The sequence below is a fragment of the Silene latifolia genome, chromosome Y (genome assembly GCF_048544455.1).
Source record: "Silene latifolia isolate original U9 population chromosome Y, ASM4854445v1, whole genome shotgun sequence".
Lineage (NCBI taxonomy): Eukaryota > Viridiplantae > Streptophyta > Magnoliopsida > Caryophyllales > Caryophyllaceae > Silene > Silene latifolia.
The window spans coordinates 126,381,645-126,453,733 of record NC_133538.1 but is presented as its reverse complement, the minus strand read 5'-3'; the positions used below and the strand labels follow the sequence as shown (position 1 = coordinate 126,453,733).

Here is a 72,089-nt window from a genome sequence, read left to right as displayed (position 1 = left end):
TCCTTTCCCATTTCATTTCAGTTTACAATCGGTTTTTACCATTTCAAATCATTTTCATGATAACCATTTTTTAACCATAAAATGTATTCACCCATGGTTCCTTATACCATGACGGTTTAATCCGTGTTTCGGTGATAATATTTGGTTAATCACATTTTAAAAGGTATTTTAAAACCTTTTATTCATTTCTTTACATTTCAAAACAACCATATTAGTCATAAATGCATAAATCCTTGGTTCCACATACCATGTCGGTTTAAACCCGAGTACGATGATGAACATTGATTAATTACAAACAATGAACTTAACACAATTAATTCATAATAAATGTTTTTCAAAACTATCATGTCAAGCTTGCAAAATCGAACCCGGCATCGAAATTCGTCAATACAATGATGATTATTCAAGTCTCGTTCTCCATATTGGCACAAAAGAGGTCTAAACGACGTTTTCAATAAAAACGGGTTTAAATACCCTTTTACAAACCATTTCACAAATATTTTCAACAACCAAAAGACACCCCTTTGGGTCGTCTACTGCCTCGCGCCTAAACAGGCTCACTGATTTCCAGTTTTCAAACCTGGACAGGTCCCCTTGCATCGCCCTAAGGCTCGCGCCTCTATAGGCTGCCTGGCAGTTCCTGCTTCCTTTCCAGCACTTGTCTAGGACGATCCCGACTTCGGTTAACCCAAATACAGGATGGATCAGATCGACAAGTCCGCATTTTACTTTGTATTTGAAAAACGCCTTTCTAAGACAAATGGATCACGTTATGCACCATAAACCTAACTCGGTAAATGGATGTATAATTTTCGTCTAGCATGTAAATCAACACTAAATCCAACTTGATATCAATTACTTGATATTTGGATAAACATCCGACATAGTAAGCTCACATGTTAGGTTTAAACTTGTGGATGCGCATTCATGCATTTACCCATTTTATCAACTTTTGCATTCAACCAACCAAGATCGATCAGTAGAGGCCGCTACCGCGGGCGGGATTGGATGTCCGATTAAAGGTCTTCCCAATACGTACCTTCACCTCTTACTCAGAAACTTTGGATAGTGGACGACCTTATCCAGGGCGAACGAGAGTCATTCTAGAGATAGGATACTAAAGAGGGACGACTTCTTATCTTTAGTACCTATGTCAAATACTGCTTTTTGCCTTGGTTGACCTAGGTTTAAAGTGGATTCGAACGGATTCCAAGCATCCCACAATTGATTGGTGGCGACTCCGGACATCTCTAACATCGTTTCGAGATCCTTGCCGAGACGAAATCGACCTATCAAAAATGATTCGGTCGAAAGCATTTTTACGCCACCGAGTGTGGCTTTCAGACTGTCGCATGTCCACAGATTGGCTTGGCGTTGTGGGTGGCCTATGTCCACAAAAAGTCTAAGTAGGTATGCTGATGAAAGTTAAGGTCAAAAGTTTTGAGTGAGAACCTGAAAAAGTCTTTTTAAAGGCTAACCAGAAATCAGGGTTCTTGAAAATAAAAAATACTTAGCACAACCTGGGACCTGGTAGGGCTGTATCTGGTAGACTGTGTACCTAGTTGCTGACTGCGTTGGTCACTTTAGATGTAGTACTTTTTCAAGTTGATGATATTTCATGATCTGGGGACTATTTGCCTTTCCATTGTCATGAGCATGTAGGCTCCATTTCCGACTATCCTTTCCACCTGATATGGTCCTTCCCAGTTGTAGGCAAATTTCCCTGCTTGCTGGTTTTTAGTGTTTTGGAAGACCTTCCTCAGGACCAGATCCCCTACTTGCAGGGTCCTGACCTTTATGTTTTTGTTGTAGCTCATGGCTACTGTTTGTCAGTATGAAGCCATCCTAATCTGGGCGTTGGTTCTGAGCTCGTCCACTGTATCCAGATTGCTCGTCATTTCCACTTGATTCTGCTCCTCTATCATGCACCCGTATCTGTGGGTAGGGACCCTGAATTCTGATGGAATAACTGCCTCGGCTCCGAATACTAGGCTGAAAGGAGTTTGTCCTATTGCCACCATAGGGGTGGTCCCGTCAGCCCAGAGGACTAGTGGTAGCTCCTCTGCCCATTTGCCCCCAATCTCTTCCAGCTTCTTTCTTAGATTTCCATTATGATCTTGTTGCTGGATTCAGCTTGTCCGTTGGACTGGGGGTTCCTGGGGGTAGATTTCTGCAATGAAATATTCCACCTAGCACAAAATGCTTCTGTCTTATTTCCAATAAACTGAGATCCGTTATCGCATATTATCTCAGATGAGATGCCAAACCTGCAGATGATATTGCGTTTAATGAAAGATATAACCTGAGTTTCAGTGACCTGAGAGGATGACTCTGCCTCTATCCACTTGAAGAAGTAATCCGTCATGGCGAGCATGTAGACCTTGTTTCCTTGTGCCTTAGGCAATGGTCCCACTATATCCATCCCCTATTTCATAAAAGGTCAAGGTGAGATTACTGGGTGCAGGGGCTCTGTTGGCTGGTGGCTGACCGGTGCATGTCTTTGATAGACATCACACTTCTTTGCATACTCCATAGCATCTTTGCGCATTGTTGGCCAAAAATATCCCTGCCTGAGGGCCTTGTTGGACAGGTTCCTGCCCCCTGCATGATTTCCACATTCACCACTGTGGATTACTGTGGAGAGCATGAAAAACAGCCTGGGACTCCTCCTTATCCAGGCACCTCAGGTAGGGTCCTGCGAGGTATTTCCTGAACAAAATGTCGTCAATTAGCACAAATCTAGAGGCTTTCATTTTAAAGCTTCTTACCTCCTTTTTGTCTCCTCGTAATATGTCATTCTGCAGCCAGTCTTGGCAAGGTATCCTCCAATCAGTAGCTTCCTCCTGACTGGTGGTGTTGCTTAACACCCTTGTTTCTTGTAGCTGCTGCGAGCCGGTTTCGCTCCCTTCTTCCTGTCCTGTTTTTGATATTGTAGGTTCCAGTACGTGGATGATAGGTGTGGTATTTTACCTGGTTTGAACGTTGCCCCCAGGGTAGCTAAGGCGTCTGCCTCTACATTCTGGTCCCTTGGTATTTGCTTGATATCGAAGGTGGCGAACCTGAGTTTTAAATCCTTTGCGACTTCCAGGTAGGCCATCATTGTGGAGTCCCTAGCTGCATAAGAGTTATTCACATGGTTTACTATAAGTTGGGAGTCGCTATATACCTTGAGGTGCCTGATTTTCAGGTCTAGAGCTAGCTGTAGGCCTACGATCAAGGCTTCGTATTCTGCCTCGTTGTTGGTGGCTTTGAATTCGCATCGAACTGCCTGGATAATGAGGTCTCCTTGATTCGACTTAAGGACTAATCCGACCCCATCTCCCCTCATATTAGAAGCGTCATCCACATTCATTTCCCACATCTACTCTCCTTTATCTTCCTCTAGGGTGAGGATGTCCTTTTCCACCTGGGATTGCAAGGCGGGGCAGAAGTCGGACACAAAGTCTCCTAGAGCCTAAGACTTGATTGCTGCACGAGGTTCAAATCTCAGGTCGTAGCCACTCAGATGCACGGACCAATTGGCCATTCTCCCTGATAATTCTGGTTTTCTCATTATAGCCTTAAGAGGATAGTTAGTTACCACAGAGATAGTATGTGACTCAAAATAAGGACGCAACTTATAGGATGGTGTAACGAGTGCGAGTACGAGTTTTTCAAGCGAGGAGTACCTGGTCTCTGCAGGTAGCAGAGACTTACTAACGTAGTATACTGGATGTTGTGCTTCTTCCTGCTCTCGTACTAGTACTGCACTGACTGCCACCTTAGTTAGTGACATATACAATAACAATGGCTCTTCGGGTTCTGGTTTCGACATGAGGGGTGGAGTGTTGAGATAGCGTTTTAGTTCGCTGAGTGCTTTCTCATGCTCCTCCGTCCATTCGAATTTCTGACTCTTCCTTAATATGTCGTAGAAAAGCCTGCATCTGTCTGAGGATCTTGCTATGAATCTATTATTAAAGGCATACACTCTTCCTGTCAGGCGCTGCACATCTTTCGGCTTTTGAGGTGACTCTAGCTGGAGTAGGGCCCTCATTTGCTCAGTGCTGGCTTCTATCCCCCTTTGGGTAACCATGTATCCTAAGAATTTCCCACTGGAGACTCCAAAGGTACACTTCAACGGGTTCAGCTTCATTTTATACTTTATCAGGGTGCTGAAGGTGTCAGCCAGATGCTCGACGAGCTGTACAACTTGTTTTGATTTTACCACCATATCATCGATATACACCTCCATGGTGTGGCCTATTTGTTCTTTGAACATTGTGTTTACCAGTCGTTGGTAGGTGGATCCTGCATTCTTTAGTCCAAAAGGCACTACGTTATAACAATAGATACCTCGCTCGGACCTAAATGCTGTTTTTTCTTTGTCATCAGGGTGCATCTTGATCTGATTGTAGCCGCTCCAAGCATCCAGGAATGTAAGCATCTCACGGCCAGCTGTAGCATCTACCATGTCATCTATGTGTGGTAAGGGAAATTGGTCCTTGGGGCAAGCCTTATTTAGATCCGTAAAGTCAATGCAAACTCTCCACTTGCCATTCTTTTTTGGGACCACTACCACGTTAGATAACCACTCCGGGTATTTGATCACCTTGATTTTTCCAGCAGCGAGCAGGTTATCTACCTCCTGGTTTATTACTTGGTTCCTCTCTGGGCAAACTTCCTCCTCTTCTGTTGGATAGGTTTGTAACTTGGATCCACGCTTAGCTTATGAGTTATTAGGCTAGGATCTATCCCTATCATATCATTGTGTGACACAAGCAAAGAAATCCATGTTAGTTTTTAATAACCGAACAAGTTGCTGGCGGATATTACCCATGCATTCTGACCCAATTAGTACGATCCGCTCTGGTTTCACCGTGTCCAAGCTAACTTTGTCAAGTTCTGCCTGAGGAGGCTCGATGTATTCCTCCTGGATGCGCTGGCTCTGTAGTTGCTATGCAGGCGGAGAGGTTGTTGCTTTCAGAGCTACCTTGTAGCAATCCTTAGCATCCTTCTGATCTCCACGTATTTCTTGCACCCCCCATGACGTTGGGAACTTCAGACATTCTTGGTAGGTTGAGGGTATCGCCTTCATTTCCTGGATCAAGGGCCTGCTAAGGATCACATTATAAGTAGATGGTCCATCAATAACCAAATATCTTACCTGTTTGTTGACTCCTTTGGTGTAGGTTGGGATGACAATTTCTCCTAGGGAGTGCTTTGTTTCACCGCTGAAACCGACCAAGGGGATTGTCTTCTTTGCTAGGTCCCTCTCGCTGAATTCCATGTCTTTGAGTGTTTCCAGCATGATCAAGTTGACGGAGCTTCTTGTATCCACCAAAATCTTTTTCACCGTGCAGTTTCCTATGGGGAGGGTGATGATTAGGGCGTCATGATGTTGTTCTTGAGTAGCTTGTGCATCCGTCTCATCAAAGGTGACTGCTGGAAAGTCCTAGCGGCTGATTCCGCAGGAGAATTTCGGGTTGTCTCCTTTGATTTGAGTGGCGTGCCTCTTTGCTGCTGAGTAGGTCAACCCACACAATTTCGAGCCTCCTGTAATAAAATTCACAATTCTAGTACACACAGGTGGAGAAGAGGGCAGCAGCTGATCAGTGGAGTTTACTTTGGTGGAGCCTCCTGGTAAGAGATGGTCCAGGTTTCCTCGATAGTACTGGAATTTGACTTCTCTTCTCAAGGTATATCATTCATCGGTGTCGTGGCCTATGTCATCGTGGTATTCGCACCTCTTGCTAGAGTCTCTCTTATCATTAGGGCGTTCATTGGCCCGCTTCTTGGGCCATCTAACTCCACGTATATCCTTCAGGGCCTTGAGCACTCCTGCAAGGTTAGTTGAGAATCCGTACTCACTTACCTTTGGGGGTGGTTTAGAGTCATTCTTTCCTCTCGAGCTCTCGGAGACTTTGTTCACAGGCCTGCTATAGGGTTTGGATCTTTTGCTCTTCTTCTCCACTGGTGCCTTTCTGGATGTATGCTATGCACTATAGATATCCCTCCTAGGCCCTGAATCCTCCTCCAGTCTCATAACAACAATTGCCTTTGTTTGTACTTCCTCAAAGGTAGTGCACGAGTATTTGGTTAGGTCTTTGTACAAATCTGAATCCTGGTGGAGTCCTTGGCGGAAGGGTTCTATAGCGGTGGCTATGTCGCACCGAGGAATTACCATATTCTCCCTGTTGAACCTGTTCAGAAAATCTCGGGTATAGTCCTCGAATCCTTGTACTATCCGATACAGGTCGCTAGTTTGTTTTTCCGGCTTGCGACTACTAGCGAACTGCTGGTGGAAAGTGTTGACTATGTCAGCGAAGCAGGCTATGCTTTGGTTGGGCAGGCCGACAAACCATTGCAAGGCTGCTCTGGACAACGTGGACCTGAACCCCTTGCACATACAAGCTTCCTTCAAGGACCCTGTTGCGGTTATCACCATCATTTTCTGCTTGTAATGGTTGATGTGATCGAGAGGATCCGTGGTCCCGTCGTAGAGCGTCATGGCTGGTGGTACGCATCCTTTGGGGACACTGGCGAGGGCTATATCGTCCACAAAAGGCGAGTCTACGTAGTTATCGCGTGTTGCCTTTTCCAGGGGACGTGCTACGCGTGGAATCTTGTACATCAGGTCTCTTAACTTCGGGTACTACTGCTCCATCAAGCTACCTGTTCCTGCAAGAGGGTTAGAAGCAGGCGAAAAAGAGCCAATAGGTGTACCTCCGAACCAGGCTCCTTCTGAGAATTGACTGCCTGGCTGACTCGCCAAAGGTGTTGCGTGAATAACGGCTCCTGGCTGCCACTCTGGTGTCTGCTTAGAGGGGGTTCCTCCTAATCAGGTTCCTTCAGAGAAATGACCATCCTGTCGCCTGCTGGATGGGTGTTCCTGCAAAAGATTGCAAGTTAGTCCCTGGCAAGCTATTAGACAGAGTACAACCTGGAGTCTACTGCAGGCTGGGTGGCCGGTCAAATGACATGAACCCTAGTCCACTGGGCGCGATGGCTCCTCTGGGTGGCACTCCTTCGAGATCCAATCTGGTGACCAGTTCTGGTGGAATCTGCTGGAACAATTCTCCACTGGTAGCTGAAACCGGGGATTCAGAAGGTGGAGGCAGTGGGCCGGATGCTGGCCTAGCTTGGGTCATCGTTGCAATCTGGTCTCTGAGATCTTGATTGTCCTTTCTCAAGCTTTCAATGGCCCGATGCAGGGTGTCCATTCCTTCTAATACCACCCGCATCGGATCTGGTGGGGAGGCTCCTGATTTCTAGGGAATTCCTCCAGATGTCCCCTCCTAGACCTGGGTCCTAGTAAGGAATTCTCTCCTGTTGGGGCTGCTCTCCCTATTGGATTTCGTCACACTGGGTGCTGCTGTTGCTTTAGGCACCTACGGTGGCTTGAAAGGTGGTGGCATAGCCTTGGGAGACATGCTGACGGGGACCATTTGGCTGGCTTCTGGTGACGCACTGACTGGCCCCGACCATCCTGGGAGAGGCCTTCCTCCAGAAGGTTGAGGAGGTACTCTCTGGGTGTTAGACAGATTCAGACTGGCTCCAGACATGGCGATGAACGAATTGTGCTTGCGAAATTCGATTATAGAAAATGATCACTATGCCCCACGATGGGCGCCAAATTGTTTTGGTAAAAATTTACCGGGTAGTTGATTTAATTTGTGAGTCAAAATGACCGTCCTATAACTACGAATGAATCAAGGAAAAAATGATGCAAACGAACACGAGAGGCAATGAAAGAAAGATCGACACACAAATTTTTGGTGACGCGGAAAATCCGATGTGGGAACAACCGCGGGGGGATTCGGAATCCCGCCAAGTATGCACTATAATCGAGGTAGCTAGGCAAGTAAGGAAAGTACAATAATATTTGATGGAAACGATATGGAAAATGAAGGGTTATGTTGCTTAGAAAATGTGTATTGCCTTCGAATGAGATGTTCCTCTAACTGAGTTTGCTCTCCCTTTTATAGCTGTTATTTTTAGGGTTGGCTCCTGCAGGCTCCTCTGAAATCCTTTTCCTAGCTTCCAGGGACGGTTACCTGATTTTTAGGAACCAAATGTGCTGACCTTTGACCTTTTGACTGGTGCTTTTATTAACATTCAAGTGTGCCTCTTTATGTTAATCTTTTGGTCCTTGCTTTGCCATGTCATTGATCTCTTCCATTTGATCTCATCCAACCGGTGCCTGCCACGTGTTCCTTCGACAAAAGTTGCAAATTTTGACTCCAACACTAATTAAAGTCCTTGGTGTGCACATAAAAGTTTGATTTCTATAGAAGCTTTGATCAGACACATTTGGAGTTGATTTTTTTTTTTTTTTGGTGTATAGGGAGTTATAAAAGCGGATATGATGCTGATAGATTTGAACTCAAATTATAAATATCACCACAAAGTGTGTTCATGACTCATGAGTAGCTTTCAAGGATTATATTTTTTTTTTTGCTGACCAGGAGTATCCTCTACCGACAGAAGGGCAATCTCTTTCGGGGTACTGAAGGCAATTTAATGGGTTGACCCTTCTCAAATTTGGCTTTTTCATTCGCAAGAGTCGGAAATCAAACTCCTGCCCACTTGTTTAAGAAATGAGAGCCTTTACCACCCACACCAACCAACTTTTGTAGCTTTCAAGGATTATATACACATGAACACACCAATAAATTGAACCCTTAATTACCAATGCTAATACACATAGCACAAAAGCCAAATCCACTACCCAAAAAAAAAAAAAAAAAAAAAAAAAAAAAAAAAAAAAAAAAAAAAAACTACTTAACAACAAACAATTTCATCCAACAATTCACTGAAAATCCAATCTTCCAAATCAATAGCAAGAAGTTCACAATCCGTTTGTAAATTGCTCCAACCACTCTTATGCCTAGACAAGTCATGAGCCACGGCCACATTAAGTTCTACATCGACTTCCGGCGTCCACGTAACCCACTCGTCGACAAACTCCCATATCTGCTCCAGCACCCGACTTTTCCCTTTCATCTTGGGATGAACAGTGCAAGAATACGTCAATGCCTTAGGGTAATAAGCGTATGAGTTCTCGTGAATGACAAATAACGCCTCGTTGATTAGATCGAACAAGATTTTACGTTGAAATCTAGACATGACGACCATGTCCTTGTTTGAACTTGGTTTAGGCTCAAATGGGCAACATATTTCAATTCCGTCGAAGATGACTGGATCAAGTGGTTGGTTCGAAGAGTTCCATGCTTTTAATTCGAGTAATTCGTTGCTTGTTGTCGTGAAACCTATTATGTCAAGAACGTACTTCACGTATTGTAAATTCTCACTGCAATTGTCCATTTCATGGTTTTCTTGAACGTCTTCGCCTATTTCCAATGTAGACGTGCTATGAGACATCGTCGATGACTCTGCATAGGAAAGTAATATGATATCAAAACCTCATACTCAATTTAGATTCAAATCCTATTGGATACGAGTACATTATAGGAAAGACTTTGACTAAACGAAGTAAACTGAACTGAACTGAATTAAATTTTTACGTCAAAATAAGAAATTGAGTGATTGATTACCTTCTAGAATAGGCCAATCGACGCAATCAATTTGATCTAGCTGGCATTCCACGTCTGAGCCGGAAATAGAAGAGATCGTCCCTTCATTTCTGTGGCGATTGTGATCCTCAGTGATTTCGACAATTTCTACTTCGAGAATACCCTCTCCTTGTTCAACACCAAAGCTAATAATGCTTTGTATGTTGATGTTTGATTCAGTAGGAGTTGTTTTATGACTTTGACCATTAAGTTCTCCAGGCGGAGAGTCAAGCCTCAAAACTCGCACATCATCATCTCGACTTATATGGTTCAAAAAACAATCAAGGCTAGCTCGAGGTGCTTCACTCTCATCCTCCGGCATGAACATCCTCTCTCGGAAAGATCTTTGGCCATGTTGATCACTCAACGCGAATTCTTTCTCATTTGTCAACTTTAGACTCTTTGATAGCTCTTTATTCAAAACCCTCTTATTATTACTAGTCGTATCGATTAAACGACCATATTTTTCCAAGGAATCTTTCAAAGAAGACGATCTTACAATGTTATGAGACTTGGCTTTCCGGAACTCATAACCTTGATTCGGTGTAGGCCAAACTTCATTATGCTTATGCTCAAGCTTACTCGGAGTTCTTCCAAGAGTCGATGAGTTAGACGACGAGCTCTTAGAAAAAGGAAACGACCCTGATTTCACCAGCCTATGTTTTTTCTTCGGAGGACTATCTTGCAAAATTTTGAGAAAAACTTCTTGATCAACTTTGAATAACTCAAGAACACCCACATACTCGTCCTTCGAGTCCTTAGGACGATTAACACTTCTCGTGCGAGTGAGATTAGTCGAATCATCCACGTGATTAAGAGTTGCTAACAACTTTGGATTAGCCTTAAGAAGAGAGATTAAAGTAGGAGCACCTAAATCAGTGCATGCCTCCTTCAAGGCTAGCAATTCATGTTCTTGAATTGTATTAACTTTTCCAGATTTGTTCGGTTGATCTGCTAATAAAGCTTTGATTCGAGCTTTAATTGACCGCTTTCTACTACCCGATCCACTTCTAGAAGGGCTTGAAGTAACCTGATCAATTATGCAATATTTCCCGTTCAGTGGTCAAAATGAAGGTATCATGAGTTGACCGTTATATTAATAAATAGTGAGACCAATCGAATTCAACAAAAATCGTCACTCAAATACCACTTATGCGCTTCAAAATGAAAATAACGATAAATATTCATGCAATATGCGTCCTTCTCATAATAAAATCTGGAACAGATTTCAGTGAAATTTCTTCCTATTGCATCAAACATGTAATTAGAAACAGAGAACTTACAGAAGCAGAGTAATTTGTCATTGCATCTTCCTCGAAATCTTGTGCGTCGTGAAATTCAATAGGTTCATCCGTCACTGCTTCACATACGTAAACTCACATATAAGTTAATAAGAAGAAGAAGAAGAATACGTTAATTCAATAGGTTCTTTGTGAAATTTTGAACAAATGTAAACTAACCTTTGAACGAATTTTTATGGGGTTTCTGATTTATGTAAGGAAGCATTTTCTTGACGTTATGCCATGGATGATAATTCATCAGCCTGAACACGGTCCATACACAACCCCGATCCTCTTTTTCGACCCGTACGTAAGCTTGTTTCTTCCATAGATGCTTTCCCATTTCTGCAATTATCAAAACAATTCAATAAAACAAATTTTTTGTTATCAAAATCTTAAATTGCCAATTAACAAAACCCCAATTTTATCACTAATTTTTCTGTATTTAGCAAAATGATGACTTTCTAAGAAAACTTCCATTTATAACAAATTATAGGTAAACTAACATATACCTGTTGTCTCAATCATTTGCTTACCTAAAAATACCTTTGGCAGGTAAACAAATGATTGAGACCGATCGTGTACAAAATCAAATCAGAACTCTTATCTATAGCAGGACAACAAATGAACACAAAAAAAGACGAGTTAAGGTTAAATTGATCAATTTGTCCGTCCCAGCTATTTGTTTACCTCAAAATACGCCTCGCAAGTAAACAAATGATTGAGACGGACCGATTACAAGCTTAAATAATCAAAACTCATACATTTATCAGGACAACAAATGAACAAAAAAACAGAGAATTAAGGTTTAATTGATCAATTTCTCCATCCCAATCATTTGTTTACCTCAAAACACCCCTCACACACACGTAAACAAATGATTGAGACGGACCGAGTACAAAATTAAATCAAAACTCTTACCTTTAAGAGGACAACAAATGAACAGAAAACAACCGAATTAAGGGAAGAAATTGTTATCAAGTCCTCAAAACAGGGAAAGGTGGGTGTTGTGTTAATAAGTGTGATTAACAAATAATTAAGAAATAATTAATGAAATAATAAAGAAATGAATAAATAAAATTAGAAAAAAGAGAAAAGTACTCGTAGTTTTTTTTGGTGTTGACCAGGAGTATCCCCTACCGACAGCTGGGCAATCTCCTTCGGGGTACTGAAGGCAATTTAATGGGTTGACCTCTCCCAAGTTTGGCTTATCGAACCCCTGACCACTTGTTTAAGAGATGAGAGCCCTTACCGCTCACACCAGCCAACTTTGGTAGAAAAGTACTCGTAGTTGAGAATAAATATAATTAAGGAAATGGCGTTGGTTTAACGGAAAGCAAAGTGTTTGAGTTGGTAGAAAGATGATTATGGTCTTGTTTGTCTGCTCTCCTTAAACCGTAATTACAAATGTTTGATTTTGATTAGTTAAGCCGCCAGATTATTTTCTCTGTAGTTTGTTAGTAGTTAGTTATCTTTTTTTACGCGCCATGTAAGTCTCTGTCTTTTTGACCTTTTTTTGTGCTTTTTCTCCCCATTTTTTGGGTGCTATGAAGTGTGTTTTGGTTCGGGTCGAGTTGTAAGAGCGGTTGTAGTCGGTTGTATGGTTGTTCGTTGAGTTCGGATCATCTGGCTCATAATAAAAATTTGTTTGAATAATATTTTTTCAAAAATTTACAAATGTTTCCGTCAACTTGTCTTTTACTGATAGGGTTCAAACTCGGGTCATGAGTATATCATATCTCGTGACTTTACACCTAGGTTAGTTAACAAATACTGTCTTTTACTTAAACTACTTGTCATCACAAACTCTCATTTAAGACAGGTCATGTAGTTAAAATAAAACATAAGTATAATGTAAAGCAACAAATTTATCTTATTATGCAGATGTGGGATGTTATTTGACCCGTTTTAATACACTTATGGGGTGTTTGGTTAGAGCTTTTGGAATTGAGTCAATCAATTCTAGTGTTTGATTGGAGCATTTTGAAATGAAGTTAGAATCGGAATTAGATACCTGATAGATTTTAACTTCATTACAACCCCTTGGAATCTCATACTCATATCTCTCCCCAAGTTTCAAATAAGTATAGAGTTTTAACTTTATACCTCCAAGGTACTCCCTCCATTCAACCATTATCATCCCATTTCTCCATTATATGTGAGAAATATTATATTAAAATGGGGTGATAATTGTTGAATGGAGGAAGTATTAAACTTCATTTCAACATTTTGAATAAAACAACCTCTTACTAACTTATCATGGCGGGTACTAAGTCGGAATCTAAATTTAATCATACTTAGACAGTATTTTTAGTAAGTACATTAGATAATGAATATTTTGAAAGGTGTGATGCACTCATGATTCATGCCTCTATTGTTTGTCTCGAGACTCCTTGTTTGAGTTCACTCTTATATTCAATTTTATCTATAAGTTGCAAATAAATAAAACATTTATTCAATTGGTAGTGAGTGCTAAGTAGGGGACTCAAAATAGTCAAACTTTGATTCAAAGCTAAACAAATCAGAATGATATACAATTCTAACATCATCCGTAGATATAATTGGAATAGCAAATTGAATTCAAAGTACATGTATGTAAAAGGACGATGACCAAATGGACCATAACTATCAATATAAACTTAAATAAATCTTGAAGCCCTTTGTAAGTTCGTATGTGTCTAGACTACCATGAAAACAAAACAAAAATACTCAATCACGGTTAATTATGCCTGTAACAAATAAGACGGAGTTTTGTGACTACTTTATGGTCAAATGTAAGCACGGTAGTTTATCTAGTGTTACCGCTTATATTAACTTGTTTTAAAAAAAATGCTCACATCTAATTATAAAATGTTACTCCCTCCGTCCCGGTCAATTGTTGTCCTTTGGTTTTGGCACAAAGACCAAGGAAAGAGGAGAGGGCCAATTATTAAATGACAAGTAAACCAAATTGAGTGTGACTGATCAAAATGCTCATCAAATGCATTCTTAAAATAGAATGGATAACAATTGACCGAGACACCCTAAAATGGAATAAGACAACAAATAATTGAGACAGAGGGAATATCAAAACTTCGTCTTGTTTCAGACAAAAATTGAAGGGGAACAAAGTCAAAGCCCTCCAATGTTCTCGTCAACCACCATAGTCCAAAGCCCCCCCCCCCCCCCCAAGAAGCCAAGAGTCTAAACAATCTCCTCTACATCCACGAGGAGTCGGATAGATAGTAGTAAGAAGGAGTATTCACTACACGTAGTTCTAGGAAAAAAAATTTAGATTATTGATCTTTGCTACTTGCAAACCTCTAAACATAGGGTCTTAACAAAAATCAATATCTATCTATATTATTAAAGGAAGCTTTTTTCGAGCGATTATAGAGTTTCCAAATCTTATGAAATTCTAAGAGTTACGTACAATAATTATAATAAATTAATGATGAATTTACGTCCACTTTTAGGTGTTTGTATTAGAATGAAAAGTTAAGTTTGCACTAATAGAATTTTACGGCTAGACAAATTTATCAAGTAATAATATTAATTAATCTTCGGAATAACAAAATGAGTTTTATCTGACTTCAATTACTTCCACATATATATAAGGACACTTTAGCCGACGTACAAAGAAGGTGAACAATACAACCATAATATTCATCTCTCCTAATTTTTTTTTCTTTGCCTTATTTGATGTAGGATTGAGCTTTTTTGTGATATTGCGTATTATCCGTTTTACATATAATGTGGATATGTGATTGATTTGCTTGCTTACTGCTAGAGAACATTATATCGTTTGTTACCGTACTAATAGGCAATTTGGTTTGTAATTTCAGGTGTAATGTGATGGCATCGCATGGCAGTTTAATTCATAACGAAACAAACTTCAGGACTTACAATCATAAGCCCGATGACGTAGTCATGCACGGCACTACCAAGGCCGCGTAAAGAGCTGCCATGGGAAGAAGTTGAGATCATGCCACCAACGGTAACACCGGTCCAATATCGCTAACACGTTTAAATGCTTTTATCTTAAAGTTGTCAAATTTATAGCATTGATCTGTTTATTTCAGTTATCTGATCATAGAATTGATATTGAAATCTGTGTTTTTTTTTTTGCAGCACAATGGCATTGACATGGTAGGGAGCAATTATGTGTTTGCATGGTCTTTACAATACACAAATAGAAGATACACAAATCCCGTGTTGAGATTACGGATACACCTGAGATAGCATCTTTGCTCTTAGAATTTCTTTGCTCTTAGAATAGTTGGTGGTTATTACTGTCGAGATGAATGATGTCACGTAATACTATCATGGAAAACTATCATTAGTCATCTCTCAATTTCTAAAAAAAAGTCTGCTTATGATTACTGCGATTTTTGTAGTGTAATTTTAAATGCAAATTAATATGGAGTATTTCATTTGTTAATTTCACCAATTATTTCCTTTCCTCAATTATAATGATTTTATATGACATTTGCGCACAAGCACAAGATGTGTAATTAGAATTGGTATGATCCCGCCATGCAGTCACCTTCTTAAACATCGTTTTTTTATCTGGAAGATATGACGCCATTATTATTTGTGGACAAATTTAAAGAAATTTACTTTACCTCTTTATAAAATCTTGCTGATTGAATGTATAGTTTCGGTGGTTAGTTTAACCGATTATGTCACAATATACTTTTACTTGAAATATAAAAAAAAGTTGATTTTAGTTTAGAAAAAGCATTTATTAATAACAATTACACCTTCGGTGATACTCAAATTGAAGATCGTTGGATGACGTTTTACTCCCTCTTACTTTATTTCATGATGGGAAATAAAGTAGCTGTAAATGATTGAATGAGACGGAGGGAGTATCATTTAGTTAGTCTACTTAGTGTTTCTATTCTAGCTACAGAATGAGTTTTCTTAAAACGTAATCACTATAACTATAACTTTGTGTTGCGGACTTGGCATTCGTAATATTAGGTGCCTGAATCAAAGTCTTTTGGCAAAAATTGGATGGAAAATTTTATCTCATCCTACTAGTTTAATTGCAAGAGTTCTTGGACCCAAATATAAGATCTCCTCATGTACTGTCTTGAAATCTTCCTTTGTTAGGCGAGGAGGTCAATCCTGGGGTGAACGTGGGGTTCATTGGGGTCTTCATTTACTACGTGATCATTTGTCTTGGCAGGTTGGTTGCCCATCGTTTCTTGACATTTGGAAAGATAAGTGGATTTACGGGTTATCTTTGGGACAACTTTTAGGCCTCTCTGATCATGAAATCTTTATGAAGCCGGCTCTTAATGTTTGTCATTTACAAAATGCTGATGGTACTTGGAAGACTGATGTGGTTTACTCTCTTTGTGGTGAACTTATGGCTCCTTATATTCTTTCTATTCCTCTTTCATCTGAAGAATTTGATGATCGTCTGTTTTGGGATTTAAACAAAAATGGCTGTTACTCAGTTAAAAGTGGGTATGCTGTTGCTTTTTCTCATCTTTGTTCATCAAAGGGTACATTTAAAGATAAAAATCGTATGGATGCTGCTTCTATAGCATTTTGTAAGAAACGATTATGGGTGCTTCCTATTCAGGGGAAATGGAAAACTTTTCTATGGAAATTAATCTCCAACTCACTACCTAGTGGTAGTGAAGCTAGTAAGAGGAATCTGCCCTGGAACTATCAGTGTAAGTTGTGTGCTTCTTTTGACGATCAGATTGAATCTCCTGAACACTTGTTTCGCGACTGTAAGATAGCATCGCATTTTTGGTCTGGGTGTCCTTTGGGTATCCGCAGTTCTATTGGTGCGAATGTTTCTATTCAAACATGGGTGATTAACTGGATTTCCTTTCTTATCAAGGATTCTTCATCCTTTTCTTGTATTCTCTTTGTTAGTACCTTGTGGAGAATATGGTGTCTAAGAAATGATCTGCTCTATCGCTCTACTTTGGTTATGGATCTGTCTTCGCAAATCACAACTCTTATGACGGATGCTATCAATAACTCAACTGCTGTTAAACGCCGTCTTATCTCTTCTGGTGACATCTTTGCCTCAACTAATATGGACTTTGCCTCAATTAGAAATCATTTACCTTTCTTTCTCATTGGGGATTCCCTATGTTCCAGCCCTATTCGTCTTAAGTGTGATGCTTCTTGGCGTTTGGATTTTCGGGCTTCTGCAGGTTGGTTTTTCCTGGATTCCTTTGGAAGAGTCATTCACTCTGGACAGTCTCGGTTTTGGGTAGGTTCGGCTCTTCAAGCAGAAGCTACGACCTTCTTTCATGCTCTTTTGGATGCTGTCAACCATGGTTTATATCATATTGATGCACAAACTGACTGCTTATCCCTTGCTCTTCAACTGACGGGGTGTTCCGATGTTCATCAGGAGCTTAAATCAATCTTCTGTTCTATTACTTCTTTGCTTTCCTTTTGTCATTGTTGTTCAATTAGTCACTGTCCTAGAGTTGCAAATAGGATTGCTCATCGCTTAGCGGCTAATGCTATGTGATCAATCCTAACCCTTCTGTCAAAAAAAAAAAAAAAAAAAAAAAAAAAAAAAAAAACTTTGTGTTGCAACATAAACAGGCTTTATTGATTATTAATAAAGCTTATCACACGACAATAGGAAAAGCTCTTGATTTATATTGCTATATACCGTAAATTTTACTTTTACATAAATGAGTTTATTAGAATTAGGAAAATATAATGAAATTTTGAGATTCATTAGTAGTCCGCATAACTCCTACACAAAAACTTTGAAGAGACGACCTTTCAACACAATCAACTTTGTAAGACCTTTCAACACAATCAACTTTTATGCACATACAAAAATATTATATAGGCTATGTGAGTTTTAAAAGAAATTAAAACAATATTGCATATATGTTTTAAATCACTTAGTTAAGGCCACTTAAGGTTAGAATACTACACAAAGGCCCGTGCATCGCACGGGCATTAAATCTAGTATATAACTAAAGGAGGCTTTTTTTTTCTAATTATACTATTAGCATTAGATGTAGGAGATAATTAATTATTTATAATTTTTCTATTATAATTAGGAATATAATTTTTCTATTAGAAATGAGAATTAATTAATTATTCTACAATTTTCCTATTAGAAATAGGAAATAAATTAACAATTTATTAAGGCTTTCTTTTTCTTAATTATACTATTAGAATTAGGAGATAATAATTATTTAAAATTTTTCTATTATAATTAGGAATATGATTTTCCTATTAGAAATGAGAATTAATTAATTACTTTACAATTTTATTATTAGAAATGGGAAATAAATTAATTATGTACAATTTCTTAATATTAGTAAATTATTCATTAGTATTTGTTCACTTTTTATTAAATTAGAAGGAAAAAAAACCTTTGATATATTTATAATATCTAATTTTATAACAACTTTCGATTAAAAAAATGAGGTATTATGAGGCTAAAAGGCCCTAGGCCGAACTGGGTTGTGAGAAATGTGCATGCATAATACGTATTACATGGAATTTACTCATGTAAAGAGTAAAATGAACGCTGAAATATGCCCCTAAGTCTTTTGTTATTGCTAATGTCATATTTAATTATACATAATACGAAGTTTATTTTTCAAATATTATATGTATTTCTCCTACTAATTTTAAAGTTATTTTCGTCACAATAAACTTCAACTTCTATTGATAATTTATTATTATATTATTTACATTCATTTGTCATTATATAAAAGTATATTAATCAAAATTTAATAAGATATTCACAAATTATTGATAAGTACAAAGTTTGATATCTATTTTTCAAGGAGTATTACACGATAAAGAAAGTTGCCGCTAATTTGCGAATCGAAATATCATATTATGACAAATGAGTAAATATTTTGAAAAATTTTATTATGCGATTGTTTTACAATTTAAAGTAAATGTTCCGGGAGTAATTCCAGAGCAGTTATATGTTACCACCCGTGCTTGTAGAATGACGTCTTTAGTTGAATCCTCCTTGTGGTCTCCTGAAACGATGAACAAACTGAGGGCTCGGCTTTGGACCGAGCGAACTCACTCCGACGCTCAAGTCAGTAACTTAGAGAGGTAAGTTGTTGTTACTTGGCAAAGTACGTATTGTAGAGAGATAAGGAAGATATTACCAGATGAATAGTGATTCTTAGGTTAAATTGTGGATCCCTTACTCAATGAGAGTAGAGGAGTATTTATAGACTTTCACCTTTTGTCACGTAGTGGCCAAGTGGCCAAGTGGCTAGCGGTGGAAAGACGATCTACCCCTCGGCCGAGGGACCCATGGCGGCCGGCGGGCCTGTTGACTCACCGCCGAGGGGTCTTGGATATGAGTTCGCGGATGTGTGCCCCCATTTGGTGGTTGCCCGGCCGGGACCCATCCGACAGTAAGCCGACAGCCTCGTCGATTAGGCTGTCTAAGCCGTTGACTTCTTTGTGGATATCTTTGACCTTGCTCAATATGTTGGTAGGTCGGGTGCGAATATGCCCCATCAATTTGCCCCAGCGTAGATACATCTTTTAGTGGTATGGGCTCCGATGTATGTTGAGCGTATATTCATGTAAGACAAAATTTTACTCGCCCGCTTCTTTTACCTCGGCGTGGCTCTGCTTAGGCCGTACCATATCCCCCTCCACATGGTTGTGTAATGGACATCCGATGTGGAAAAGGCAATGGCGCCGGCCGAGACCCGGGTGGAGAGTCTTGGTTGTTTCGATTGCCCCTGGCCTGCGGTGCTTTCGGCTTGGTTGATCATGTGGCCGGCGGAGAAACGGATACTTAGGAATTTGTTGAGGAAGATGAACAGGCAGAGAGATATGAAGGGGCGTGTTGAAGACGCTTGGTCACTGTTGCATTGATTGACATTCAACTGTTGCAACGATTGACATTCCGTGGTTGCATGTCCGACACGTGTCTGTTTGTTGATTGGCTGACGTTTCATGGGCTGAGCCCTGATTGGTCCTTCTTCATGGGCTTTCCCCTATAAATAGGGCAGTTAATCCCTGAAATTGGGCACCAATTTCATTTTCTCCAAAATTTTCTTTAGACTTTCAAGGGCTTCTCTCTTCTATTTTTCAGTGTCACTACTCCGGCTAGTACTTTTCTTCAAGGTAAACCAACAAATTTCTCTTTTTAACTTGTGAGTTTTGCTGTAAACATGTCTTCTGCTGATGCCGGAACTAGTAAACCGACGCCGGGGGGTTCCCCATCGCGTCTTGATGAGGAGGAGATGCTAGACGCCATCCCGCTAAGGTCTGGGGGCCCTAGGTCTCCTTCTCCTGAAGTTGATCCTCAAATTTTGGAGGAATGGGAGGATGATGATGATGTTGATGACGACGGAGACGATTTCGGTGATGATGCTGAAAGGGCTCATCCTAATGAGGGGAGGCAGTACGTTATGGATCACGGCGAGGCCTGTAAGGTCCGCCTTGACCGTGTCTGGACCCATAAGTTCGCCGATTGTTCGGCGAGACATTTTTCGAGGGCCACTTTCACTTTGGCGGGGGGTACAAAATTGTTATCCCCGAGGAGGGTCGAGGCCACTGTTGTCCTCCACCGGCCGCACCGTATATATCCTGGCACCAGACTGAGTACGGGCTCCGGTTTTCGCTGAATGATTACGTTATGCCAATCATTAGGGCCATGAACGTCGTTGTGGCCCAGCTGCACCTGTTGGCCATTAGGACCATAGTCGGCTTTGTCTGGCTCTGTCTCTTTAAGGGGGAGGTCCCAACGGTTAATTTATTCCGTCGGCTTCACCACCTTCGGCCGTCATTTTCTGGTCGCGCCGGATGGTACAACGTGCAAATGGAGCCGGGTTATGTCTCCGTTGATAAGCTGTCTTCTTGCAAAGACTGGAAAGATCGGTGGGTGTACATTGAGGTGCCGGATGACTATCCGCTGCCCCGGTCCTTCCAGCACCAAGTTAATTTGCGGTGCGAGACTAAGGCGGAGCATGACAGATGGGTTAAACGGAAAAAGCTTAAGATGGACGCCGACAAGGTCCCTCTTAATGAGGATGAGAGGCTGGCGATGATGCTCTTTGAGACGGACAAGAGTGGGGTGTCGAAAAGATGGATCCCCGACGCAGATCATCCTTCCGAGGATGAGCCTCTGCCATGTCGGCCTCATGCGGCCCCGGCGCGGTGAGTGGGGTCGGCGTGAGGCCCATCTCTGCTCTCAATGTTTCTGTTTCTTGAATTCTGACTTATTTCTTCTACTCAAACCTTGCTTTGTTTTCTTCGCAGACCACTTTGGACCGGACCTGTCTGAGGATATCCTTCGGAGGATGGGGCTGCACAAGGATAAGACCGTTGCTGATTTGCACCCTAAGGCTCTGGCCCGTGATCGCAGGACGTCGCCGAATGATCTGATGGATCAGCAGCTGAAAGGCCTGAATGTGGAGGCGGCCCAGGCGAGGGTTGCTAGCAACATGCCGCGCCGAACGCGGAAAACAAAATCTTCGGCGGAGACGGCATCGACATCCGCTCCACCTTCCATCCCTTCAGCCCAGAAGGAGACGGTGGAGATTGTTGATATTACCGATGGGGGGGACTCCGATGCGGAGGGATCTCCCCTTATCCGTAAAGGAAAGAGCCCACCCTGCTGGGATACTTGGCTGCTACTGCAAATCGCCGGCGAGGAGATGCGTCCTCCGAGCAAGAAGGCCAAGCATGGTACATACATCCCGTGGCTCGGGCTTAGCCGGTTAATTAGGCGTTCTGATGACAAGCTTTCCGATCGTCCATGTATACTGACACGGATATTTAATTGTCTTTTGTAGATCAACCGTCGGCGGTGCCGTTCTCACCGTGCGGCAATTGGAGAAGCAGCCTGAGAAGGTGGGTGATAGAAATGTCGCCGTCAATCCCCTACCTCAGAAGGTTTCCCCCACCGAGCTTGTGGCAGAGGGGATGAGAATAGGCAAGAGGCTGGCGAAATGGACTCAGCTAGCCGGCTCCCACATTATGGAGCAAGAGAGGACCATGGCTGAGACTGCCCCATAGCTCGAGCGGTTAAGGCTGGAACTCGACGCGGCGAACAAGGAGGCTAAGAGGGCCAAGGCTGAGGCTGAAGAGGCGTCCGTCTTTGAGAAAACTCGGGGAGGACGCCGAAAAGGAGGTCCTTCTTTGAGAGAGCCAAGGCCGAGGCCGCGGCAGTGAAGCCGCTAAGGCGGGGGAGATGCGTGACCTCGTTCGAAGCACGCCGACCTTTACCTTATGCGGAGGAACGAATTTAGGGACTTGTTTCGATGTGCCGGGAAGGTGGTCCTAACAAGGATGCTATCATCGCCCAAAGGGAGGAGGACATTGAGAGACTCCAAACCGTTCTTCTCCCTAACATGTGCGCCCAATATCGGGACCTGGCCGAAGAAGCTGCCAGGGAAGTGATTGAGGAGCTCTTCCCTCTTGATGGCTCCTTTCCATGGGACAAATTTGACGAGCTGTTTGACGACAAGCTCGAAGCTAAGGAGGAAGCCGCGAAGGAAAAGGCCAGGGAGGAGGTAAGGGTGAAGAAGGAGGAAGAGGCGGCCGCGGAGAAGGCGGCCCTTGCTGAGGAGGCTAAGGCGGCCAGGGAGGAGGCCGAGAGGATGAAGGCAGCTGAGGCTGCTGAGGAAGCTGAGACTGCCGAGACGGCTTCTTGGTCGCCCATTAAGGACGATGCTGCTAACGTCGCTGATGGCATGCAGCAACAGGCATAGGGAGACGGGCGGTCGTCACCAGGCTCACCCGGCATCTCGGATAGCTTTAGCTGCTCGGGGGCCAATTATTAAGCCTTTCCTCCCTGCCATCTTTTGGCGCTTGAATGATATGTCTGTAACCTTTTGCCTTTCTTTTCCTTGTATTTTGTACAACTTTGGTAGGTTGTGTTGTGGCTTACCCTTATGGGGACGGCCGTCGTCTGCATTTCTTGTAATCTGTTGAACATTTTTAATAAGAGCTCGTTTCTTTTGCCTCCGGCTTGGCCGAGGTCTTTACCCCATTTTTCTGAGTTTTCTTGCGCTAGTAGTTGAGCATCTTAACTGTAAACATTTTCACTTTGCCTCTGGCTTGGCCGAGGTCTTTTCTCGTCTTCGTCTGAGTTGTCTTCTTACGTTATTAATTGAGCGCCTCTTTTGTTTTCGCCTCGGCCGGGCCGGGCGCGATCTAGAGTGCGTATCTCAATCGTGTTTAACGTTCCCAAGGTACGTTGACCGCTTTTGCGAGTATCATTTGTCTTTGGTAATGACTAACGGCGTCTACCACTGGAGTGGCTAGCTGCGCGTCTACCTCTTGGGGTGATGCCGTAGCGTCTACTACTTGGGGTGATTGCGACGGTACACCTTCTTGATGATGACTGCTGTGGCGTCTACCACTTGGAGTGACTGCTGCGACGTCTACCTCTTGGGGTGATCTTGCCAGCGTCTACTACTTGGGGTGATGCGACGGTGCACAGCTTCTTGATGATGACTGCCGTGGCGTCTACCACTTGGAGTAACTGCTGCGACGTCCACCTCTTGGGGTGACTGTCGTAGCGTCTACTACTTGGCTGACTGCGACGGTGCACTGCTTCTTGATGATGACGCCGGCGTCTACCACTGGAGGATGGCTTTTTGCGGCGTCCACCTCTTGGGTGGCTAGCCGTAGCGTCTACTACTTGGGGTGACTGCGACGGTGCCTGCTTCTTGATGGTGGCTGCCGCTCTTGTCGGTGTGACAGTGTGAGCCGGTGTCTGTTTCTGATATTGACTATGGGGGGAAATGAACACTTTCATGGAAAACTTGGACGATTCTTCATTAGATATAAACATGCGTTGGGGTGCCCACAGCTGTCTTGGACACCTCCGCCGCTATACAAAATTTTTCCCGAGATTGCCAGTGCCCTAACGGCTCATCAAAGGTGCACCCTCCATGTCTGTCAGCCGGTGTGCCTCGAGGGATCGTCGGACCTGGGAATGTACTGTATCTGGAAGGACTCCAATTTGGCGGTGTCGGCTTTTACCCTTTCCAGGTATCTTACTATCCCGTCGTCTCGAGCCTCACACTCTCCTCTGATTTGGCTGGCCACCAACAATGAGCATGTCTTCACCACGACGTGCTCCGCCCCGGAAGCCCTAGCTAACTCGACTCCATTTATCACCGCCTCGTATTCGGATTCGTTGTTTGAGGTTGAGAGGGTAAGTTTCAAGGCGTCCTCAAACACGTCCCCGTTTGGGCTGGCGATAAGAATGGTAGCCTCTGAGCTGTTCGCCGTGGGGGACCCGTCAGTGGTTATTTCCCATACGCCGGGATGCGGCTCTTCTTGGTCGGTCGGGGTTCCTTCAACCATGCCGACGTCGGTATTCATCGGGTCACCCTCCTGCTGCAAGGATGGGCTCTTCCCCTTCCTTGACTTCTTTGCCACTTTGAGGGACTGCATGTTGCACCCTGCGGCGGATATCCGGTGTTGACCACCTCGTCCTTCTCGTCCTTGGAGACGAGCTTATGCGCTTCCCCCCGGTCCGAGACATACATCAGTGTCAGGGCCCGGATTGACATTACTGCATCAGCCTCGCTCAGAGTGACGCGGCCTATGAGGACGTTGTAGGCGGACGAGCCGTCAATGACTACGAACTCAGATAGGACATTCTTCGCCGCATTCCCCTCGCCGAACATCACCGTGATCCCGATCGACCCAGGGGTACCAGGTCGGCCGGAAAAGTCAGACAACGGATTGGTGCGGGGCTCAAGTCTTCAACCTTCGGCCAGAGGTTGAGAAAGCACTCCCTGAACATGATGTTCGTGTAGGCGCCTGTGTCAATCGGGCACCTCTTGACCAGGTGGTTGGATATGTCCAAGTGGACTACAAGTGGGTCGTTGTGAGGGGCGATGACTCCCTCGTAGTCCTTCTTCCCAATAGTCATGTCGGGGATTTTGGAAGCGGGAACCGCTGCTTTGGGCACAAAGTTGATGGCCGATACGGCTCGTTCGGTGCCGTTTGTGCCCATGAGCGGACCCACCATTCTCGTTGCCCCGATGACAACATGGATCACTCCTATCCGTTCAAAGACGGATTTCTTATTTGAACCGGCCTCGATCTTTTGGCCTTTGGCAACATACTTGCCGAGGCTCCCCTTCCCGGATTAGCTCTTCAATGGAATTCTTCGATGCTAGGTTGTCGATGGGTGACCGGTGTGGCCGTGGTACTCACGATCTTGGCTCGTGTCACCGTCTCCCTTCGGCTTGGGGGCCTTTCCCATTTCGGCCCTCGCCTTTGCTCGGGCGAAGACCTCGGCGCGGATCAACCGGGGGTGTGATCACTATACCGCCTTTGGTGGTACGTTCCCGAACTCCCCGGCGCCCGCCGAGCTGCGCTTCTGGCGGATCTATCGACCGTGACCTATTATTGTCACGGCGTCTTTCATCCGGGTTGTCCTCCCGGTGGCTCTTCTTCTCTGAGTGCCCGACCTCGCTGTGGCCTACCCAGTCTTGTGATAGTCTTCCACCTTGATGGCACAGTCGGCCATCTTCCTAGCGGCGTCTAAGCCCAAGCCGCCGCACTTGATGAGCTCGTTTTTAAGTCTCCCCTTGGGAGGCCTTTCATCGCCGCGAAGGCCCATCATTTTGTCACTCACGAATCTGCTGAATCTTGGCGTCGAACCTCTTTACATAGCTTCGGAGAGACTCGCCTCCCTCCTCGCTTGATAGTCGGGAGGTCCGATGTCTCCACGGCCCTCCTTTTATTACAAGAGTCTTGGGCTAAGAAAGCGTCCCTTAGGTCGGCGTAACAGTATACCGAGCCGTCGGGCAGCCCCTTGTACCAACTTTGAGCCATCCCATGCAAGGTTGTTGGGAAGACTCGGCACCAGACTTCGTCGGGTTGCTCCCACACCGACATGTACGACTCAAAGGCCTCGGCATGATCGGTGGGGTCGCTATCCCCTTTGTATGTGAACGTCGGCAACTTTAGCTTGGTTGGCACGGCGGTTTCAAGGACGTAGGCATTGAGGGGCTGTCTGACCACGTGTCGAACGACACGCGGCGATCGGCTCCTCGCATTCCTAGTCCGGCTCCTCTCCCGTAGCGGGAAGGGCTTCTTCTCCGACTCGGTGAGTCGGGCTTCTTCTCCGACTCGGTGAGTCGGGCTTCTTCTTCGACTCGGCGAGGCGGACTTCTTTCACTCCTCGGGGGTGCCTCGTCGATCTTTGCGGCGGCGACGCCGTCCTCCGCGAGTGCGGGAAGGACTCGAGTCTACCACTAGCATTCGGGCTCCTCCGGCGTCTTGGCAGGGCCAACCTCTTCCGGTGCTCCATTTAAGTCTCTTGGAGTCACATTACGGCCTTGGTTTCTGGACGGGTTCCGCCGCTCTTGTCGGTGTGAAAGTGTGAGCCGACGTACTACCAATGAGGTCCAGGAGTAGCTTCAGTTTTGCTACATCAACCACATGTCCCATGATGGTGACCTGGTTGGCGGGCAGCGGCGTATCTGGTATTATTGGCATCCCGTACTCCGGTTGAGTTACCCGGCCGGTGGAGGGCTGCGCAACTCCAGAATCGTGGACGGTATCATCTTGGCAGAACTCGGTTTCGTCAGTTACGAATACCTCTTGTTGTTTTGACATCTTCTTAGCTTTTTGGGTGGGTTTTTGTTTTTTTTATTTTTTGTTTGGGAATGAATGTGACTAGCTTCTAGTATCCTTCCCCACGAGACGACGCGCCAATTGTTCCGGGAGTAATTCCCGGGCGATTATATGTTACCACCCGTGCTTGTAGAATGACGTCTTTAGTTGAATCCTCCTTGTGGTCTCCTGAAACGATGAACAAACTGAGGGCTCGGCTTTGGACCGAGCGAACTCACTCCGACGCTCAAGTCAGTAACTTAGAGAGGTAAGTTGTTGTTACTTGGCAAAGTACGTATTGTAGAGAGATAAGGAAGATATTACCAGATGAATAGTGATTCTTAGGTTAAATTGTGGATCTCTTACTCAATGAGAGTAGAGGAGTATTTATAGACTTTCACCTTTTGTCACGTAGTGGCCAAGTGGCCAAGTGGCTAGCAGGTGGAAAGACTGATCTACCCCTCGGCCGAGGGACCCATGGCAGGCCGGCGGGCCCTGTTGACTCACCGCCAAGGGGTCTTGGATATGAGTTCGCGGATGTGTGCCCCGGCTGGCCTGGTTGCCCCGGCCGGGACCCATCTGACAGGGCCGACATGCCTCGCCGGTTAGACTGTCTAAGCCGTTGACTTGCTGTGGATATCTTTGACCTTGCTCAATATGTTGACTGGTCAGCGGGTGCAGAATATGCCCCATCAGTAAAAATAGTACCACGAGTAATAAAATAGATTTGAATGAGGCTTGAAGGTAAATTAGATACACTTATTATAGAAATATGTATAAGATTAAGATTCAATTCAAGCAACGCTCACATTAAAAAAAGTCATCAAAAACACGTAAAAGGGTAAGAGTAGTCTTTTCCTAACATAGTAAAGATCGTAAAACAGAAAATTACACCACAATTTACTATTTCAATATGTCGATGATCAACACTCAAAATAGCACATTTGTTATTTAAATAGTGTAAAAACTCTCAAAATGCTAAAAAAAATGTTCAATCTGTTTATCAAACAAAACCTAAGTTTACGCATTTTTTTGTCACGTTCAACTTAATCTTTACGGGATGTAAAAATGATGAAGTTCAGAAAGTAGCGGTTAGTTTTCTGTCAGTTAGATGGACTTTTCAAGAGATAGATGAAAGCTTTGCATTTTAAACCTTTTTATTTGTGAACCGAAGGGATTAAGTAGTGGGCTAAAGGTTGTTTCGAGTGGGAATGAGGTTGATTGCGACGAGTTGGTTGACAAAAGTTTTTCCTTACTAGATCTAGAAAGGGGATAATAATTATGAGATAATAAAATTTGAAGAAAAAAGGAAAATAAAAATGAGATGGAGGTATTAAGATTTATTTATGCAAAATGAAATAAAGAGCAAAGTTCGTGTATATATATATATAATATTCAAACTTATTCAGTTTACAAACATATATAGTACCCAAACACTTTGTTTGAGTATGTGGAATGGAGGTAGGGGAGGGGATGAGAAAAGGAGTAGGAAGGGAAAGGGAGAGAGATAAGAGGGAAGATTGTTTCTTAACCTTTTCTTTGTTGAAGGAAAAATAAATTGTCTAAGATATGGGAGACGAGGATCCATATCATCTGGAGTAAAGATTGGTATTTCATGGAGGTGAATGTGATATATGACTTTTTAGATGTAAAACATGGCAGAAAGGTAGTGATAGTGGTAGTGGATTGGAGGTTGTTTCAAATAGCAAGAACTAATCACAATGGCTGATGTTTTATTTTGCCGGTAAATTAGTGGGGGTGGAGGGAGGGTGCATTTGTGGAGGGTGATGAGTTTAACGAGGATAGTAATAATAAATAAGGTTATTTATCAGCAAAATATCGCTTGCATTAAAACATATAGGTAACATGAATAATAACAAGAAAGCTCAAAAGATCATACTGATAAATTTAATCTTGACCCCATCAATCCAAATTAAAGTAAAATCTTAATTCTAACAACATTGTCGAGAGAAAGGGCTAATTTCCATTGGATTGTGGATTTTTCTAGAAATAGGGGTTTAGTTTTTCACTTGGTTGGATAAATTTGAGAGAAGTTTCAAAGACCAGGATCGATCTTTCAAGAAATGAGATTGTTTTAGATCATGTGTGTGAATAGGGAAGAAGAATAGCGGTTTGCGTGAAGGATTTTCTTTTAAAAGAGATGGGGGCAAGACTATTGTTATAGGGGGTGTCATAAACAGCCCCAACCATGTAGTATTGCGTTGGAATTTGGTTCACATTCAAAGGTACGTCTATAGTTTGACCGGGAGATATAACATTTAACTACCTGTAAATGTTTTTACGTAACTACCATTTGACCCAAAAATGATTAAATTATGGTTGTTATTCTAAAGAAAGAGATTTGTTGCATCATTGGGTTGATTATGCAACGTAGATATTACTGTTTTCCTTGACCAATTGAAAAACAAATAGGTATTAACGAACAATATCTAAAAACTTTCAGTCCCAAGTATCATATATATAAACTTCATATCGGTTTTATTTTCCTAAAAAAACAACATTGTCGAGAGCAAGGGTTAGCATCCATTGGATGGTAGATTTTTCTAGAATCGGGGTTTAGTTTTTAACTTGGTTGGATAAATTTGAGATAAGTTTCGTAGACAAGGATCGATCTTTCAAGGGATGAGATTGTTTTAGATCATGTGTGTGAATAGGGAAGAAAAATAGGGGTATGCGTAAAAGATTTTGTACTATTGCGTTGAAATTTGGTTCACATTCAAACGTACTTCTATAGTTTGACCGCGAGATATAACATTCTAAGTACCTTTAAATGTTTTTACATAATTACAATTTGATCCAACAATGATTAAATTATGGTTGTTATTCGAAAGAAAGAGATTTGTTGCATCATTGAGTTGATTATGCAAAGTAGATATTATTGTTTTTCTTAACCAATTGAAAAACAAACAGTATTAATGAACAAATTCTAAAAACTATCAGTCCAAGTATCATATATATAAACTTCCTATTGGTTTTATTTTCCTAAAAAAAGTATTTTATTAATCAAACACTCTTTTATTCTTATGTCAATATTATATTAACGGGAATTATTTGTTGGTCATGCGGCATACATAAAATCTTAGACATGAACGATATACTATATTTCTATATTCCATTTTATTGTAAAATTTAACACACATTATTTTAATATCAGTGCAACGCACGAGCAAAAAACTAGTACTAAACTATAAGAAGAAGTTTTACTAGCTTAAAATTTTGTTTTTGGCTATGCCCCCCGCCTACCTCTAAGCTAAGGGTGGCAGTTGGGTCGTGGACCTCCATGGCATGGTGGGTCAGAACTCAGCGAGGAAGGTTTGGTTACCACTTTTGTAAAAATTAAGGGCAAGACACGGGTTGGTCCGGTAGCGCGGTTAGCGGCCCATTTACAAGTCTAGTAGGCGTGACCCAATTGTCACAACCCATTGAGACCTAGACTACAATGGCACGGCCCATTGTATTCCGATTGACCCATTATGAATTGACCATGTTTACATAAATGGGCCTCTTTCATTTGATTTGGGCCTACTCTATAATTATCACATTTTTCATACTCTTGGATCAAAGTAGTTGGCGTCTCAAACGACAAGGCCGACTGGCGAATTGGCGATCCAATGACATGCCAATCGGTCGGCCTTCGACCACAATGACCTAGACACGCCATGACATCCTCCGAACATCAAGACTCGGTTCTTTTCGGCTAAAAAGAGTTGAACTGAACTTAACTTAATGAAGTTGAATTGAACCGAAATGAAATAAGAGTTAATTTGTGAAAAAATAAACTGAACTGAAATAAGCTATAATTAAGTCCAACACACAAAACGGTAACCCAATAAGACAAAACTATCCCAATCAAATTGTTTTTCATATTTAACACGATTAACAATATGACGCGACCTATACCAATAGCTCACCCTCCATAGGAAAACAAAAACACGAAAAAAGAGCCAATAAAGAGAAGACAAATCAGCAAAAACACGTATATCCACAGCTGAAGGGAAAAACCACGTGAATACTGACTAAACTTGGGGACATGAGAAGTAGTGGTACACAAATCCAAACAAATGTCACAATTCATACATAAATACATAACACATCTCGGCCACACTCCCAAAAACCCAATCAAAAACCCTCAAAAAAGTGAAGAAAATCTTCATCAAATCAAACAAAATGGGTACTAAAATTGTAAGTCTAGTATTATTACTCACTTTTTTGAGTAGTTATGTATCAGCTGATGAAGAAGTTGCTACTCAACAATTTGTATTAACACTTGATCATTCCAATTTCTCATCTACCGTCCCCAACCATGATTTCATGGTCGTCGAGTTCTACGCTCCTTGGTACTCCCTCCGTCTTAATCATTTATTTTCATTTTTTTAATGTTAGATCTCCATGTATTAATTGTATTGGAAACCCCCGCCTTTTGCATGTATTTCAGATATCGAGAATTTCGATTTTTTTAGTTGATCACTCCGTCTTAATCATTTGTTTAATTCTATATACTGGTTCCGCTACGCGTTGACTAGCTGATTTTGGTTAACTAGTTCGTTGTCCGGGAATTTTTGAACTGTAGCTGTATATTCTGGTTCCGCTACTGGTTGGATGACTGATTTAGGTTTTAACTAGTTCGTTGACCTGGAATTTTTGCACCTTAGCTATATATGCTGGTTCCGATACTGGTTGTCTAGCTGATTTAGGTTAATAAGTTTGTTGACCTGGAATTTTTGCACCGTAACTAAATGTTCTGGTTCTGCTACGGTGGCCTAGCTGATTTAGACAATTTTTGCACCCTAACTATACATTCTGGTGCCGCTACTGGTTTCCTAACTGATTTAAGTTAACTAATTTTTTGACAAGGGAATTTTCGCACCCTAATTATATATTTTGGTTACGCTTCTGCCTACAGGTTGAGCTGATTTAGGTTAACTTTAGGCTAATTGCTAGTGTAAATGTCTCTAATCTTTTTTTTTTCTTTCTCATTTTAGGTGTGGACATTGTAAGAAACTTGAACCTGAGGTAGTTTTCTTTTCCTTTCGTCTGATTTTACTATCGTTGTAACTTGTAAGTTACAACCTATTATTCCTTCAGCTCAAGGTAGTTTCATCTTAGACTGTCTCATGCTAAATTAGTGTGAAACATATATCAATTAATATGCTAGAAGCATACTAAGAGGGGAAAAAAGAGAAAGTTGAAATAAAATAATACACTCTCCGTCCCAATCATTTGTTTAACTTTTCATTAGATACAAAACAAATGATTGAGACGGATAAATTAACTAATGCAGTAATGTGAGAGGCCTCACATTAATGTTGAGAGATCGTCCCATGTGAGAATATTAAAATTGGTGCTTTTGTCGATTTAGTATTGCTTTGTAAAATGTAGTTTGAGAAAGCCGCAGCAGCATTGAGCAGCCATGATCCTGCTATAGTTCTGGCTAAGGTGGATGCCAATGAAGATTCAAACAAGGAACTTGCTTCTCAGTATGATGTCAAGGGTTTCCCCACCATTGTAATTCTAAGAAACGGCGGCAAATCAGTTCAAGAGTACAAAGGTCCTCGTGAAGCCGATGGAATTGTCGAGTATTTGAAGAAGCAGAGTGGCCCTGCCTCTTTCGAGATTAAATCTTCTGAGGATGCCACCACCTTTATTGGGGACAACAAAGTTGTTATTGTGAGTCTTTTCCTAACAATTTAGTACGGCCTTATATAGTTTATGCACCTCGTTTATTACTGTCATTAAATGAAGTATACAAATAATTATTAGACCATTCAGGGATATCAACTGCAACGGCTTTAAAGTAATTTATGCACTTCGTTCATTACTATCATTAAATTCAGTGTATGTGTTATTATATGCCCGTTACGGGATTCCAGCGGTTTTTTCCCCTGCTTCCATTTTTGGTTTCCCGTAGACTTGTTATCTTCTCTTTATTCTTGTTTCGGGGGTTTTATGGTTTCTTTTGGCCTCAGGTTGGAATTTTCTCCGACTTTTCCGGAGAAGAGTACACAAATTTTTCGGCATTAGCTGAGAAGTTGCGCTCTGAATATGAATTTGGTCATACTTTAGATGCAAAGCTTCTTCCCAAGGGTGAATCATCAGTGACAAAGCCCACAATTAGGTTGTTCAAGCCATTCGATGAGCTAGTTGTTGATTTCTCCGTAAGCCATATCCTTCATTACTTTCTCTCTAAATGCTATTCTAACCGATTCTGTTAAAAACCAATGTCCACGGCAACTGATGAAGCGAAATGTCTGATGTGTAGGATTTTCATGTGGATGCAATTGAAGAATTTATTGAAAAATCTAGCACCCCTACTGTAACTATTTTTAGCAAAGATCCCGCAAACCATCCCTATGTTGTCAAGTTCTTCAACTCTCCCAGTGCTAAGGTATGAAGTTTGCTATTTTTCCGGGTGACTTCATGAGCTATACCTTAATATGAATTATTATTTTATCTCTAATATAGAGATGTTTTATGAAATATAATCTGTATGTGGCTTATTGAAGCTCTTTTCTTTCTTTTGGTGTTACTAATTTTTTGACCTGTGAAATTCACGGGACCCTCAATTTGTATCATTGTTTGTTATTTGTGTTATCTCATTCACCAGTTGTCAACAAAAACTAAATCCATCGACTCTGAATAGTTAATACATACGGAGTACTATAGTAACACTGGTGTACGCTTAATAGCATTCGAATTCAGTAGCATTGCTTGAACCTAGGGGCCAGACTGACATTCTTCTTGCACCTATCCAACCCCAAGAATTAATGTGAAAGAAGCCAGTTTTAAATATTGCAAACAGTATTTGTCACGAATGCTTCTAAATTTAAGGGATGAGTAGAATCCATTGGGCAAGATATCAACATTAAAATCCAAACCTTGCAATAATGAAACAAACAAGTTCTTTATGGTAGAATAAGATTAGGATAAGTACAACAATATATACCATATCCAAATATACCAAAAACAAAAAAAAAGTTAAAACTGAAATCAGTACTTTGGCATCTTCTTCCTCAGTCATTACTTAATAAGTACTGCAATCGTGGTGATATGTTGCTTGTTCCAACTTCCAAGTACAACTGAACATTGATAATATGAATTATTTCTAAAGCAACTTATTAAAGTGAAGCATAGTATGTCTAGTACGAGTTAAAATTCAGAGTCGGCAATACTCAAAGGTGACAAATACCATTACAGTCTGTCTCCTGCGATGCAGTTTTTGAGGTACACTTTGCAAAAACAAAAAGTATGAAAAATAGAGTAGGCAACATGACTCAGACTCAGAAATTCAGGATCCTAGTGTTCAACAAAATTGTTCAGACATGGAGATGTGTGTGATTGACCAAAATTATGACAGCAAAACATCAGGCAGTGATATTTCCAGTCCTGTCACTAAGAAAGGTAGTATGTCTATTGACAATTTCGTAAACAGTTCACAGATCCGAATACTTTTCACTGCATCACATTTTGCATCCGTCTAATTCTATGACACAAGTTGCCTTGTGAGTAGTATTTAAGAAAGCTAATAACCAAACATGGCGCTCAAAAATCACGATTCAGGTGTTTTGAAATAGCTTGACATGGATACGGGTGACTATATTACGTTCCTTAATAGCTTTTCACCTCCTTTTGATTCGCCAACCTTTTTAACTATGGGCTCAGTTTTACGATATTTTAACTTGTGCTATGTTGTGTGGCCTTTTCCGACTTTGCTGCCTGGTTTTTATCCATGATTTAAAAACGTCTTCCCCTTTTTTCATTCTGAAAAATGTACATTTTTTGCTAGAATCTTTTTTTCTTTACTCCAAGAGATGGCTCACTAAGGACTACTATATCTTTGACAGGCCTTGTTGTTCTTGAACTTCACTACTGATTTTGACTCGTTTAAGTCAAAGTATGAGCAAGTTGCAGCAGAATACAAATCTAATGGTATTAGTTTTTTGTTGGGAGACCTCGACGCCAGCAAGGGTGCACTCCAGGTATATGTTCTTATGGACAATAAGGGCATATGTCAATTTGTGTAGAATTATTTTTTCATTCTGTTGCAGTTTTAAGTGCTCTTAATGTTGTGGGTATCTTTCATTATGCCTGGGCAGTACTTTGGAGTCACTGAAGAGCAAGTACCACTCATCATTGTCCAGACCAATGTTGGGAAGAAATATCTAAAAACAAAAGTGCAACCAGATCAGATAGCCGAATGGATAAAGGACTACACTGTAAGTATATATGTTGGATTATTATGATCCAAAATTGTTAGTTTGTTAGTTTCCTAAACTTTAGATGTTAGTTCCTATTAATTAGGAATAGGTAGTGGAAATTAAGACTCCTAGTTTTTAGTGTTGAGCTAAGTTAGTGGGTGGTTAATTAGAGTATGGGATGGTTGTTTAGTCGTGGGATAATGCACCCATATTTCTAGTCTTCTGGTTATATTAGGTTGTATAGATAGGTCTATGTTATTTCATTAGAGTGGTGCTCATTCACGTACGGGTTTTACTCTTTCATTGACGTAAATGACTATAATTCCGTTTTTATTTTTAATGATTTCATTTTTTACCCTTTTTTCAGTCTCTCTCTTCTTCATTTACTCTTTTCTCATTCTAACTACCACCATCCAACCACCACCCGTCAGCCACCAACCACCACCCTCACCGCCGCCTCCCATGCGCCATTGGTCGGTCTTGACGACCTCCTCAGACCGGCACAAATCCGCCTTCCAACAATGATCTTAATCCGGTATATTTCTCGTCAGAAAACATATGGTATATTGGTGTCCCACGATGATCTTAATCCAACGATGACGACCTCCTCAGTCTTCTATGATGTTTCAAGCTATATTATATAGTGCATTCTTACAAGCAGAAAACAATTGCACGGTCCTCCATCCTCCATGTTCTGACAATTGAGCAACATATGGTGTAGTGGTGTCTCCACCAAATTATTAGGCAACAGAAAAACAAAATACATCCGAAGGCAGAAGAATAAAACAGCCGTGCTCGGAGTAAATCTTACAATTACAAACCCTAATTTAATTAGTATAAATCTATTTCTTAATTTGATATAATCTTTTATATATATATATATATATATATATATATATATATATATATATATATATATATATATATATATATATATATATAGTGTCAAGTTCTTCTAAGTCCCTTTTTTTTTTGAGTCCATAAGTCCCTCCCACAATCCTTGGATCATGCATGGTGGAAGGTTGAGATTGAAAGCAAAAAGCACACTTAACACTAATTAATTCACTTCTCTCTCTAGTTTTAATAATACATTCACTAATTCATTATCATACACAATTAACACCATATTTTGTCTTATACTTCAAAGTTTATGAAAATTTTGTTAACATTTTTCCTGTTTCGGTGTTTTTCGTTTTTTTTTTCGAGACAAGTTTTCGGCTGTTTCGCTTTTTTTGTTTTTTTTTTCGAGACAAGTTTTCGACATTTTAGGATTTTACGAGTGTAATTCTAACAGCAAAAAGTGTAATTTTAAGGAATATTTTCGAGAATTTAGCGTTTTACAAGTTTAACTTCAATCTTTTCCGAGTGATTTTAACGAATAATATTTTGAATTTTTGTAATTTTATCACAAGTTATTGTAATTTAGCATTTTACGAGTGTTATTTTAATGACAAAAAGTGTTATTTTAGTCCAGGTAAGTGTAATTTCAGTCCAATGAGATTGTTATTTTTAGTCAAGGAGAATGTAATTTTAGTCCAAAAAAGTGTAATTTTAGTCCAGAAAAGTGTAATTCCAGTCCACTGAGAATGTAATTTTAGTCCATTGAGAATGTAACATTAGTCCAATGAAAATATAACCAAGTCCATTGAGAGTGTAACATTAGTCCAATAGAGGCAAGTGTAATTCTAACAGAAAAAACTGTAATTCTAACAACAAAAAATGTAATTCTAACAACAAAAAGTGTAATTTTAGCCGAAAAAAGTGTTATACTAGCAAAAAAAAAATATAATTTTAACAGAAAAAAGTGTAATTCTAACAACAAAAAGTGTAATTTTAGCCAAAAAAAAGCGTTATTCTAGCAAAAGAAAGTGTAATTTTAACAGAAAAAAATGTAATTTTAATGGAGAAAGTGTGATTTTAACAGAAAAAGGTGTAATTCTAACAACAACAAAAAATGTAATTTTAGCAGAAAAAGTGTAATTTTAGTCGAAAAAAGTGTTATTCTAGCAGAAAAAAGTGTTATTTTAGCCGAAAAAAGTGTTATTCTATCAAAAAAAAAAGTGTAATTTTAATAAAAAAAAGTGTAATACCTTAAAAATAAGACTATATTTTAAATATATCTAAGATTAAAATCAACAAATAATCTTAGATCTATTTATTAGATCTAAAACTAAAATAAAAATATCTCACAAAATAAAAATAAGAACTAAGAAAAAAAATATAAAGAAAATATTTTATATTTAGTAGATTTAATAACAAAAAAAATACAAAAAAAAAAAATTAAACGAGATCTGAAAAAAGGAGTTCACCCACAACACCCGTACCACCACCGACATCCAACCACAACACCAACATTACCGACAAAAAAAACGAGCCAAAACTAAAAAAAAAAAATGATGAAAAGTAGATCTGACACGGGTGGGTTATTAGCGATACCACCGACAAAAACAAAACAAAAAAAGAAACAAAATAATAGTATGACTAGGATAATTGAAAAAAAAAAAAATAAGAACACCATAGAAAACGAGAATTTGAATCAAAAAAAAAAAAAACCATCTGAAAATATGGTGAAAAAAAAGAAGAGAATGTCGGATGAAAATGTCACACAAACCGACACAACCACCATCTCAAAATCCTTCAATAACAAAACAGAAAACCAGTACCGCCAACGCGCCCCACACTCTCACCAACACACCAAACAACCAACATCCTCCACACACTACCACCATCACTACACCATAAACACCGGATCTGGAGAAAAAAAAAAAAGAGAACGGATAAGATATGCAGGCGCGGGGGTGAGGAGGCACGAAATGGCAGAGGAAAGAGGAGAGGAGGGACAGCAGTGTGTGACGGGAGTGACGGTGGTGGTGTAAGGCAGCAGATCTGAGAGAAGGTGGTCGTCAGGTCACCGGGTTTTCGGGTTGTGAGGTGTTGGGTGGTGGTGGTGAGGTGTTTGGTTGTGACGTGTGGAGGAGGTGATGGTTGTAGTTGTGGGTGGCAGATCTCGTGTAGTGGTGGTCGGAAAAGAGGTGAGGTGGCCGGTGGATCGTGGTGTTGTAGTGGTGAGGAGGTGTGGAAAGGCATGACGTCGGTGTGGAGGCCGGTGGTGGCAGGTTGTGGACAAGGAGGTGTGGCGGACGAGGTGTTGTGCGGCGGACGGGAGTGGGGAGGTGATTTATTAGGTTTTTTTTGTGGTTTATGAAATGAGAGGAATTAGAAGAATGAGAGAGAAGTGGAATAGAGAGAGGTTGTGGTTGTGAGAAATGAGAAATCAGAGAATGAGTGGTTAATTAGGATGGGTGGTTAATTAGTGTGGGTAGAGAGAGAGACCATAAATTAGCTAATTAATCATCTTTTTAGCTTTTTATCTGAAACCATTTATTTTGCCCATCCAATGGCTTGGATGAAGACTTATGGACTCAAGTGTAAGACATGGACTTAGATGATCTTATTACTATATATATATATATATATATATATATATATATATATATATATAGAAATAGGATCTCGTGCGAACTTAAAGTTCAGTGCGAACTTACGAACCAAGTAAACGACGTTAGATTAAATAAACCAATGGGCAAGATTAAGTCAACAAAACACCACTGCACACTTGCACAACAATACTCTCACCCGTGACTTCACTTTCATCTCCAACAATCTGACGTCGGCACAGAAACTCCGGCAACCAGCAACGCCGATCTTGTCATCGCCGTCATCAGGATTCTATGCCGGATTTCCACCGTTCTCCTTTTCTCTCCATATCCTCACTCCTCTTTCGCTTTCTCACTCATCTGAACGACTAAGAATCACCGCCGCCGAGCACCGATCATCATCATCGATGGTGCCATTACGACCCACTTCAACTTTTTTTCTCTATCGTCGCTGGAGGTGTTGTAGGCTGAAGTTGAGGAGAGACTAAAATCGAGAAAAAGGAGGTGTCGGAATGTTGCGGTGGTGAGTTGTTGTCGGCAAGGCGAGTATGGGAGTCGTGTAATGTTAGGTCTAGGTTTTGGGTTAAAGGGACATCGACGTTTTCTGGGGATCAAGTTATGAATGGTGGTTGTCTGTGAAAGTCAGAGGCGTTGTTTGAGTAGTTGACGGCGGGGCGACCAGTGGAGTGATTGGCGGCAGTGGTGAGGTGATCATGTCGGAAAATTGTTTTATCTTCAAAAATGAAGAGGAATTTCAACATAATAATTTGTATGGAGATCATGTCGGAAAATTCCAATCCCAAAATGTTCATAGTTGTGGCAGTAGGGCACACTGGCGTGGTGTTTGACGGTGGTGTTTCTTGGTGGTGTGGTCTGTGGTGCGTGGGTGGTGGTGTGAGTATGGGAGGTGGATACACAAATTAGATGTCAGATACATATATTAGCATAACACTATAATCTAGATACACTAAATATGGCTACCGGTACACACATGAATATTGTCAGATACGCAAATCAGAGTTGTGTATCTAGGGTAGCCATATGTGTATCCGGAGGGAGTAACATGTGTATCCGAGTAGTTCTTTCGCATTGTAAGTCGATTTAATTGCAGGTTCTTATCAAACCAGGGAAAAGAACTTTGGGAGTGAAATTGCCATTCATCAATCTCACGAGCTCTCAAAACTGGAAAAGGGTGTGAAAGTTGTCTTGTTTGAGCATTCCTGACAAAAAGGTTTTATGGTTGCTAAATTCAAGTGGAGTCCTTCAGACAAAAAGTTAATAACTTGCATCCCACCTTGAAACTTACCTTATATACCACCCTGTTAGGCTAGACGAAGCTTTATCATAAGAACAAGCTTGCTCCAGAAATGCATCCACATTTAGTTGGTCCGCCACTGAAGGACAGCCCCCAGAGAGCTTCATCAGACCTGATATGACAGCCTCTTGCCTGTTCTTCACATAATTTTTCAAAGAAAAATGAAGCCTAACAAAATGTGTTGGTGGGAAGCCTAAAAAAATGAAGCCTGTTCTTCACATAATTTTTCAAAGAAAACAAATATGAATGGAACTGATGGCTTGCGACCAGTTCACCAATACCTTACCCGACATGTTTGAGCAAATGTGATTTTCAAACAGTACCACTCGGATAACTTACTAGTTACTTTAGTAGAAGCTTTATACGGCCGTCTTCATCTTGATTTGCTCGTGTGAATGATAACCCGTAAAAATGAAATCAGCTAGTACAAAAGAAGCTATGCGCTTAAACTAATAATTATAAGGATTAGGGGTCGGATTAGGGAAAGATAGATACTCCTTTAAGATACACTTCTTTAAATTAATAGATACATACATTTAGCTTGTTAGATACACTTCTTTTATTTACTAGATACATACACGTAGCTTATTAGATACAATCCATTAAGGATTAGGGGTTGGATTAGGGAAAGATAGATACTCTTTTAAGATACACTCATTTACTTTGCTAGATACACTCATTTATATTACTAGATACACACCTTTACATTGCTAGATACAGGTCTTTATTTTACTAGATACACTCATTTACTTTGCTAGCTACACTCATTTATATTACTAGATACACTCCTTTATATTTCTAGATACACTCCTTTAAACGAACATAAAATGAGAGATAAACAACTGAGATTATTGTGATTAAATTGAGAGAGTGTTTGAAAGAAAGAAAGAAACATAAGGTTTTTAAAAGACTTGGTGCGGACTGTGACTTTGTGAATGAGAGATAAACAACTGATATATCTTGTTCACAAACCCAATTGACGGCTATTTGTATGGATAAGCATCAGGCAGCTCCACCCTTACCTTCCACACACCTCCATGATACGAACCTGCCAAAATAAAACAATGTAGACAAGTTTTCTTTTCTATCCAACATATTTTCGCAAAAACTAACTATTGAAACTTGAAACCATATTATTTCACTGACCACGAAGTCATTACAAAATTTAACTCAGAGAACAAACCCATGTCAGGAATATCAACTACATTACAGATTTTGTGTTCCTAATTACTATCATAATCAAACTCCCAGCAGTTAAAACAAAGCGGCAAACTGATGAATACTCCAACAACAATATCACCCCAGTGCCACAAGGGCTCCCGTAAATTGTCGGATAAGTAGGGTCGGATGTATCCAGATGACCCAAAATAAGGATTATTTGATTTGGATTTCCGTGGGGAGGAAACTGCACTTGGAGTTTATCTTTCAAATTCGTACTCACCACTGTCAGTTCCACTCCAAAACAGTACCCACAGCATAAAGCTGTGATCCAACCCCTGTAATTCGCTACTCCGTGTTTTATAACCTTTGTGAAAGTATCCTTGTGCTTCTCACCTGACTTGTGCAGCTGCTGGTAGTTTCCGTCAGGCGTGTCTTGCCTGAAAATCATCACTGCAAAAGCCGAAACTGTCTGGAAAAGGGCAGGTATGAAGAATGCAATCCTCCAAGCAGTAAAGCTCCTTGGCACCAATCTTTACGATGAGATTGAATACGAATGACATTATGAGTTGCACCTCCTCCAAGGTTTCCCCATCCACCTGAGAAGTACGCAACACGTTAGCGTCAAAATTGTCGTGACTCTCTTTACTGATACCTGAGACCCCATTGGCGCGACCTATTACAGGAGGCGAAAACATGGAGCTCACCAAGAACTGAGTCGAAACAAACGTGGCCAAAGAAAAACCAGTGAAAAATCAGACCAAAAGAAACCCTGTGGTGAATCGCATTGGATGTCGTGTCTGAGCGGGAAAAGCATCAAGAGGGTCAAGGGTGCCGAGGCAAACATACACACACAAATAAACAAATAATACAATTAAAATCAAATCAAATTTCTTTAAACCTAAAGTATTACTACCCACTTTGTCAATCAAACTATTCAAACAACCATGAGCAGCGATGGTTAATGTTTGATTCAACACCACTAATTAATAACCTTACCAGTCATCCTAAAAGCCATCACAGGCTCCATTTGATCATTCCATTGCCGGCTATTTCCCGTTACAAATTTAATTTCTCCGGCGTGCAGGTCTTGTGCTTCCGGCAAGATGAATCAATGATGTGAAGCATGAAGGAGACAAACGGAATAAGAACGGGTCGGCTATGTTGAAGGTCGGTATCGCTGGTAGATTAGGTGGTCGTAGTTGGGTTGCGGGTGTTTTCCGGCAAAGATTGGTGGCCCGTTGTCGGCGATCGGAGCTCGTGGAGTCGTAGCCTGTGTCGGTCGGTGTGAGAGAGAAAGAGGAGAGAATTGGGAGAATATTTTACAATTGAAATGTCAGCGCATGTTTTATTGATTTGGGGTAGTTCGTACGGTTCGTACCGAACTTTAGTTCGCACCTGACCTCGACCCTATATATATATATATATATATATATATATATATATATATATATATATATATATATATATATATATATATATATAACGTGTTAGAAGAATTGTGGATTGACATGTGGCAAATTAAGCATTTAATAGATGATTAATTATTAAATATTAATTAATACATTAATTAATTAAAGTAAGAGAATAAGGAACATTTAATACGATTAATATTTTATTTTTCAATTTACATTAATATTAATGTAGTACTCAACTTCCCAAGGTAATAAAGAAATGTATACTGCATCTTGCATATACATTGTATCACGGTATGGATTTTGCATATACATTAAATTTTGTTGCATATGTATTTCCAAGATACCTATTCAAAGTAAAATTACAAGCATCATATTTTTGAACATATTCAGAGTATTCAAAGACTACTCTATCATAGTGCTTACTACGAGTACTATCAATACCATAGGGCTATGTACAAATTTTAGGTTCACTCTCCCTATATATATAATGTAGCAGGACTCTCCCCTCCCCTCCCCTCACAACACACTAACAAACTATGGAATACTACACTTCAATTTCTTCTTGCTAGCTATAATCATAAGATCGATAATTTGCAAATGGAAAAAAGATGAGAATCAAAAAGTAAGTTTTTCCAATTGTTACATTTACATCTATAACAATATAGTAACTTGATCTGCATGCCCGGACTTGCTTGCCGAACTTGAAAGATATGCCCAAACCAGTAATTTAAACTGATGAGGAATTGAGTACGGCGGTGAGGTGAAAGCTTAAGTATAGATATCAATATATCGTGTGATGTTGAGGCCATTAGTAATAGGATTTGTGTACTTTTAAATCTGATCTAAAATGTAACTTGCAAAAAAAAAAAAAAATGTTTTCCCATTTTTTCTATAACTTCCAGCATGCTATGAGAACATAAAAACAGCACATCATTTTTGAAACAATTTGTTATTCATAGTTTGAAAATAATTTTGAATTTGTTCGTTTTTCAAAATAATTTTTTTTATATTATCAAATGGAAACATGTGAAGCTTAGTTTGAAAAGGCGCGCCTTGGATGAGGCACTATCCGAAACGCCTCGGTGCACTTTAGGTGCGCCTTTTGGACAAGGCTCACTAAGCGAGGTTCACTAGCATATCTAAATCTCAGATATGCCTTTTCTTTAGATGTTAGTCAACTTGAAAACTCCTAAAAGGAGTATTGTTGCCCAAAATTTTATTTCGGAAATAAAATAAAGCTAAAAAAATAACGCGCCTCGCGTAAAAAAGGCGCGCGCCTTCGTCTTGCACCTCATCGCTTCAGCCCCTTATCGCCTCGGTGTGCCTTGCGTCTCTTCAAACCAAGATGTGAAGTTTGTTTCACTTTAGATGGAGATAAATATTTATAAAGTCTAAAACGATGAAGTAATATGCATGCATGGGAAGAATTTTGTATACCAAATCAAAGAAGAAACTTGATCTACCTCCATCATTAGCAATAACAACTTACACATAAAATTTGTTATTGATTGAAATGGCATAAGGAAAAAAACCTTACTTAATAGGGTAATACGGAGTCTGTCCCGGTCATTTGTTTGCCTTTGATTTTGGCATAAAGACCAAGGAAAGGAAAATTGGTCAATTATTAGATGACAAGTAGATTAAATTGAGTATGGATGATTTAATTGTCCATCAAAATTATTCATAAAATAAAAAGGCAAACAAATAACTAAGACAACTTAAAATGGAATAGGCAATCAAATGACCCAAACAGGAGTAATTATTTAGTAGGAGTCCATCAAGAAGTAATAGATAATTAGATATGGCGGCACAATAAATGAGAGTTATATCAGGACGATGATGGCCATAACTTCATTTTGATTCTTAAAGAGTTAGGAGCTTTTTTTTACGAAGGGGGATGTGTAACTCCATATCCTAAGTTGGTTTAGTTAGAATTAATTAAATGTGAGGGGTTTGATATTTTTGTAAAGACTTTGTATATCATAATGGATTCAGCAACATTATATCTTTATGAAATGTAAATGATTTTGAAATATACTACTCCTTTGTGCCAATAATTTGTTTATTTTTAATTAAAATAATTCACATAACGAATAAAAAGTAAACAAATGATCGAGACAAAAGGTTACATTATCATAAATATATATACATATATTATTTGACAATTTCCATTAATTTTTAATTATAAACAAAAAAACAATTGTGTACGTAAATCTAAATAATAAAATTGTTATAAAAGCAGACATGGGAGATACTACAATTGGTTTGGGATAAATGGAATAATAATCAGACAACTATTTATATTAAGTTACTCGAATCAATATTGGAAAGAAATCAACGCGACATATTTAAAAGTGAAATGAAAGAAACATAAAAAACAACAATGTTACTATCACCGCCACATTCAATAATTTATATATCTTTGTTTCAGGTATATTAATCAAGAAATTTTCTTCCTACTTCGTACATTTGTAGTAAACTATTAAACGAGAAAACCAAAACGTATCTTATAGATTATTTTCAATCCTTATCGTGGTAATACATTGTTCAATTAGTAGTAAATTCAAAATAAGTTTTATCTTTTTTAACAAATGTCTTTTGATGCGACAAATCCGACAATACCTTGATGATTAATAATTGTTGAAAAACATACATATTCAAACATTGGTTTTATAAAAGGCAATTATTATGAGTGAACTATAGAGTGATACACTAATTAATTACAAAAAATGATATGTAAATACGAGTATCCACTCTACAATTACATTTAATTGTTTGACCTAAAGAATATAAACACTGACCGTGCGAAGCACGGGATTCTCCCTAGTACAATTAATAAAATTAAGAATTAGAATTATTACTTGATCGATACGAGAATTAGCATCCATAATTGTAAAATTTGACGGATTCGATTAATTTTGTAGATTTGATTAACCTTGTGAGAGAGAGAATTAGAGATACTTAGAGAGAATTAGAGAGAATTAGGCTAAGGACATACAATGGAAAAGTAATGAAAAAAAAGTACATGAATAAGTAAAACTCGTACATGAATGAGCAACTACGTTTCATTATTAACTGAGTTCGTTTACCAGTAAAAACGTCTCCATATATTTTCACTCTCTCCTCTCATATTTTCGTCTATCATGTGAAATCAGAGCTATTCAAGTCACCTCCGCTGAAGTAGTCAGGTTCAATTCCCGAAATAGGGCGATCACAAAACAAAAAAAAATGGTGAGAGAAAAAAAAAATCACACATTTTTTTGTTTGAGTTGCAAGTGAGCCACGCAACCCTTGTACCGATTTATTTCCGCATTGAAATTTTTTTGAGAAAGACTAGAGTGAATTGTTTGAGTAAAAAAAATCCAAAAGAAAAAAAAATGGCGAGAAGTGCACCATAATTGCGAGGTAGAGGGAAGTGCTCTATCAAGTTTTTGTGGAGAGAAGTGCTCCATCAATAGAAGAAAGGGTAGAGAGAAGTGCTCTATCAAGATTTTTCGGAGAGAAAGTGCTCCAAATGAGAGTTGATGATGTGCATCAACAAGAAGGTGACGTGAAGTGCGTCACAAAGTGAAGACAAGGGCTTCACTAAGTTAGATAGAGAAAAGTCTTTATTTGATCGAGCAATTTACGTTTTATGGAGTCCAAGCAAGGAGACTCGGTTTATGTCTCAAAAGGAGACTATATTTGAAGTTGGGTGTGGAGCCTAACATGTGCAGGTGCGAAGGATTGCATACCGTTTAAAGGTTATTGCTCGTCAATGAAGATCTGTAAAAGACAAAGCTTTGTATGTGTGGCCTAAATATGCAGGAGATACGTACTCCTTGTATGTCATGGATAATGAGTTGGGAAATTTTGATTGTTCCGTATTTGGCAGAGAACACATATATTATTTGTGGGCATTTTGAGTTTATTAAAGTAATCTTAATATTAATAAGTCCCACATGGTTTAAGTTTCAAGCATGTGAAACTTATTGAAGACGGGTAGGCAAAAACCCAATGATCAAGTATGTGTGGCGGTATCGAAACGCGGTAACCGTAGGATTGCAAGGAGGCATAGCCTTGTAAAAATTTTCGTCCTATTGGCATGGGTGAAGTTTGAAGAAAACGAGAATATAAAGGTTTTGTGATTTTTGGTTACGGCGAAGGACGTAACAATGAGTATGGTTCGGCATGGCAGGAAGTCGAACAAAGATCCGATAAATTTTGGATAAAGGGGGTGTGTTGGATTATTATGATCCAAAATTGTTAGTTTGTTAGTTTCCTAAACTTTAGATGTTAGTTCCTATTAATTAGGAATACGTAGTGGAAATTAAGACTCCTAGTTTTTAGTGTTGAGCTAAGTTAGTGGGTGGTTAATTAGAGTATGGGATGGTTGTTTAGTCGTGGGATAATGCACCCATATTTCTAGTCTTCTGGTTATATTAGGTTGTATAAATAGGTCTATGTTATTTCATTATTAACTGAGTTCGTTTACCAGTAAAAACGTCTCCATATATTTTCACTCTCTCCTCTTATATTTTAGTCTATCAATATAATCTCCACCTTGTAATTTTATTTTTTATTTTTATTTTTATTTTTTTAACGGACAGATTTATGCATCTTATTAAAATTTGATATTGCAGGAAGGCAAGGTTTCTGCACACGTTAAGTCTGAGCCTATCCCTGAAAGCAACTCTGAGCCTGTCAAGGTGGTGGTTGCTGACACCCTCAACGAGTTGGTTTTGAACTCGGGGAAAAATGGTGAGGGTTTTTGAGTTTGCGGCGCCTTTAATTGCTCTCTATGCCCTAATTCCATTGCATATTTATCTTAGTAACTTGGTTGGCGCAGTTCTTTTGGAATTTTATGCTCCGTGGTGTGGACATTGCCAAAAGTTGGCCCCAATATTGGATGAAGTTGCTCTTTCCTTCAAAGATGATCCAGATGTTGTCATTGCTAAGCTTGTAAGACCCTTTTTAGACATGCAACTTTCTATACCTTAAGTAATGGTCGAAAAATATTACCTTGTGTTTGTTAACATTCTCTCTACTCTTCAACCCCTGCTGTGCTGTCCAGGCATCCACTGATATGCAGTTCGTAGTAATATAATTGTAGTTTTTGAGCTTTAAGTAATGGATACAGGATGCCACTGCAAATGATATCACGGATGAGGCATTTGATGTTAAAGGCTACCCTACACTATACTTCAGAACAGCAAGCGGGAAGTTGGAACAGTTTGAAGGAGACAGAACCAAGGAAGGTATCATTGAATATATTCAGAAGAACAGAGATCCTGCTATTCAGGAAACTGTGCAGTCATCTTCGATTAAGGAAGAGCTCTAAACACAGGTAAATGATGGTTAGTGATACCATTTCGGATGTTGCACGTTTCTTCCCTTCCCTCTGGAAATGAATACTTCATCTTTCAGCCCGATTATGAATTGATGAAGTTGCTTTCCCATGCTGTAGGAAATGATGGTTGCATAGATGGTACTTGTTGACTCGTGTTACTCTTACAGCATAAGAGAGCATTGCCTAGTCCTGTTCTTTTTCGTAGTTTTCTTGTTTTGTTCGATTTCTCTCTGCTCTTCCATTTTACAAATAAAACGACGGCTGTGCTTTAGTTCTTGTAGGACGGATTTTGAAGTTTATTTGCTCAGTGAGTCGATGTATCGCACTTTCACTCTGTATTTGCAATTACCGTGGATTCTGGCTAGCTTCTTAACTTCTTGATCAATGAAATTCTGTGGATTTGATTTCATATGAAAATTTTAGTTTCCAAGTGTTCTTAGGAGGGAAAAAAACGGGTTTGAATGTGGTATTTGATTTTGATTATTTGGATATAACTGGTTACTCGTAATTCTGGAACTTAAACAAAGTCAAGTTGGGTCGGGGCAAGCTAGGAGCTAGACTATACCCAGTGTTTTTCAAACGGGTCGTGCTATTTATCGTCGACAATTTACTAATTATCGTCGACAATTAATGTAAATTTCCAAGTTTGCCCTCCATAACATAACTCCATATCCGTCTCACTAAATGCAATTTCCGTCTCACTAAAACACAAATGCAATTTCTGTCTCACTAAAACACAAGTTACCGTCTCACTAAAATATTTCAAACAAAAAAAAAGATGGTTTTTCAAAAAAAAAAAAAAGCGGTATTTGTAATTAACAACATGAGCGGGAACGATTTTAACAACGATTTCAACAATGAAGCTAGTAACGAGGTGAGTTTACGATTTAGTTTTGTCTAAAATTTATGTTTTATTATCGATTGAATCCCGAATTAGGATAGATGCCTTGATTGTAGACGGAATTATGATAGAATTCGTGACGGATTTAGTTGAAAATGCAATCGAAAAAAAAAAGACGAAATGGGCTGGACGAAGAGAATTTTCGTCCAGACCTGGTGTTGGACGAAAAATTCTTTCGTCCAGTATGGGTCTTGGACGAAAGAATTTTTCGTCCAACACTAGGCCTGGACGAAAAATTCTTTCGTCCAGTACCCATACTGGACGAAAGAATTTTTCGTCTAGGCCTGGTTTTGGACGAAAAATTCTTTCGTCCAGGCCCACTTCGTGTATTTTTTTTTTCCGTCTTATATATTTTTTTTAAAATTTTTTCCGACTCGTTTTGTATAAAACAATTAAAATAATTAATTCCCGTCTTTGTATTATATATATATTTTTTTTTCCGACTCGTTTTGTATAAAACAATTAAAATAATTAATTACCGTCTTTATATTATATTTTTTTCTTTATTTTTTCCGACGTTTGTATAAAATAATTAATTACCGTCTTTGTATTATATTTTTTCCGACTCGTTTCGTACAAAATAATTAATTATTAACTAATTTATCGAAATGCGTGCGTAGGTGAATAACGAAGGAGACGGTATTGATTACTCATATCATTTTACGACTACCATGTTCTTTGCATCAAGTATGGAAGCGTTTAATTGGGCATATGAGATCGGACTCCGACTCGGGTTTAGTATAAAAAGAGCAAGCAACAAGAGAGTTGGTCGTAACACGAATTTGAGACAAGATTATTTTGTTTGTTGGATGGGTGGAAGAGGTCCCGTAAATAAGGATGCCGATTCTTTAATGAGGGGTTACACGGCTACCGCGTGGTGCAAATGTAAATTTTCAATGAAAGTTGTTGAATTACAAGAGAATAAGTGGAAGCTTGTCATGAGATCCGGGTTTCATAATCATGCTTTAACGTTGTATTGTGACGGCGACAGATACTTTGTAAAGTTTGATGAAGAGGAGTTGGCTTATATCGATGCCCAAGTTAGAGCTCACGTTAGACCGGCAATTATTAGTGCGGGTTTGCATCAGCGGAATCCGGAAAAGTCAAGACCTAATAGGCGACAAATCTACAATCGTTCTCAGAAAGTAAGGGCCGAGGAAAGAGATGAGAGAAACCCGGCACAACAGATGCTAGCACTTGCGGTTCAGCATAAGTACGTTCATTATTGGGTCACTGATCAGGAAACCGATGAGCTAACCCACGTGTTCATAGCTCATCCAAATGCCGTTAAGATGTTTCGATCATACTATTATGTGGTACTGATCGATTCTACGTACAAGACAAATTTATACCGTCTTCCGCTTGTTGAGATGGTTGGAATCACACCCGTCGGGAAGAGCTTTGTCATCGCGTATGCTCTTGTGAAGCATGAGTCCGAGGATGGATATCTGTGGGTCTTACGGAAACTGAAGGCCCTTCTCAATGATGCCGTTCAACCTAATGCTATTGTTACGATTGCGAGGTTTGTTGAACGCGATTCCCACTGTTTTTCCGGATTCGTCTCACTTGCAATGTCTTTGGCATATATATTCTAACGTGGAGACGAAAGCACTTGATATCACGGGTCAGGATAGTTGGGCTAAGCACATAACTTGTAACTTGTTTGAAGCGGTTGTCGAGGCGGAGACCGAAGATAAGTTTAATGTGGCGTGGGGCAATTTGGCAAGGCAATGGGCGGGAGTGGCGGCTTATATTGAGAAGCAATGGTTCCCGCACTTGGAAAAATGGGCCAAGTATAGAACGAACAAGATAACTCATTTTGAGAACACTTCTACATCCCGGGTTGAGTCGGCTCATGCGAATTTGAAGAGATGGTTGAATAACGCGAAACTGGCCATTGATAGCATTTGGATTCGGTTTCATTCTTTGATGGAAACGCAACATGTTGAGATCCGACACTCGTTGGAGTTATCTAGATCGAGGCGGTTGACGGGGATTCATCGATTATTTTCAAGACTTTCTTATAAAATATCAAAGAATGTCATCAATGAATTGCGTGGAGAATTCGAAAGAGGTGCCAAGATGACGGAAGATGCCTTGATGATCGATTGCGGTTGTGTAAAGGCTACTACACTTGGTTTGATATGTGCTTGTTCACTTAATCGCATTGCTAGAAGCGGATCTCGGGTCCCTGTTGTGGTGTTACATGCATTTTGGAGGAAGTTGGAGTACGATGGTTCCGAGGCAATGCCGGCTTGTGACGATGATCGATTGGAGGAGTTATTCGTGTGGGATTTATCTGTATGCATCCCTTTAACTTTAAGGATTATAACGAAATTTATAATGATTAAAACTAGTCATAAAATAAATTGCATAAACAAAAGTAGAGAATGAAGAAACAACCTAAATTGCATAAACAAAAGTAGAGAATGAAGAAACAACCTAAATTGCATAAACAAAAGTAGAGAATGAAGAAACAACCTTCGGTCCTAGCAAAATCGCCCTAAGAACAATATCGCAATGATATTCACCTATCAGTTGCACCCAAGACGATATGAGATATGCCCTTTGTTCTTCGCTAGAATCGATCCCCAATTTCTGTAAATTATTTAGGGTTTTTTGTGTTTTCTTTGATGAGAGGAGGCTAGGTCTAAAATTGTGAATTAGGTTAGAAAACAAGTGAGGGAAAAATAATAATCTCCTCCCTCTTAAAACCGTGTATGAGAGGAATAAGGGGAGATTATTTTCTTCCCTTTTTTTTTTCTTCTAATTCGGTTTGACCGAAATCCCAAAAATGAGGATTAAAAATCCTCTTATTTTTAGATGTCGCCTTAATGTATAAAAATGTATGTCTTTTTATAAATTGTCAATTATATTGACATGTATTAATAAGTCCACACACAACATCTTGCAGTCGATTTATTAATACCGGTCTGTCTACATTTATACTGACAATATTGAATAATATATACATTAATTATAAATATTGCATATTTATAATTTGCTAATTAAATATAACTGGTTACATTTAATCACGAATTAACATCTTAATTCGTTTAAGCTAACATTATATACATTTATTAAATATAACATATTATATTTAATTTACGAATTGATTAAGATTAATTGTCTCAGCTAATATTATTTAATCGGCATTAAATAATCGTCTCATCAACACATTGACTAACTGTTTAGTCATATAAGGCATCAATGTGATTACATTTCCATAACCACATCTCTCAAACACATTCTTTAGGTGTGACTTTTAAGGACCACTTGATCACCGCCATCAGTATGATAATAACGTCAAACTTTCTAGCAAGCCAACCATTATTAGGTAATCGTTAATCAACTGATTAAAATACGAAGTATACCCTTGTGAACCTATAAGAGATTTATAAATGTTATCACACTAATTTGTGGAGGACACAAGCTCCAACAAACTCCCACTTGTCCTCACAAGTGTATGTGCGATAACCGATTCTCATATCCTAAAATTTCTCCCACTCAATGTAAAATAATTTGCAAAATCCGTATTCACAAAGGTCGTATTTTACAAGCGATCTGTATCAAGAGTGGTTTCCCCGACTAGAGAGTAACTTAACTGATAAACGAATCATCATTCGAGCATAGCCATGCATTTCAGTAACAACTCCTCGAGCGGCCCTGAGAAATAACTATACCTGATAAAGGTTGGATATTTTCCCCAACTTGAATCCTGCAGATGTAAGCACAGTATGAAATAACCCAGAAAAAATCTACTTAGTCTCCGATTCACGGCGGGCGTGAGAAAGAAACCAAAGTCACCCAAAAACTGCCTTAATCTCAAGAGACAGTCGATAGTCAAAAGAATCGACTCTAGGAACACAATGGATGTCCTATCCACGACCTGGCACCGAATGTTTTTAAACATTTAGGACTCCATTACGTTGTCACAAAAATTTGTCCTGCGAGGTATCGTTATAATCTCGCATCTGTGATCGATCAGTCAACCGATTGACTTATGGCTCGTTGAACCCACCATTAATCGACTGCACAATATAATAGCCAGAGTTATCAGCTCATTAAGGCGATTACGGACCAAACAAAATATAATGTAATTCAGTTCACTTTGTGGCGTTCAATGTTGTCAGTACAATCCACATGAAAAACAAAATATTATAAAAACATTGAAGTTATAAATAGTATATGAAAAAGATAATGTATCAAATCCATAATCAACTACTACAACTCAGGAACACGTTTAATTCCCATGGAAATAACGTGCTCTTCATGCTTATCAAAATTCAACGGTTTAGTGAGAGGGTCCGCGATGTTATCATCCGAAGATATCTTGTCAATCACTATCTCTTCTTGCTCCACGTAATCATGGATCAGGTGAGCTTTCCGATGTACATGTCTAGATTTGTTGCTAGACTTTGGCTCCTTAGCCTGGAAGATGTCACCTCTATTGTCACAATAGATGGTGATCGGGTCATTCGAACTAGGAACTATCGTAAGTCCTTGTAAGAATTGACGCATCCATATCGCTTCCTTAGCTGCTTCCCAATCAAGAGTATGTCATCGACATACAATATCAAGAAAACAATCTTGCTCCCACTCGACTTGATATATAAGCATGGTTCCTCGACCGATCGAGTGAAACCATACTCTTTTATCACCTGGTCGAAACGATGATTCCAACTCCGAGAAGCTTGTTTAAGTCCATAAATGGAGCGCTTAAGCTTGCATACTTTCTTAGGATGTTCAGGATCTATGAAACCTTCGGGTTGCACCATGTACAACTCTTCCTCCAAATAACCGTTTAAGAAGGCGGTTTTCACATCCATTTGCCAAATTTCATAGTCATGAAATGCGGCAATCGCTAAGATTATCCGAATGGAACGTAGCATGACTACAGGTGCAAAAATCTCATCATAATGCAATCCGTGCACTTGAGTGAAACCTTTTGCCACTAATCGTGCCTTATAGGTATCTGGTTGCGCGTCTACAGAACGCTTTATTTTGTAAAGCCATTTGCACTATAGATGTTTTATCTTATTAGGTAAATCAACAAAATCCCATACGTCATTCTCATACATGGAGTCCATCTCGGATTGCATGGCTTCGAGCCATAGTTTTGAGTCGGAACAGGCCATAGCACCTTTATAGGTAGCGGGTTCATTACTCTCTAGGAGTAAAACGTCATTCTCCTCGACCATACCAATGTATCTGTCCGGAGGATTAGAGACTCTACCCGGCCTCCTAGGTTCTTTAGGAATATTAACCGTATCGTCAGTTGGAGGAACAACTTCCTCCATATGTTCCTCGGTTGTCGGTGTAACACCCCCTCATACCAAGGTACCTTACCAGGATTACCCCAGCATGAAAGGTTGTTACCATCTCGGTTGCCCGAGATTAGTATATATCAAAAGCAACAGTCCAAACACATTTATTAATGTACGGTAGTTATAAAAGTTACATAGTCTCCAAAATCTAATAAACGCATTATCCAAAAAGGCAACAACTACCAAAACAATAACTAAGGCTCGTGATGGTGTCATCTAATCCAGCGTGGTGACTCTCTCATGACTGCCCCAAGCTCAATAAATGTATCACCTGTCACAATCTGCTCACCATCCCCGAATGGATCACCGCAGGTTTTACAAAACAACAACACGGGGTCAGTACTACTCAATCAATATAAGACAACAAACATTACCACCAGCTGATCATTGATCTCACACAGTAACCGACTACACACCGAAGTGTGTAGCCCTGCCAGATTACCCATCGCAACAGGTAATCCTCGCCGCCAGTGGGTGACCGCAGCCCATCCCCACCTAGTCCAGCTCATCAACGAGCGACTAACAATCCCTGTCCCTTAATGTGCACATCCCCTCCCGTGACGGGTTCCACGGAGGGCGAATTAGGGTGTGAAGCCACTCCCACAAGTGACTCCACCACAATCACACAACACCACAGCATCACAGCTGTCACAACACCACAACCGTCACAACACAACCACATCACTACCGCCATCACAACACCTATACTCCGATGATCGTGAGATAACAACAATTATAATACAAGCACGTCTTAAATCAATTAACAAGAATGGCCCGGGGAAACCCTACCTTTTCGCAATCCGATATGCTCTAATCAATCATACAATATGCATAGCAATTACCACATCGTCACCGACATAATCGACGCAAGGCAAGATTCGTTAGACTCACGAACAATCCACGCAAATGAGAGGGAGATTTGGAGAGGATTAGAGTTACGTTGTGTAGTTTAGGTTTTGTAAAATGTTTTAGAAACTGTAAAATGCGTCTCAATATAACTCTAACCCTTTCCAAATCAACCGCGAAAAATATTACCCGTCAGACCGGATACTCGGTCGAGTATAGAGTATACTCGGCCGAGTATCCTCTACTCGGTCGAGTATTACCCATACTCGGCCGAGTATTCCTGGGCAGTAACCAAACAGAATACCCAACACACTTTACTCGACTGAGTAGGCCATACTCGGTCGAGTACCAGCCTATAAAATCCGTAGTGTTACAATCTTCCCCCCTTAAAAAGAATTTCGTCCCCGAAGTTCCAACCCAACCTATAAAACATGAACACCTAACACCAGCTCCACTAACCACGCTTACTAGATAACATATCCTCTCGATATTGACTCCATAATATTATCAAATAACCACAATATAACTTTGCCAACCTTGTCTCACTTCCATAACACTCACTAGCAACTCAATACCAAGACAATCCACAAACTAGATCAACCATCGAAACGGAATATTACATTCTACCACCTTTAAAAGGAACTTCGTCCTCGAAGTTAACTCACACTCATCAACATCATCATCCAGCTGCCAAAACTCTCGAACTCATAAATATCATCATCCACTTTTATCAACACTATCGAAAAAAATTCTCACATTCCTAAACATTGAACTACTACAAGCACAGCCATGGCCTTTTAACACTATCAACCACTATATGTACCCATCCATTCCTTATGCTACACCAACACTCTACGTCCAATAATATTACAACATGCACAACCCTCAAACGCTCTTTGCCGCATCCTACTCCTCTTAAGACACATGTTACGTCCTCGTAACTCACTAATACTATAGATCCTTAGCTATACCTCTCATTATCTTCATCACCACCACATGTGAAAGATACCCGCCTATAATCTAAACACTTATTATACCTATATCCAAGGCTCTCTTACTTAAACAGTTCTCATACCTCAACTCATTCTGCACTCCATCTAACCAAAACCACACAATCCTGATCATAACAAACACTCTAACTCTTCCACATTACCGCGACATGACATATCTCTCTATATAAACTATATAAAACTCTTATCGCCAAAAGCATAACTCACGATCCACACTTATTACGTACACTCACACTCGATCCTCAAGTTCCTTTCTTTCATTACCGCAAGACTCATACATAACTTAACACGACACTAATTACCCAACACCCTACACTCACTGTCTCAACAAAGGATTATGAACCACCTGCATATATCAGATCATTACCACACATGTTCTACAAATCACTTGCCATTAACATGTCTACCAAAGCCTCATCTAGAACAAGATCAAAATTACTGTAACAACATATTCCAACTGTGTCCCATCAACAAAATATCACTATACCATGACAACAACGAAAACATATACAACTCTCTTTCATATCATACTCTACCCTCATTCCCAAACTAAAACTGGTAAGAAACATCAACAAACAAACAACAGTCTACATGTATAACCAAAACTCACAAGAAACAACAAAGAACAAAACAACAATCATGCATAATCGGTCTGTACTTTTCGAAACTCAAATCGTAACCACCCCGTATACTCCACCACAACCGGTGACGGCATCGCAACACTTGCCACCAACAGCCGCACCGTTAGCGAAAAATGCCCGCATCACAACACGAAGTACCGTGCCCGGATCACCACCCGAGGCACAACAACCACATCGATAAACATCACGCCCACATATAATTCCCACAAACACTGACTCAGTATAACTCTCCGGACAAGAAAACTTACTCAAAACTGCTTTACTCGACCATAACACAACATTTCATACGGAAAAAAAAAACATACAAGAATCTCTTGCATATCATCCATACCTTTTCACGGAATAAACATGTATCATCAATACACATACGATTTTAACTATCCAAGCCAGATCAATCAAATTATTACCTTTTGAACCTTATTCCAATAGATTGTCGTACCCAACATATATCACCAACATTCATATAACAACTTTATGACTATCACACCCTACCGCTTCTCGTGAGGTCAGAACCTCACACAAACATTTATACACATCATAGACCCATAATCACATCTAACTAGTCAATCCTGATCACGTAAGTTACCACTTGACAATAAATATCTCTTATCCGGACTTAAGTCAGGTGCCCTTCCTAACCTATCTTCTCTTACACACAATTATCACCCCTCCGGCAAATGTAGCCATAACATCAGTACCCAACTTCCAGCGAACACCTCGTATATCCACATCTTATACTTCCTCACTACCAAACATACTAACCACCTCCACAAAATAAACCTCATTAGGACAACTAGTGACACTACTATGACACCAACATCCTTCATGTGACTACTCTCTTACTATCACTTCTTAATATAACAATCTGTTTCCTCTCTTTGGTTATCATCCCAAATACGAACATCCAATCCATCAACAAAACATACCTCGACATTATTCCCAATTCTATCCTTTATCATATCGCTACCTAACTCCCCACCAAAATCTCAGATCTTCCCACACTCCACAAGCTTCTTATTCCCTTAATACCTCGAAACTCACGGCTAACACGTCGTCCTACTCTCCTATATAACCATTAACTCACACCCTCTAGTGGGGATATCGTACATTTCATAATTTCCTACCTTCATGCTCCTTAACTCCGGTCAACGTTCTCTCAGCTTACTTCCACCCCTCTTTCCCTCCTTTTACTCAATAATGCCAATTAATAAGTCATCTCCTTTCTCTTTCTACCTAACCCTTTAGTCATTTGTTTATTTTCCATAGCTCCGCAACTCTAATTCCATTAATTCATATCAATATCTTATCATTCTTCTTATCATTTATCATCTCCCATCTTGCTTCACACTCACCCTTGTCACCATCAAGTCCACACACTAACAGTTACTCTTCAATTAGTCATATCTCCCTTTCGCATCTCTAGAAACCAAAATTCACTTCATACCGTTTGTCCAAAGAATTACACACTAGGCTCACCCCTTGATATTCCAACTTCCCAAACTTAGTCACTATCTACAAATCCACATCGCGACATAACTTCCTTTAAGTTCACTATATACCTCTCTTTCCTATCTTCCTACAACAACCTTCCATTACATATATCCTTAAGCAACTCTATCCTAGTTGTCTTCCTCCATAAACCCTTACACATCCAAATATGCCACTATTCGTATCCCTTATCTCAATCCTTCATTCTCATGCTTCTTTACACTTACATCACCCTTGCCCATATACACTTACTTTTATACTACTCAACACACGAATATATCACTCATCATATCTCACAAAACATGCTCTTTACCTCGATTAGCTAATCATTCTTCCCTTTTCTTTTTCCACTATCCTTCACAACCACATTAACACATGTCTTCCTTACCCAACACATGTCCCTCATAAGCCATCATTCTCCATGTCATAACTTCCGATAACTTACGTATCAAGACCGTCTCACATATAAAAGAATGCGTTAAGACTCAAAACATACATGTGTATATACCCTACGACTCAAACAATGTAAAAACATAGCCACCTGCTCAAAAAAAAAGTAAGAACATAGCCACCGACTCAAAACAAAAGTAAGAACATAGCCACCGACTCAAAGTGGCCGCCCAATGAGGTACTCGCTCGAGTACATAACATACTAGGTCGAGTACAAGGTACTCGGTCGAGTAACTATATTACTCGGTCGAGTTTTCGACTCCAGAAGCAAACTCAATTGTCGCAGAAGGATTACTCGGTCGAGTATTGGGAATACTCGGTCGAGTAGACCTTACTCAGTCGAGTATGAGACTACTCGGCCGAGTTCACGACTCCAGACGCTAAACAGTATTATCACAGAGAGATTACTCGGCCGAATATGGAATACTCGGTCGAGTATAAAACATACTCGGCCGAGTAGGGACTACTCGGTCGAGTATCGACGCAATTCTCAGCACCGACCAGTTTTCGTAAAACAGTCATATCTCCCTCGTTACTAGGTCGTTTTGGGCGGGTGACCTATCGTTAGAATCGTAAGAGGACAAGCTATCACCTCAACTTGGAATCACAACAATATCATTTATAGAACTCGACTTATGACAGTTTTAAGATAACCCTTCCAAAAATCGGTTTGTATACAAATAAAAATTCCTTAACAAAACAACTTAAACATGCATAAAACAAACAATAACGATCCAATCCTTCTAAAACAAAGTACACGGGTGTACTTTTATCATATACACATGGAAATTAAACACGACATTCATATGCATAGACGCATGACCTTAATCACATGCTACTACCAACAACCAAACATTAACATCATCATGATTATGTACGCATGTTCCACTACCCTTTTGAAAGCCACATAATAAACACTTAACATGCCAACATATTTTATACCAAATCCGTTTCAACAAGTTTCACCACGTCTTACACATGTTTCCACACATCTCACTTCCTTTCACATGATTCAACCATTTAAGTTCCACATACCACACACACGCATCGAAAAGACTCACAACAAATTCCCCCTGGTGACCGGCTTGAGATTGTGAGGGCCATAGTGCGACTTCGGGACGTCTCCCAAGTCTTTGCGGCAGCTCCATACAACTCTTCCCGGGTTCATTTTATTTAGACTCCTTAAGTTCATTGGGTTCATTTGTTTTAGGTGCCGGAATCGTCGGCTCTGATACCACTTTGTAACACCCCCTCATACCAAGGTACCTTACCAGGACTACCCCAGCATGAAAGGTTGTTACCATCTCGGTTGCCCGAGGTTAGTATATATCAAAAGCAACAGTCCAAACACATTTATTAATGTACGGTAGTTATAAAAGTTACATAGTCTCCAAAATCTAATAAACGCATTATCCAAAAAGGCAACAACTACCAAAAAAATAACTAAGGCTCGTGATGGTGTCATCTAATCCAGCGTGGTGACTCTTCCATGACTGCCCCAAGCTCAATAAATGTATCACCTGTCACAATCTGCTCACCATCCCCGAATGGATCACCGCAGGTTTTACAAAACAACAACACAGGGTCAGTACTACTCAATCAATATAAGACAACAAACATTACCACCAGCTGATCATCGATCTCACACAGTAACCGACTACACACCGAAGTGTGTAGCCCTGCCAGATTACCCATCGCAACAGGTAATCCTCGCCGCCAGTGGGTGACCGCAGCCCATCCCCACCTAGTCCAGCTCATCAACGAGCGACTAACAATCCCTGTCCCTTAATGTGCACATCCCCTCCCGTGACGGGTTCCACGGAGGGCGAACTAGGGTGTGAAGCCACTCCCGCAAGTGACTCCACCACAATCACACAACACCACAGCATCACAGCTGTCACAACACCACAACCGTCACAACACAACCACATCACTACCGCCATCACAACACCCATACTCCGATGATCAGCAGATAACAACAATTATAATACAAGCACAGTGTTAAATCAATTAACAGTAACTGAGTAGGGAAACCCTACCTTTTCGCAATCCGATATGCTCTAATCAATCATACAATATGCATAGCAATTACCACATCGTCACCGACATAATCGACGCAAGGCAAGATTCGTTAGACTCACGGACAATCCACGCAAATGAGAGGGAGATTTGGAGAGGATTAGAGTTACGTTGTGTAGTTTAGGTTTTGTAAAATGTTTTAGAAACTGTAAAATGCGTCTCAATATAACTCTAACCCTTTCTAAATCAACCGCGAAAAATATTACCCGTCAGACCGGATACTCGGTCGAGTATAGAGTATACTCGGCCGAGTATCCTCTACTCGGTCGAGTATTACCCATACTCGGCCGAGTATTCCTGGGCAGTAGCCAAACAGAATACCCAACACACTTTACTCGACCGAGTAGGCCATACTCGGTCGAGTACCAGCCTATAAAATCCGTAGTGTTACAGTCGGTTTTGGAATCACCGACAGCTCGACGGTTCTATTACTTGTCTTGTTCTCGAGAAGTTCTTTGTCTAAGAACGTCGCACTAGCCGCAACAAAAACTCGATGTTCGGTAGGCGAATAGAAGTAATGACCAAATATTCCTTTTGGATAACCTATAAAGTATGTCTTGACCGATCACGGGCCGAGCTTATCCTCGTGTCTCCACTTGACATAAGCCTCGCAGCTCCAAACCCGAATAAAGGACAAGTTAGGGACCGTTCCCTTCCACATTTTATATGGAGTCTTGTCGACAGCTTTAGTCGGACTTCGGTTAAGTATAAGAGTAGCTGACAAAAGAGCAAAACCCCATAATGAATCAGGCACTACCGTGTGACTCATCATGGATCGAACCATATCAAGTAAGGTTCGATTTCTCCGTTCGGACACGCCATTTAATTGAGGTGTTCCAGGTGGAGTTAACTGCAAAACGATTCCAGAGTCTTTAAGGTGTTGATCAAACTCATTTGAAAGATATTCGCCACCCCGATCTGAACGGAGTGCTTTAACCTTTCTACCCAGTTGGTTCTCAACCCTGTTATGGTATTCCTTGAATTTCTCAAAGGACTCACTTTTATGCTTCATTAAGTAGACATATCCGTATCTACTCAAATCGTCCGTGAAAGTGATAAAAAAAACTATAGCCATCTCTAGCGGTAATTGACATAGGTCCAAAAATATCAGTATGTATGAGTCCTAATAGGTCACTAGCGCGCATTTCAACACCTTTGAAGGAAATTCGAGTCATTTTGCCAATGAGACATGATTCACACGTGCCATATGTAGAAAAATCGAATGCGGGAATAATCCCATTATCGACGAGTTTCTTCACGCGTTTCTCATTTATGTGTCCCATTCGACAATGTCATAGATAGGTTTGATCTTTGTCACCAAACTTTAATTTCTTATTATTCACGTGTAATACTTCCGTGGTTTGATCTAAGATGTAAATTCCATTCATGGAAACTGCTTTGCCATAAATCATTTCATTGAAAGATAAAATACAGCTATTATCCTTTATTAAAAATGAAAATCCGTCTTTATCAAGTACGGAAACTGAAATAATGTTCTTAGACAAACTGGGTACATAGTAACAGTTATTTAAAAATAACTCAAAACCACTAGGGAGTTAGATTACATATGTTCCCTTCGAGACAGCAGCAACTCTAGCTCCATTCCCGACTCGCAGGTCCACATCACCCTTTCCGAGAGGTGTGATGTGTCTTAGGCCCTGCAAATGATTACACAGATGAGAACCACAACCAGTATCAAGTACCCAAGTTTCGAAACTTGCATGGTTAATCTCAATCATACGAATATAAGATGACATACCAACAGGAACGACGCGGCCTGCTTTAATGTCCTCACGGTACACAGGACAGTTCCTCCTCCAATGTCCAGTCTTGTGACAATGGTGGCACTCTATGTCACCGCCCTTGCTCTTTGCCTTGCCCTGTGAGCCACTAGTCTCACCAGGCCCACTCTTACCGTTTCCTGGCTTCTTGAATTTTGGCTTGCCTACAGCTAGGTCGTCTGGAGCTTTGCCCTTACCTTTACCCTTGTTGGAAATCGTGAGAACATCCTGCTTCATGCTACCACTCAATTTCATATCCTTCTCGGTCTGTACGAGAAGTGAGTGTAGCTCATGAGGACTCTTTTTCAAGTCATTCATGTAGTAGTTCGCCCTAAAAAGGGCAAAACCATCGTGAAGAGAATGAAGCATTCGGTCAATGACAATGCTCTCACTGATTTTGCAATCAAGTGCCTCCAATTTCTCGACATTCTCAATCATGTTAAGAATGTGTGGGCTAACCGGTTGGCCCTTTTGAAGTTTCCCATCAAAGAAGCGACAGGTATGCTCATAAGTAACGATCCTCGGTGCTTTTGAGAACTCGTTAGTGAGCGTGGTGAAAATCTTGTTTGCACCCTGGGCAATGAAGCGTCTCTGCAAATTGGTTTCCATTGCAAAGATGAGTACGTTCTTTATCGCACCCGCTTCCATGACGAAATCACTATAAGCAAGTGACTTGTTAACTCCCACATTGGGGGCTGGTTTGACCGGTATTGGCTCAGTTAAGTACTTGAGCTTACCGTCAGCAATGGCAACATTCCGTAGTGCTGCCTCCCAGTCCGCAAAGTTGGACCCATCATTCTTCAGTCGGGTGTACTGATTCATGTTGTCCATAAAAAATTTCAGCCAGGTCTCGCGTCCAAGTGTGGCACTTGGCATTGGGATTTCGTTATTTCCAGCCATTTGTTGTAACAGTAAAATAAACGTGTTCTACACTGCGAAAAGAAGAATAAATAATAAGCATGTGCATCGATTTTAATTTAAGTCTAATGTAATACTGTTATAACGCGAAGACTCATGCATTTATACAATTGACCTTCCTCAAGAATTATATAAATGATCCCAAGACTCAATTATCTGTAAATTGATAAGCCAACCTTTTGGTTAATTCTACTGTTAGAATTCTTGGTCGATAAATTTCAGTAAATTCTATCTTTAGTCCATCATAATCACGAGAAACTCTTCGGACTATAATGTTGAGATAAACTAAGTCAACACAAACTACTTACCCAACGTAGAAGGGGTCATATTATGCCTACCGACAAAGAAGGGATTCATAGTTGTTTGCCCTTATAAAGACTAATCTCAATTTCCGTTTTAGAGGAAGATCCCATCAACTTTATTTTAATTCATTTTAAGTGAACTAATATCTAGCATGCGTGAATGAATAAACTAAGGTGATGGCTTAATAAACATGTGACATCTGTATGTCTATGAAAACTAACATACAAACTATATGTGTCAATTTTTATGCATTTTAGTAGGTGGTTTGGTTTTAGGCGGAATATGATGCATTAACTAGCATGTGAATGAAAAGCAATAAGAACGGTAAAACGTAAAACAAAATAAAGTCCTAGTGTGGCCTATCCTATCAAAATGAACATAAATACAACTTTGGAATCCATCCATGGACCCGAGAAGCTTGTCTTGATGTTCCATCTTGATCCATGTAGCGGGAGTGAGCTCCAATCTCCATCTTTAGTCTTCTCAAAAATTACAATTTAAAAATTACATAATAAACCTATTTACATTCTAATTTCAAAACCGTAATAAATAAAGAAAACCAAAACGGAGATACGAGATCTCAAATTACATTAAAAATTATGTTCCCATCATTACGAAAACATAATTTGACTAAGGCCACACTAAGTATTACAAATTACAACCGATTGCAAAAATACGTAAATAAAACCATTCAACGATTCATTCAACTGAAATAAAATGCATCAACTAAAAAAAACATACAAGACATAATTCTTTAATTATGTAGATTAATTTTATCCAAACCACCTATTTAATTGATTAAATTAAGTGACAATTCCTCAATTACTTACTATAAATTTAATCTTAATTCATATTAAACTTGTAATATGAATTTAATCCATCAATATTTTAAAATGCTTTAAAATAATTAGGTATCTATGAATTATCAACCACTTCACAATAATTAATTGGCCAAAATCAAAACAAAAAATAAAATTTTCTTTAAAATTTATCTCGGTAAAAACCGAAACAGCCCAATAAAAAAAACTTTTCTCGGTATTACAGATAAACCGAAAAAAAAACAAATTTTTTTTTTATTTTAAAATCTGCCCAATCGTGAACAGTAACAGAAACACATTTTTTTTTTATCATTTCTCGGCTGAAAAACGAAACAAAAAACAGAAACCCTATTTTTGTGTCTCGGCTAAAAAGATTAAAACAGCCGCACCCTTTGATCGAAAAAAAAAACGAACAATTGTTTAAAGTTGCTATTAACAAGATTGACATATTCAACTTTTAATCTAAATACATGTTCAAACTAGATTATTCAAATTTAACTTGTTAAAAGAATATCTAAATCATGATAAAACCGATTATCATAATTGATTTGAACTTTTGTTAAATTAAGTTATATGCAAAAAAAAAACAGCAAAAACAATTCATCAATCCGACAAAAAAAAAACGATTTCCATTTACATCTCGATTTATTAAATCGAAACATCTAAAAATTATCATATTATTATTTTAACTGATTAAAACAACAATATGAAAGAATCAAATGGAAAAACGAAAAAAAAAATTTCGGTCGATCAGTCGAGGCAGTCGGTCGACCAAGGGTACTGGTCGATCGACCAAACCGTGAAACGAAATCAGCTACGGCTAAAAAAAAAATTTACAACCGAAACCCTAATTATTGTTTACATCCAATTTTATGAAAATCATCAAAATAAAATTCGTGGCCTTGGCTCTGATACCATTTGTGGGATTTATCTGTATGCATCCCTTTAACTTTAAGGATTATAACGAAATTTATAATGATGAAAATTAGTCATAAAATAAATTGCATAAACAAAAGTAGAGAATGAAGAAACAACCTTCGGTCCTAGAAAAATCGGCCTAAGAACAATATCGCAATGATATTCACCTATCAGTTGCACCCAAGAAGATATGAGATATGCCCTTTGTTCTTCGCTAGAATCGATCCCCAATTTCTGTAAATTATTTAGGGTTTTTTGTGTTTTCTTTGATGAGAGGAGGCTAGGTCTAAAATTGTGAATTAGGTTAGAAAACAAGTGAGGGAAAAATAATAATCTCCTCCCTCTTAAAACCGTGTATGAGAGGAATAAGGGGAGATTATTTTCTTCCCTTTTTTTTTCTTCTAATTCGGTTCGACCGAAATCCCAAAAATGAGGATTAAAAATCCTCTTATTTTTAGATGTTGCCTTAATGTATAAAAATGTATGTCTTTTTTATAAATTGTCAATTATATTGACATGTATTAATAAGTCCACACACAACATCTTGCAGTCGATTTATTAATAACGGTCTGTCTACATTTATACTGACAATATTGTATAATATATACATTAATTATAAATATTGCATATTTATAATTTGCTAATTAAATATATCTGGTTACATTTAATCACGAATTAACATCTTAATTCGTTTAAGCTAACATTATATACATTTATTAAATATAACATATTATATTCAATTTACGAATTGACAGTTAATTCGTCTCAGCTAATATTATTTAATCGGCATTAAATAATCGTCTCATCAACACATTGACTAACTGTTTAGTCATATAAGGCATCAATGTGATTACATTTCCATAACCACATCTCTCAGACACATCCTTTAGGTGTGACTTTTAGGGACCAGTTGATCACCGCAATCAGTATGATAATAACGTCAAACTTTCTAGCAAGCCAACCGTTATTAGGTAATCGTTAATCAACTGATTAAAATACGAAGTATACCCTTGTGAACCTATACGAGATTTATAAATGTTATCACACTAATTTGTGGAGGACACAAGCTCCAACAATTCGATGAAATTCGGAATGCAGATCCGTGTATGAGATCTTCCATGTTCGATGCCCTTTAATCTCAGATACATCCGGATGAGGAGGATGTAAACGATAACCCTAGAGGATGTCCGAGTAGGGGAACTCGTAGAGAGCCGTCCGCCGTTGAGCATGCACGAGTTCGGGTTCGAGTAGTAAGAGCTACACCCCAAAGAAACTCGTCCTTCCCAACGAACTCCGTCTAGTACCCCCCGTTCCACTCCGACGATTCCTGTTACTCCGTCTACTACTCCCCGTTCCACTCCCACGGTTCGTTTTACTCCGTCTAGTACCCCCCGATCCACTCAAACGGGCCCCGGTACACCGTCTACCACTGCTACCACGACTACGGGGAGTTTCAGCACATCGCATTGCGCACCTCTTGATGTAGACTACACTATTGGTCATTCGAGGTACTTTCCTTATCTTGACTTTTGCCTTCCTGGTTTACCGAGTATCTAGAAGCGTGGTATAATCCTTCCGGACACGGTCATTGTGGTTTCCGAGTTCTCTCACATGCTGTTCGGGGTGACCAATCTCATTTCACGATGGCTAGAATAGATTTACTTAGGGAAATCCGTAGTCCCCTTTACCATGATCATATTTATGGCCCAGTGAGATTTGATGCGGAGGTAGCTCGAATTACATTTATGGATCAGATACCGTGTGGCTCGGGTCATTGGATGGACAGTTTCGATCTATATGGTTATGCTACGATGTACAATTGGGTGATATATTGTATTTCTTCATGGGACGATCAAGAAGGTCACCGACATTGGAATGATAGTTATACTTATTTGCCTTTACGAGCCCCCACCGGAGTACGTACCCCATATGGTGTCTTATGGGTATTACATGCGGGAAACCACTATCTGAGGCTCCGGTTACGCCCCTTGTCACCTATGCCTCCAATAGCCCCTTATTGGGTACATGATGAAAGCGTAGCTCATTATAGTGGCATGTATCGACATCAGCTATCTTTATGGCGCAGTTTCGAGACCGGATCTTAGCTTTTTTTTTATTTATCCGAATTTTGTACCTTATATTTTATTTATCCAATTATTGTAGTTTATAATTTATTTATCCGATTAAATGTCTTGGGTAATTTAATTTAATATGCAAAGAAATTTAATTAAATGACTTAAAACGTAATTTAATTAAAACAATCCTTAAAACATAATTTCACATAATTTAATTAAAACATTCCTTAATTTGAAATACAACGACATTACATAAACAACTTAAAACATAATTAAACCCTAAACCCCAACCCTCAAACTCCAAACCCTAAACCCTAAACCTCAAACCTCAAACCTCAAACCTCAAACCTCAAACCCTAAACCCTAAACCCCAAACCTCAAACCCTAAACCCAAACCTCAAACCCTAAACCCATACAACGATATTAAATAAAACATAACATAATTAAACAACTATCGAACTTAATTATCTTTCGATGATGAAGATGACGATTCCTTAACTTCTTCATGATCTTGAACCTCAATTTCTTCAGGTTGGGTAGCCATTTATTGAGTCAACAAATCATTGATGTAGAGATAAACATTTCCTAGGTTCAGCACTATACCGGCACATAAGTCTGATAGTCTTGGGTAATCGATCACGGTGAGGATGCGCTCAAAATATGCAAAGAGATCACTTCTTAACCTGCGAAACTCCCACATCTTCTCGTTTACTGCCTCATCAGAAACAACCTCATCTCTAACTGCTGAAGTTAGAACATGATCCGGGTTTCCGGTTAAAATTATACAAAGGCTACCAATTGGAAGCTCTTCAAGCATGTGCCATACAGTGGCACTGGGAACCACTAATTCAAGATGAGAAATTAGAACTGGTAAATTTTGAACAATTAGATCGATTCTGCCTTGACAACCTCTGATTTTTTGAGTATTTGTGAGAACCATTTTAGTATTGTAGTGAGTGAATAGGATTGGATGTTGTGATTGAAATTGACATAGAATGGCCTATTTATAAGCTATTAACTATAACGGCTATTTTGAATTGTAACGGCTATATTTGAATTATAACGGTTATTTTGAATTATAACGGTTATATTTGAATTATAACGGTTATTTTGAAATATAACGGTTATATTTGAATTATAATGGTTATTTTGAATTATAACGGCTATATTTGAATTATAACGGTTATTTTGAATTATAACGGCTATATTTGAATTATAACGGTTATCTTGAATTATAACGGTTATATTTGAATTATAACGGTTATATTTGAATTATAACGGTTATTTTGAATTATAACGTTTATTTGTTAAATTGTAACGGTTATTTTTCCTATATAAACATCTACATATTCTTGTATTTTTTCACTCATCTTCATCTTCTTCTATTTTTCACTCATTTTCACCTTCTTCTATTTTCTTCTTCATTTCTCTACTTATGTCGACATCATCCTCAATGTGGGGAAACCACCAGATTGAAGGCCTTAATTTTAAGAATCAATGTTGCAATCGTTGTCACAAAAACGCTATTATCAAGATTTCCGGGTCAGTAACTAATCCAAAGAAAGCGTATTTTAAGTGTTTAGATTGCAATCATTTTGTGTCGTGGTTGACTGAAGATCATTTGACAATAACAAAAAAGTTGAAGATAGCATGTGAAGATGAAGGTGATGATGCATCAAGTAGAAATGTCATGAAAGAGCAAGTGATAGGTATAAAAAAAGAGATTTCTGAAATGTCAAGGATGATGAAGTTTTATTTCAAGTGTATCTTGTATTTGTTTGTTTTTCTTATGTTAGCCATTGTCATGAAGTAGTGAGTATTTTCAGAAAATGTATGAATTTGCATCAGTTGCTATGTATTCCAGAAGTTTAAGAAATTTCAGAATTTAAAACCGTCATGTTTTTTGAATTAAACAAGGTTCAAATAGTCAATTAACATAATCATCCAACATAAAAAAATGTCTTCAAAAACGTACAAAATAAATGAAAACAAACACAAATTAGTCTCCCGACTACTGGTCATCCTCTTCCTCGCTATCAGTATACACACCATCTGCTCTACGCTGAACACGATCACCGGGTGTTTGACGAGGTCCTCTATGCCTTTGTATCTCCCTAGCCCTCTCAACAAATGGATCGAAGTTCTTCATCATCTTGCGGAAATAGGCAAGTTGTTTCTTGTCATCGACAATCTTTCCGGCTTCGGCAAACTGAAACATTACAGCACGTGCAGTCTTTAAATTGACAAAAATAACTAAGACATTTTAAAAATTATTGACAGTAAGAAAATTAAACAATTATTACAACAACGGTAAGTAAAATTATTACCTCAGCAGGAATATCAAAATCATCATGTGCAGCGGGGGCATCATGGTGGTCGGGATCAATGATCAACGGGTGAGAATTCCCATTATACCAATCCTCATAATCTGGCGCCGTCTCACCCGGGAAACTAACAGGTCTCGATCTACGAGAAAGGTGAACCAAGTGATCCTCCCAGCAATCTCAAATATGATCAGCCACCGCAGTCCCGACACTAACCTCGTACCCTATCCCCGAAGAAGGACGATGCGCTACCGTTCTCATAATGGGATTGGGTATTATCTGCACATACCCAAACTGTCGTAAACACCGATCAGGCTGGTACGGCTCGGCTATGTCCATGAAACGAACACAACCGGCAAACAGAGTACGAGGATGATACTCCTCTTGACGCGGCCCGTACGGATCCCACCTAATGAAAGTATAAGTAAACCCATCAAACAACCTCCAATACTCCAACAATTTCTCCGCATTTTGAGCGAAGGGACCAACGGATCTCCAAGAACACGTACGAGGCTGAGTAGGGTCAATTACCGAAGGTGGACCGGGACTGAACATAGGAAAATACTCATAGATCCACGACTGCAACAAAGTCAAGCAACCACCAATAGTCTTCACACCAGCACGTGAAACCACACCCAACTGTCGGTACATGAAGGCTAGTACACCGGCTCCCCAAGCGTAGTGGTGTACACAATCAGTATCATTCACTAAAGGAAACAACTGAGGACGTAACCTATCACCTGATTTGTCGACAAAAAGTGTCGATCCCAACACCGCAGCAAAAAATGTGCACCCCCATACTCCAAGTGCCTTACCAGGACCACTTAAGGTATGAGAACGTCACCATCTCGGTTACCCGAGGCAATGATAACCAAATGACAATAAAGAAATATAATTTAAATAGCAATACGGTTTAAAGTGATTACATGATCAAAACCAAAACTCTTAAACTGAAATACAAGGTTCTCAGACGATCTACTGGTAAAACTATCAAAGCTATAAAACATCATCTGATACACCGGAAGACTTCTAACGGCCACGTGATGACTCATCCCAGCTATCCCATACGCGTCATAACATACCTGCTCAATAACTGCTCACCATCCCCGAATGAATCACCACAGTTTTTAAAACATTTAAACGGGGTCAGTACTAATTACACAATCAAAGCCACACTAAAACAATCATACAAATAGCTCACACACAATCCCACTCTCCATCTCCAATCACTTCATAACTGACTACACACTAAAGTGTGTAGTCCTGCCAGAGTACCAATCGCAACAGATACTCCTCGCCGCCAGTGGGGGACCGCAGCCATTCCCACCTAAGCCCCGCTCATCTCCATTGAGCGATAAACCCATGTTCATTAATGTGCACATCCCTTCTGTGGCGGGTTCCACAGAAGGCGAATCAAGGGCGTGAAGCCACTCCCCCAAGTGACTCTACTCAGCCAGGGACGCACCCTGAAGAACACAGACAATCAAACAGTAATCACAATACAAAATCAACAACCGTCTGAATCAATCAACAATATGAAACCACAACCGTCTGAATCAACCAACAATCACTAATTACAGCACAATCACCACACATTATATAGCTAATACTGAGTAGGGAAACCCTACCTGGAACAACAATCACCACAGACGGTCACAATCAGCTAATCAACATCGCCCTTCACTGAAATTACTTCCTATCAAACATAGAATCATACAATCACAATCTAACATCAACAATACTCCCCAAAACCCCCAAATTACCCAATTAGGGTTTTAACCAAACTCAATGAAATAACATAAAAGCTATACAAGGATCTTACCCTTGACGCGACGAACTTAACGGCGTAAAAAACACGACTATCCAACCATCTTAGCCTTTGGAATTTGCTAACAACGCGAAGAAGGAGAACTACGTAACTCTTTTTCTCTCTTGAAATGTTTTAGAAAAGTGAAAACCGATTAAGAAAGGTGACGGAATCCTTTTATACTAATCACGTGTTATTAACAAAACCCGGCTAAAAAAACCCGTAAGACCAACTTACTCGATCGAGTAAGTAATCTACTCGATCGAGTGCCCCTTACTCGATCGAGCGCCACACATACTCGATTGAGTACCCATCAGACAGACTACTGTTTCGTATTAAAACATACTTACTTGACAGAGTAAGCCCCACTCGATAGAGTACCCATAGACTCATAAAACCGTAGTATTACAGTCTTCCCTCCTTAAAAGGAACTTCGTGCCCGAAGTTCAACCCATACTAAAAAACAATCATACTAACTCGATCAAGACACAACCACGCAACTAAGAACTCAAAACAAAACTCCAATCTACAAGACATGAACTCGTAACACCAATTCCACCAACTATTCCTATATCCACAACATGGCTCACGATATCGTATCAACTACATTATATCTCTCTCGACACTAACTCCATACCTTACCAACTACCGTCCACAAACGCTGCTAGCTCCGTAACATGTCATCCACTAGGAAATCCAATATCAAGACACTCATGAACATCAAACGGAATGTTACATTCTACCACCCTTAAAAGGAATTTCGTCCTCGAAGTTTACTCACACTCCTAAACATCATCGTCCAATTGCCAAAACTATTGAACTCATAATCATCTTCATTCAACTGTCAACACTATCGAAAAGTACCCATACTCCAAGTGCCTGATACCACTTTGTGACACCCCCATACTCCAAGTGCCTTACCAGGACCACTTAAGGTATGAGAATGTCACCATCTCGGTTACCCGAGGCAATGATAACCAAATGACAATAAAGAAACATAATTTAAATAGCAATACAGTTTAAAGTGATTACATGAACAAAACCAAAACTGTTAAACTGAAATACAAGGTTCTCAGACGATCTACTGATAAAACTATCAAAGCTATAAAACATCGTCTGACACAGCGGAAGACTTCTA

At 39.7% G+C, this 72,089-nt stretch overlaps 5 protein-coding genes across 8 annotated transcripts; 3 read left to right on the top strand and 2 right to left on the bottom strand.

The window, feature by feature from the left end:
- Window positions 1-1,829: 1,829 nt before the first annotated feature.
- LOC141628866 (uncharacterized) lies at window positions 1,830-3,361 on the bottom strand. The gene is made up of 5 exons (XM_074441955.1): window positions 2,971-3,361; window positions 2,683-2,917; window positions 2,529-2,601; window positions 2,190-2,425; window positions 1,830-2,097 (listed from the first exon to the last, which is right to left on the bottom strand). Exons 1-5 carry the CDS (start codon window positions 3,359-3,361, stop codon window positions 1,830-1,832), a joined length of 1,203 nt encoding a protein of 400 aa, XP_074298056.1.
- Window positions 3,362-8,745: 5,384 nt separating this feature from the next.
- On the bottom strand, window positions 8,746-11,713 carry LOC141634099 (protein TRM32-like). 4 transcript variants are annotated; one of them, XM_074446398.1, is made up of 5 exons: window positions 11,522-11,713; window positions 11,012-11,176; window positions 10,835-10,911; window positions 9,534-10,581; window positions 8,746-9,371 (listed from the first exon to the last, which is right to left on the bottom strand). In XM_074446398.1, the coding sequence occupies exons 2-5, from the start codon at window positions 11,172-11,174 to the stop codon at window positions 8,761-8,763; spliced, it is 1,899 nt and encodes a 632-aa protein (XP_074302499.1). In that variant the 5' UTR covers window positions 11,175-11,176; window positions 11,522-11,713; the 3' UTR covers window positions 8,746-8,760. The 4 variants fall into 4 exon arrangements, with proteins under 4 accessions (XP_074302499.1, XP_074302502.1, XP_074302501.1 ...); XM_074446401.1 differs by having other exon boundaries at window positions 10,835-10,908; XM_074446400.1 differs by having other exon boundaries at window positions 11,596-11,713.
- A 3,082-nt stretch (window positions 11,714-14,795) lies between these two features.
- On the top strand, window positions 14,796-21,823 carry LOC141628864 (uncharacterized). Its single transcript, XM_074441954.1, has 4 exons — window positions 14,796-14,807; window positions 14,942-14,985; window positions 15,797-17,317; window positions 21,601-21,823. Exons 1-4 carry the CDS (start codon window positions 14,796-14,798, stop codon window positions 21,821-21,823), a joined length of 1,800 nt encoding a protein of 599 aa, XP_074298055.1.
- An 8,629-nt stretch (window positions 21,824-30,452) lies between these two features.
- On the top strand, window positions 30,453-47,671 carry LOC141627055 (protein disulfide-isomerase-like). Its single transcript, XM_074440554.1, has 11 exons — window positions 30,453-30,750; window positions 31,396-31,426; window positions 31,793-32,080; window positions 32,380-32,568; window positions 32,673-32,798; window positions 34,255-34,389; window positions 34,507-34,626; window positions 46,559-46,676; window positions 46,765-46,877; window positions 47,056-47,262; window positions 47,383-47,671. The coding sequence occupies exons 1-10, from the start codon at window positions 30,581-30,583 to the stop codon at window positions 47,254-47,256; spliced, it is 1,491 nt and encodes a 496-aa protein (XP_074296655.1). The 5' UTR covers window positions 30,453-30,580; the 3' UTR covers window positions 47,257-47,262; window positions 47,383-47,671.
- A 1,184-nt stretch (window positions 47,672-48,855) lies between these two features.
- Window positions 48,856-49,761, top strand: LOC141628863 (protein FAR1-RELATED SEQUENCE 5-like). Its single transcript, XM_074441953.1, has one exon. It carries the CDS (start codon window positions 48,856-48,858, stop codon window positions 49,759-49,761), a length of 906 nt encoding a protein of 301 aa, XP_074298054.1.
- The last annotated feature ends 22,328 nt before the right edge of the window (window positions 49,762-72,089 follow it).

Excerpts from the sequence above, each read along its gene's own strand:
- LOC141628866 (XM_074441955.1), bottom strand. The coding sequence starts at position 3,361 with ATGTGGGAAATGAATGTGGATGACGCTTCTAATATGAGGGGAGATGGG. Across the intron at positions 2,602-2,682 it reads CTCGCAGGACCCTACCTGAG|GGGGCAGGAACCTGTCCAAC; the intron begins GTGCCTGGATAA and ends GAAATCATGCAG. Across the intron at positions 2,426-2,528 it reads ATGCGCAAAGATGCTATGGA|GGGATGGATATAGTGGGACC; the intron begins GTATGCAAAGAA and ends TTTATGAAATAG.
- LOC141634099 (XM_074446399.1), bottom strand. The coding sequence starts at position 11,174 with ATGGGAAAGCATCTATGGAAGAAACAAGCTTACGTACGGGTCGAAAAA. Across the intron at positions 10,912-11,011 it reads CCATAAAAATTCGTTCAAAG|CAGTGACGGATGAACCTATT; the intron begins GTTAGTTTACAT and ends ACGTATGTGAAG. Across the intron at positions 9,372-9,533 it reads CGATTGGCCTATTCTAGAAG|AGTCATCGACGATGTCTCAT; the intron begins GTAATCAATCAC and ends TTTCCTATGCAG.
- LOC141628864 (XM_074441954.1), top strand. Across the intron at positions 14,986-15,796 it reads AGCAATTATGTGTTTGCATG|GTGCCTGAATCAAAGTCTTT; the intron begins GTCTTTACAATA and ends TCGTAATATTAG. Across the intron at positions 17,318-21,600 it reads CGCTTAGCGGCTAATGCTAT|ATCAACCGTCGGCGGTGCCG; the intron begins GTGATCAATCCT and ends TGTCTTTTGTAG.
- LOC141627055 (XM_074440554.1), top strand. The coding sequence starts at position 30,581 with ATGGGTACTAAAATTGTAAGTCTAGTATTATTACTCACTTTTTTGAGT. Across the intron at positions 32,569-32,672 it reads AGCTAGTTGTTGATTTCTCC|GATTTTCATGTGGATGCAAT; the intron begins GTAAGCCATATC and ends TCTGATGTGTAG. Across the intron at positions 46,677-46,764 it reads TTTGAACTCGGGGAAAAATG|TTCTTTTGGAATTTTATGCT; the intron begins GTGAGGGTTTTT and ends TGGTTGGCGCAG.
- LOC141628863 (XM_074441953.1), top strand. The coding sequence starts at position 48,856 with ATGGAAGCGTTTAATTGGGCATATGAGATCGGACTCCGACTCGGGTTT.